Genomic DNA, 69,362 nt, shown 5'->3' on the forward strand with positions numbered 1-69,362 from the left:
AAGTGAATAAACACTTTCCAAACTCAAACGTCTCGTAATCTCTTTAGTAAGCATAAAACCAATTGCTTTTGAATTGTAAGAATATATATATGAATTTTATGCAGTATTTTGCTTCAAAAGGCTTCCCATGCCCAAGTCTGAGAAACCCATCTGATCACTACCTTAGAACTATCAACAAGGACTTCGACGCAGTACGTATATATATATACTTTCTCGCTTCCATTCTTTTTTCTTCAAAGCAATCATCAGGGAAAACTCACAGGAGGCTTTGGTTATCAACATTAATTAGGACATCGAAAAAGGGTCTGATGGCACAACAAGCATCGAAGAAGTCATCAACATTCTCGTCAAGTCATACAAGTCATCTGGGACATTCCAGCAGGTTCTGCATATGATATCTAAGATATGCCAACAGGTATACATATAGATATACATTCTCTTCTCAAAATGACAAATAAAATAGATTAAGAAATAATAATAATTTTTTTTTTTTTTTTTTTTTTTGGTAGAAAGGAGGAGCTTTGGAGAAGAAGGGCAGCCAAGCAAGCTTCATTACACAGTGCCTAGTTCTGACAAGGAGATCTTTTGTGAACATGTATCGTGATCTAGGCTATTACTGGCTTCGCCTTGCAATCTATATTGGATTGTGTTTATGTGTAGGGACTATATTCTATAACATTGGCTTCAATTTTGCTTCAATCCAGGTAACTATATCCACTTAACTTACTACATGATGTTTTATCGCTTTTATAATCGTACCCTGAATCTCTTAATGTCGGGTCACGATCTTTGAAAGCTTTGCAATGTTGCACAAACACATATTGATCTTTGTTACTTGTAAATTTCTAGGCTAGAGGTTTAATGCTGATGTTTGTTGCGGCCTTTCTCACTTTTATGGCAATCGGTGGATTCCCTTCTTTTGTAGAGGACATGAAGGTTAGTCATTTTGTTACTAATTAATCTCGAATTAATAACTATTGGATGTGCTTAATTAATTTGACCCTTAATTCTTCAACTGTATCAGATATTTGGGCGAGAAAGATTAAATGGGCACTATGGCGTTGGCGCGTTTGTGATTGGAAACACATGTTCTTCTATTCCATACTTGCTTTTAATCTCTTTACTTCCTGGAGCAATTGCTTATTACCTGGTTGAAAGGAGTTTCCAACATTTTCCCTGCTACGCATTGCTACTCTTTGCATGCATGATGTTGGTGGAAAGCCTAATGATGATTGTTGCGAGTATAGTGCCAGATTTTCTCATGGGTATCATTACCGGTGCCGGAATCCAAGGTCTGATGATGTTGGGTGGAGGTTTCTTCCGGCTGCCGGACGATCTTCCTAAGCCTTTTTGGAAATACCCAATGTTCTATATTTCGTTCCATAAGTATGCAAACCAAGGATTCTACAAGAATGAGTTTGAAGGATTAACTTTCAAAAGTAACCAAGCAGGGGGGCCACCTATCAGTGGTGACTATATCTTGCGAAACACGTGGCATGTGGACATGGGCTACTCCAAGTGGATTGACCTTGTTATTTTGTTGGGAATGGTGGTTTTTTATAGGCTCATGTTTTGGGGAATTATTAAGGTTGTTGAAAAGGTTAAGACGGTGATTAAAGCTCTTGGAGTTGTGCCTCCCAAGCATTCGAAACAGAGCATAGAGAACACCTCATCTGAGCCTTCTCCTGAAGCAAAGATGCATTGCCTCGAATATTTTGATCTTGAATACTTTCTGTAGCTACATTTCATTGATTTTATAATTATACACATAGATAGTATAACTTATCTAGCTAAGTTTGAAATATTACAAGAGAAACATGATTGAGTAGGCTACTAACACTATCTATATATATTTGAATTCGAAATTGTAAATCAACATGAGAGCTTCAAGGAATTGTATGCTGAGAAGAATTCTGGTGCTGTAGAATTATTGAATTGTTTCATGCAACAGATTGTGAGCTGGCTTTTGACTTTGCTGATGAGGTAGATGATTTGGTTGAAGTGTTGAGTGACATATCGTTAACATTCTCCCGCAAGTTGATTGGGACAAAGCATTAACTTAAAAGTTGTATTTTTCAAACTCAATGTTAAACATGGTCTAAGTCCCTTAAAGAATATATCGACAATCTTATTGTGCCATGTGAAACAGGGGCGGATCTACTTGTAGGAGTGGGGGACATTCTTCAAAATTGTTCTTAGAATATAGGTTGTTTTTATAAAATTTTCCCGCCAAACTAATATTTTTGTCACCCCTTAAATTTTTTTTCTTTTTAGTTTTGCCTCCTTTCAACAAGGAAAACCGAAAATACCCCCCTTCAATTACTCTCTCTCTCTCTCTCTCTCCTTGATTCTTATTCATCAAAGGGATACAAGAGAACTCACTTTTATCCTGATTTTATCAAAAGGATACCCAACTGGTCTCCGCAGGGAAGAGGAAGAGAAAGTTGTTCCGTTTTCCTGATTTTTTTTATCACTTTTATTCTGATTTTTTTCAAGCATCATCAATTTTATTTTTTTATAATTTTAAGTGGGTTTATCATTTATGATTGCCGCATTGTTTTGGCTTAACTCTTAGCATTGTTATTATTGTTGGGGATTTCAGGGAATCTTGTTAAGAGAGTTTTTACGCTCAAAGGTATTATTTTTCTTGGACCCTATAAATCATGTTTAGTTTATTTTTCTAGTAGTTTATGTTATTGTGTGTTTGTGATGCCAAAAGAATTTGAGATTAAGATTTTGCATCGAATGGGTACGTTGATGTAGAGAGACTATACGTATCTATTTGCTTATATATTTACGGTAAGTTCCATCTCATTTTAATATGTCTGAGAAAAAAAAAATTAAAGAGAGAAGAAGAAGGGATGGATGAAAGGGAGTCTAGCTAGTGAAAATCCTGGAACAAATCTGAACCCTTCAATTTCAAGATTTTAATTTTTAAGTGTGGTATAATTTTAACTAAAGCACACAAGCCGATCTTTTTCTTGGTAATTGTGCAACCCTACCTCTTTTTTTTTTTTTCAAACATTATGTTTAAAGCGACCCATTTGACGATATGATATGCACAAAAATTAGCATATCTTGAAACCTTCAAAGCTGTCCATTCCGGGAAGGAGATGAGTTGAAGGTTGATGTCGGTGAAGACATGGGCAAAGACCCATTCGGTGCTGAGGTGAGGATAATTGATGGCTAGAATTGTTGTCAAAGAGTCCCCTTCAATAATAAGACAGAAAATACAGTACTGAGAGGCAAGTTGCACGACTAGAAGGGCAGCATTTGCTTCGCCTTGATTGGCCTCCACAAGGGGAAGACGCTTGGAGCAAGCGCCTAGGATGTCTCTACTGTGGTCCACTGGTCCCTACTTTGAGTATCTGGCAAAGTAAATGAATTGTACAAAGAAAACAAACCCTCGAATCAGGCTTGCCTTTAATACTATGGTCCAGGGCTAGTTTCCTTTTCTAGGATGTGCAAATTGCAATAGATAAATAAAGGCTACACCTCAGTTAAATCAAATTTTAGGGTAGGCAGAAGGGGCAACTACCTCTTGTTGCCCTCGTATTGGTATTATTTAAAGAAAAATCTTTAAATTATTATTTAATTGATAATGTTTCTTTAAATTTTTAATTAGGATAATATTTTCTTAGACTCCCAAAAAAAAATTGACAATATCCTCCTGAGAACACCAAGCGTCTCCGAAAAACAAGTTCTAAATCCCAACAAACTGATTTCTCCCTTCACAACTAGCTTCGGCAAATTGTTTTTGAAAGAGTGTCGTTAGTTGTAGTAATTTTTTATTTATTTTTTATTTACAAATTGATGTTATCACATTAACTACTAAACAAATAATAGTATTGTTACGATATTATATATTAACAAACTGATGTATTAGTATCACATTGATATTACCTACATCAGCCACTAAACAATTAAATTTAATTTTGAAATTTTGTTTTTAATTTTGTTTTTATCATGTTATGCTACATAACGCTTACTTGAAATGTCATGTTAATTTGTAAAGGGTTATATAAAAACATATAGTATGGCAAGCACTTTTCAATAATTAAATTTTATTGTAGCTAGCTGTTAACTTTCACATTAATATATAAGTAATTAATTATAACAAAAATTGCAATACCCCCAATATTTTCATTTATCAAAACACTAGGGAGAAAATGAGTAATACTAGAAATTACATTTTTATTTCACAATACCAGTATCAACTATCACTTGAACCAATTTTCTTAAACAGAAAAATAAAAAATTAATTCTCAATATTATAAAATAATTATAAGATAAGCATTATTCAAAAAAGGGAAAAATGAAAAATTAATCATTGTGGTTTATCTGATTTACAATTAGCTCTCTATGGTATCAAAATGAACTCAAAGATCTTTGAGGTGTGCCAAAAAAATAATTTAGTCCCTACAGTCAAATTTTATCTACTAATTGGAGTTGGCCTAGTGGTTGAGGCTTGTGGTCTTAGAGAGTATCACCCTATAGATCCCAAGTTTGAGACTTGCTAGGTGCAAACTCTTCTTTGGGGCTACACCCCCTAGTGTAAAAACTAGAGATTTATCCTGATCCGTATAAGGAAACTTTCGAGGGTGTGGTGCACGGGTCTGACGTTTACTCTGCAGGAGTGTGTCTGAAGGGTTCTACCTTGTCGAGGTTCCCCGTCATAAAAAAAAAAAAAAAATTTAACAGATTCTGTTAGTGTGACACTGACTTAAATATGACAAATATCACAATTTTATTGGTTCTAATGTTTCATGTTATCATAATCTGTTAAGTCAGTGAACGAAATTTGATTGTATGAACTAAATTATTTTTTTGGCATATCTCAATGCATGACCTTTAAGTTTATTTTGATACTATATATAGTTAATTGTAAATCAAGTAAATCACAAAGACTAATTTTAAATTTTTCCCTGAAAAAAATTAAAACCATACAATAACAAATAATTCTAAAAGTTCATATTATGTCCTGCTGGATTGGCACACACCGCGGTTGAGAAGGTTGGAACCCGGAATTAATTTTGACTAGGCCACTTGTTATATAGTAGTTAATGCTTCACGACACTTTCTGAATAATGATAAAACAACCAAAAAAATAAATATAAATAAACGTACACTTGTTTTTTTCGACTCTTTCATATAATGCTAGTGGGAGCGTAAATATATGCAATAAAGATCATCGTCTATCTCTGGGTCACCCTGTCTACACCAACAAACCAGCATGGATGAGACGGACGCCAAAGGCAGCAGCGAAAAGCCCTCAACTGGAGTCCTTAGATGGACACCGAAGGCAAGCCCGACAAGATCGCTTCTTTCTCAGGCGGTGACAAGCGCAGGAGTTGTCGATTTAGAGATGCAAAGGCGAAGCTTAGCTTCTGAAGAAGTAGAAGCAGATGGCAGCTTGTCCTCTACTGCCGACAGCATTTTCCCGTTTAACGTTGCTGAATCCGCGCCGCCTCTGAGGTTTGGTTCCGAAGTTGTTGCAGAATCGTTGGGGGAGCAAAGAGAAAATTACGTTCGTGCTGGTTCAGTGTCGAAGAGGGAGGGCGTTTTCTTGACGTGGAAGGAGCTGTGGGTTACGGTGGATGATGGGAAACGACGGCGCTTGCCGATCCTTCAGGGACTCACTGGGTACGCTCAACCCGGAGAGGTGCTGGCCATCATGGGTCCTTCTGGCTCTGGCAAATCTACTCTTCTCGATTCTTTGGCAGGTACAATAATATGAATAGAAAAATGCTTAGGTTTTTTTTTTTTTTTTTTTTTTTTTAGTTTTTGTCTGATATTTTTTACTTTTTCAAAAAATAATATTTACGTAGAAACAAAAAAAAAAAAAAAAAAAAAACCATAATCCTTTAGCAATTTCACTTACAAAGTTCTTGAATCTTTGAAAAATCCTTTCATTCTTATCCTTCGTGCATGGAGGGAGGAATTAATTCATGATCGATCTCTAATCTTATTATTTGGCCAGCTAAAATCGACTTTTCATGTCATTTTTACTACATAATTAGAAACATTTGAATAGAAGAAGAACAATATTTGTAGAAACTTATAGAAAAAAAAAAACAGAAGAAAAAAAAATTTATTGACGTGCTTGTATGCCCCAATAATAGGAAACGCCATGATTTTGGCTGGTCAAACATTAAGTTGTGCCGTATACACTAACCAAAAATGTTACTATGACAAACATTTTTTATTCATTATTTTGTCACATGTTTCATTATTAATAAAATAATAAATATTTATTATTTTATTAGTTAGTGAGACACGTGGCAGAACAATGACTATTAGATAAAAATGAACGACCTAAATCTAAAATTTCAGAAATTGAAATTTCCTATAAGAATTTGAATAGATCCTGATCCAATCCATATTGGGAAGAGAATTTTTTTTTTCTTTGATAATTGATACTGGCATGGCTGTAATAATGGCAGGAGTATATATATATATATATATATTATTAAAAAAATATGTAAGACCTACATATTTTTTATCTTGCATATCAAGAGAAGCATCAGACATCACACATATTAAAAAAATTATTTCAAACTTAGAAAATTCAAAATAATACTTTTTCTTGCCCTAAATTCCTTCTCTTCGCCGCCAACTTTATTAATTGTAACATGGTCAGCTGTATATATGGATCCATGTTGGCATGTTGCGTTTTTTATATTAATTCCTGAGCAATCCATCGTCCATGTTAATTTGCATTAATTTTGTTTTGTCTTTTATCATGTAAACGTCTATCTATCTCTCTCTCACATTTGGGATGTGATTTGTATTTAATATTAAGGGTCGAAAGTCGCTTTTATTTTTCTTGTTACACTTACAAAATACAATTATCTAATTCAAACCATCACACTCAAATTAATTTAAAAGATAAATAAAAATGATTATATGAGTGCTAATACAAAGACATTAAGAATAAGATATTTTGGATATTGTTAAATTATTATTTGCCCCACAAAAAAACTAATTAGTTAACATGATCTGAAACACTCGAACACTCGATCTCTTTCCTGTGTTGACCAGATCTGTAACAACCCAAAAAGAATCAACTTAAATAAACTAACATTAATAATAAAGAACCAAGGCCAAAGAAGATTAGATAACAAATTATAAAGATAGAAAAATCCAAAAGGTGGAAAATTTGGAGATACCCAATTGAGAAAAGCAAATGGGAATGTCGAGGCTTAATTATTCGAACAATCCAACTCTCAGAGTTCAGATCGAGTTCATTTATTTGCACAGAAATGGAGCCAAAGATATGAATTTTGACGGCAAAAGAAATAACAGAGAGAGGAGGAGCTAGCAGATATGTAGGTGAAGATGGTGGTGCTTATGCACATGTGGCTTGACTGCGTTGCTTAACTGCGATTTGGGGTTGGAAAAAAATAAATAAATTTAAATTGGAGTAGAGAAATGATACGTACGTGCAGTGCAGTCTTAAGCATTGAATTTAAAATTTTAAAATTTAATATTAATTTTTACTGTTACATTAAACAGTTCACGTAGCAGCTGTTTTCCCACCAAAAACCTTGTCAAAGAAAAATAAAATAAAAAGCATAACAAATTAATAAAGCCATAGATTGGAATATGGAAGCTACTGATGATCAACTTATTGCAGGGAGGTTAAGTTCAAATACGCAGCAGACTGGGGAGATTTTGGTTAATGGACGCAAAGAAACACTTGCTTTTGGAACTTCGGTATGAAAAAAGGGTCATGTATGTTTGCGTAAATATATAATGTGGTTGATCCATCGAAACGTTAACAGATAAAAATTTCTCTTATATTTTGCATGAAATAGGCGTATGTAACTCAGGATGACACCTTAATGACAACACTAACAGTAAGGGAAACTGTATACTACTCGGCACAGCTCCAACTGCCGGACTCAATGTCAAGATCCGAGAAGAAGGAAAGGGCGGAGATGACGATAAGGGAGATGGGTTTGCAAGATTCCATGGATACAAGAATTGGAGGCTGGAGTGTAAAAGGGCTGAGCGGTGGGCAAAAGAGGAGGGTTAGCATTTGCATTGAAATCTTGACACGCCCAAAGCTGCTTTTCCTCGACGAGCCTACAAGTGGGCTGGACAGTGCAGCATCTTTCCATGTCATGAGCCGCATCACTAAGCTTGCTCGCCAAGATGGAAGGACTGTTATCGCATCAATCCATCAACCGAGCAGTGAAGTTTTTGAGCTCTTCAGCAATCTCTGCCTCCTTTCCACTGGCATGACTGTCTATTTTGGCCCTGTTTCAATGGCAGAAGAGGTACAACAATTTCTTTTACATTGCATGTTATAAAATTCTTCAGTGTAGTTAGCATCAAACAAAATTTATTAATTGTAAATATATATGTTTTTTATGCAGTTTTTTGGTTCAAAAGGCTTCCCATGCCCAACTCTGAGAAACCCATCTGATCACTACCTTAGAACTATCAACAAGGACTTCGATGCAGTAAGTATATATATATACTTAATTTTCTCGTTATCTTCCCCTATTCTTGAAAGCAATCATCAAGGAAGAATTCACTTGAGCCACTTGGTTGATCTACAATAGGATATCGAAATAGGGCGTGACGGCACAAGCACTGAGGAAGTCATAAATATCCTCGTCAAGTCATACAAGTCATCTGAGACACTCCAGCAAGTTCAGCAGGTCTTATATAAGATATGCCACCAGGTATATATACAACTTTGTAGTGATTAATGATAAAATAATATTATTTAGTAGACTGTTATACAAATATTATATAACTGTAATGACATAATAGTAAAAGTTAGTTTTCGGATCAACAATAACTTGTAAAAAAAAATAAAAAATTGAGAAGTAGTTGTATAAGTGGATTATGATTAAAGAATAGTAATAATGAGGATAGCTTCTGTGTTATATAGAAACAAGGAACTTTGGAGAAGAAGGGAAGCCAAGCAAGCTTCATTACACAATGCCTAGTTCTGACTAGGAGATCTTTTGTAAACATGTATCGTGATCTAGGCTATTACTGGCTTCGCCTTGCAGTCTATATTGCACTGTGTTTATGTGTTGGGACTATTTACCATGACATTGGCTTTACTTATGGCTCAATCCAGGTAACTAATTAATGATATGAAATGTCCATTTAATTATTTTGAAAACGACAATCCAGCACATCTTGAACATCATATACTTGTAAATTTCTAGGCTAGAGGTTCAATGCTGATGTTTGTTGCGGCCTTTCTCACTTTCATGGCAATTGGCGGATTCCCTTCTTTTGTAGAGGACATGAAGGTTAGTCATTTTGTTACTTAAATCTCGAATTTATAACTATTGGATGTGCTTATAAATTTGACCCTTAATTCTTCAACTTTATCAGATATTTGGGCGAGAAAGATTAAATGGGCACTATGGCGTTGGCGCGTTTGTGATTGGAAACACATTTTCTTCTATTCCTTACTTGCTCATCATCTCTTTAGCTCCTGGAGCTCTGGCTTACTACCTTGTAGGCCTTCAAAAGAGCATCGAACACTTCGCCTGCTTCGCATTGCTACTCTTTGTGTGCATGATGTTGGTCGAAAGCCTAATGATGATTGTTGCGAGCATAGTGCCAGATTTTCTCATGGGTATCATTACCGGTGCCGGAATACAAGGTGTGATGATGTTGAATGGAGGTTTCTTCCGGCTGCCGGATGATCTTCCTAAGCCTTTTTGGAGATACCCAATGTACTACATTGCGTTCCATAAGTATGTAAACCAAGGATTCTACAAGAATGAGTTCGAAGGATTAACTTTCCCTAATATCCAAGCCGGAGGGCCTGCTACCATCACCGGTGACTATATCTTGAGAAATACTTGGGAGGTGGAGATGGGCTACTCCAAGTGGATTGATCTTGCTGTTTTGTTTGGAATGGTGGTTTTATATAGGCTCATGTTTTGGGGAATTATTAAGACTGTCGAAAAGGTTAATCCCATTTTTAAAGCTCTTGGAGCTCGGCCTCCCAAGTATTCACAACAGAGCATCGACAACTCTTCATTCACACTTTCACATGAAGCATAGATGTGGTGTTTTGTTTAATTTCCTACTTTGAAATTTGAATCTACCTAGTGCAGCAATATAAGTGCATAATACAATGGTCTTAAAGTGAATAATATATATGTATTCAAGTTGTATTTCCTTTGTTATTTGCTTTATTTGTAGTGCATTTTATTATGCTCAGTGTGTAATTAGATAGACTGCTTCCAACCTTGTGTTCGGAAGCATTTTCAACTGGTTTCTCATTCTCTCTTTTATTTGAATAAAGAATGAGATCAACCTCCTTTATAGCATTTACCTTATTTGCTTAAAAAAAATGTATTGAGTGAATAATGCATATATTGCATGATTCTCCCGTACTATATCATCTATATTCTTATTTATCACACGGAACCGATGTCATCGGCTTTCTTAAATGCCGTAGGGATTAACCCCTATAATTATAACATATATATGATATGTGCTCATACATGCATTTCATTATCATTTTTCTTAAACATTTTATGCTATGTGTGATCATGTATGATCTTTGTCTCATACTATACATTAAGCTATCGTAGTTTTTCTTTTTCAATTTTTACACAACATATCAATTTCGTATATAAAAACATAACATAAAACATATATGAAATTTATGGGCTCATATATACCATCTAATAAAAACACAATATTTTATGCATACTAAATTAAATATCCATTTTAATTGCAAATGTATCATGTAATAACAACATATTATTTCATATAATTCGAAAATTATCCAATTTAATTGCAAAATTTATCATGTAATAATAACACATTATTTCATATAAATATTGAGATGTTATGTATCAATATTTATCACTTGTATCAACTCGATCTTAGTATTTACCACATTTTAACGTATTTAAAATTGATATTGCTTATATGAAAACTTATAATTAAAATTTAAGAAAATTTATAGATAAAACACTTAAAATTACCAAGAATTTAGTCCGAAATGGTAAGAGCATTCTCATTTGGTTCGACAAGATGCTAAAATGTAAGCAAATGGAGTTGTATCCAACTTAACAATTTGGAGAAACATTTGGTGAATGAGCATTGTTCATTCACCAAATGTAAGAACAAAGGTTTATATATATATATATATATATATATATATATAAATTCTTTCTCATCTCAATAAAGAATAAATAAAAATTAAATTAATTTTTAAAAAAAATAATATTTAAATGGAATAATAAAAGTGGCAGTTGAAATAGAGAGCCGAATATATGTGCTTTGAAAAAATTGATAGTTAAAATAAATATAAATGGAATTATTATTTATTATTTATTTTTTTAACTAAAATTGAGAGTAAATTTGCTAAATTGGATATGAATACTCTAAAACCAAAGAGAGTTGGTTTGCACTTAGAAAAGAACGACGTCGTTTCCACCAATTTGTTCCGAAGCCCAAATCCTTTTGGATGTATGATAACGCCCGTGTCTGTATACATAACCAGTAAGAAACAAGGTGCCGTATTTTTCTAGAAACCTTGAGAGAGAGAGAAAGAGAGATATGGACGAAGAGGAGCACGAGGTGTACGGAGGAGAAATCCCAGACGAGGGAGAGATGGAGGGAGACATGGACTCTCACCACGCCGACGTCGACATGTCCGCCGCCGACGACGACGCCGTCAAGGTCTCCTCCCTTTCTTTTGTTTCCGATTTTCTGTTGCCTAGTTCTGGATTTTATCGAAAAATCCTAGCGATTGGTTCGACTATCGGTGCATCAAAGTCGTCAGAACATTAAGTTATTCGATTATACGATGTATGTGTGTGTGTGATGGTGCAGGAGCTGGACGAGATGAAGAAGCGGTTGAAGGAGATGGAGGAGGAAGCCGCCGCTCTCCGCGAAATGCAGGCCAAGGTCGAGAAGGAGATGGGTGCGGTTCAAGGTTCGAATCTCTTTCTTTGCAGTTTTCCTTTCCCGAGATTCGGATCTAGTTTTTGGTTTTTTCTATGGTTGTTTGCAGAGAAACGGTAGGAATATATGAGCAAGTAAGATATATACTTGAATAATTAATTCGAGATTTGAAATTTAATCTGTTTCTTTCTTTACTTGAATTCCGATGATTTATATTAGTGGCGTTGTATATTGGTGGCAATGTTTGAGATTGAGCTATATCTTGAAAATTTTCTTTTTAAGCTGTTTAGGTTTAAGATTGATGAGCTGTGGTAAGTGAGATTCTTAAGTACAATTTTTTTTTTTTTTTTTTTTTTGCGCTTGATTACTATGTAGGTGGTGATCTAGTGTTATCTAGGTGTAGTTAGAGTGAGCACGGCCTAAATGTTTCAATTTTTGAAGCTGATCCTATGCGGTACCATGTTCTATTGTTGTCAAGATAAGATATTAGTGTGCATCTTGGAGCATGAACATATATTGGTGCTTAAGATAGATTTATATCAGTGGTTAGGTTCTAATGTTGTTACGATAGTTTTGTTTATTATTATGTGATGCTATTTGTATAATTTTCTTTCTTCTGTTTTCTCCTTTGATGTTTTGAACTTACGTGGTTATGTGCCTGATTTTGCGCAGACCCTGCTAGCACAGCTGCTTCTCAAGCAAACAGGGAGGAGACAGACGCACGATCAGTGTTTGTTGGCAATGTGAGAAACAAATTTTTCTTTTTATTTGACTCTTGGCCTTCTCAAATATCCTATGCATTTACATATGCCAGTTAGATCATAGTTGTAGTATCTGCAAGGATCTTGTGTGGTTGCATGATGCGTTATCTTGGACCTTGGTTTTTCTCCTCTGCAACTTCAAATACTTATTCTGGAATCGCCTTCAAGGAAACATCTGTATAGTTTTATAATGGTTAAGTTTTATCTCATTTTATTTTTTATTGTTGTTATTATGATTGTTATTGCTGTCATTATCTTGTGAAACCTTTTAATAAAAATGCTTATTCACTTGCTCCCAAACGTTAATGTATGTGTCGATATGCCTGTAACCAATCGTAGAAACCGAATGTATCACAATTGAGATTTGTGCATAAGTGACCTATTGTTGTAAGTGCACTTGTGAGTGTTGAGTCCCACATTGAGAAAATATATAAGAAAAGAGTGCTTAATATACCTTAGTGTACCTTAGCCCATTAGCTTAGGCTTTTGGGCTAGAGTTGTGTTCAATTATGTATATTATTGTACTCTTGGTAAAAACTCTATAGACGGGTGTTTGGACGCGTCAGGTTTAGAGTTGTGTCTCCATCTGCAACTCTTGACGTGAGACATTCTGGGAAATGTAAAAAGACTCACAAGTGAGGGGGAGTTGGGTCAATGTGAAGAGACTCATAAGTGAGGGGGAGATTGTTGTGAGTGCATTTGTGAGTGTTGTGTTCCACATTGAGAAAATATATAAGAAAATAGTGCTTAATATACCTAAGTGAACCTTAGCCTATTAGTTTAGGCTTTTGGGCTAGAGTTGTATTCAATTATGTATATTAATGTACTCTTGTTAAAAACTCTATAACCGCTTTATCTCCCAACACCTATGATACATGGTAGAAATATGTTAGTTGCTTTTATTTATCTAAATTGGTCACTTATTGGTTGGAGTTACTTTATGCCAGCATAAACAGCTTATTTGCATGGTAAATGTAATATAATTACTTATCCAAAAAAAATGAGTATCATTATATTCTTAGATGCAGCATGGTTTCCTGGGTTGTTTATGGCTCTTAAGTTTCTTCTTGGCATCTGTCTATCACCCAGGAGAAGTATATCTTACTCATGATTTGGAGGAAATCCTTTACTACTGTTGCTCCTATAAGATTTTAGGATTTGCATTTACCCAAAAAAAAAAAATGAAAAGGGCTGTGTTGGTTTGGATTGAAGTTGTTTTTGGACTAGCATATTTTGAGTATGGGATCATGTTCGAAGAGTCCAATCTGACTGCGTCGCATATATTAGTTTTTTAGTTTACCAATAGAACAACAAACATAACCTATAATGGATTCTCTGTTACTAAACAAATTATTAATATTAATGATCTGCATTGGAGGAGCTATTTAGTGTTGCAATGGTGAAAGTCTTTGACTATCAAGCTCAAGTGTCCTACAACTTCATCATCAGGAAATGCTGAAGGATTGGCCTGTATTAAGAACTCTCCCCCTTGAACTTTACTTTTGTGGGACCAACATTTGGATAATGGTCTTTTGTGATTGCCAATGTGAACCCCTTCCCATATGCTTGTATAGACAACTTTTATGAAGTAGGTGTTCTCAAGCTATACTAAATGGATTTATTGAGTCTTAGAAGACCTTGTTTATGATTAAAACTTCTATCGTCAGTTAAGATATGAAAGTCTAGGATATGGTTTGTTAAAGTAGAAGTTTATAATTGAACCTTAGAACATATTGCATTTCTCATTCCTTAAAACCTTGATTTTATCTTTTGCTTTCTGATACTGTGTTAATATTTGAACCTCTAATTTTATTTTGTTTTTGGTGTGGATGTGGATACTTCTCTACTTCAGAGACATGGTTTGACTTATGTCTCGCTATGATCGCAGGATGGTTTCACTATATTTTAGCTGGATGGTTTCACCGTATTTTGTGGGTGTGCCAAAGTTATTCTGGTGTTATTTAGCTTGCATTAGAAGGGAGGCTGATTGTCTCATGAATGTTTCAAAATACATAAGAAAATACCAAAAAAAAAATAAAAGTTGAAAAAATTCTCAAAAACTGAAAAAGAAAAAAAAGAAAAAAAAGAAAAAGAAAAAGAAAAAGAAAAAGAAAAAGAAAGAAAGAAAGAATAGAAAAACATGTTGAAGGAAGGGGAAAAAAAAAATCTGGCAAGAAAAAAGAATGAAAAGAAAGAAAGAAAAAGAAAAGAAAAGGTGAAGTATAAAAACAATACGAGTGAAGGTTCTATATTGAACCAAGTCCATGTAGAAAGGAAGAAATGGAGTGGAAATATTTGATCTTTTCCATGGGAAGGCTGGAATGGGAGAAAGTATATGATGAATTAAAGACGCTTCAACTTCAAAACACAAGGGGACACATTCTTTGGAAGAGTGAAGGCAACTCACTGGCATGCAATCTTGGTTGCAGAGCCTTACTGCTGCTGGCATTGGTCTGTGGTGCCTCAAAAATGTGTCATTTGAAGATGGCGTGAGGGGTATAAGATTGCTGCTTCCCTGTGGCCTTATTTGCATAATTTTTTTCATCTGAATGAAAAATGACGATATGATTTTACTTTCTTTTTTTTTTTTTTTTTTTTAATGCACATATGATGTTTCTTCAAATTCTCTGAATATTTGCAAACTCTTTCATGGTTTACTAAGATTATCGGAGACTAGAGCATCTCTACTTTTCAAAGATAGCTCCCTTACTTTCCTAGAGCTGGTTATTCAAATATTTATCAAAGTGATTTTGTAGTCAGTGTCTCATATCTAATGAGTTGATAGCTTGATCATGCTGTCAATTATATTAACTTGGCCAAGTTCGATTTCGAATTGATATGACAGGTTGCTTCTAGTACTACCTATATCAGTACAATAAGTAGGTTGAAGGTATATAAAAAGGATAAAATTTTATGTTCTGTTTAAAAAATGCAGTTTCTTCCTTGGTTCAGTCAAGTACGCAGTAAGAAACATGGAAAAAAAAAAATGAAATTGTAAGAGTCTTTTCTAGGGCAACTTAAGGAAATTTTACACCAAATGATATCTTATATGAACAATCTATGCATCATTGATGACTACAGTTTCATCTACTGTGTTTTTGTTGCATTGCTTTTTTAATGGTAAAAATGTAACTTACATCGTATGGCCTCTCTCTCTCTCTCTCGCTCCCCCCCCCCCCCTCTCTTTTTCTACTCTCTTCTCTACAAGGACAGTATGTTCTATTGACTAATATCTGTTAGTTGCTCTAATGAATTACTTGATCCAGCTATCTTGATAGTTTTTAATGTTGATCCAAGTATTATGCAGCAAATTTCCATGATTCTTATGCTTTCTACTTACAGTGTGGTTTTGATTTGAGCATCTACATGGTGGATATTTAAGATTATCACTTGATCCTGTTGTGTCTTCCCTATAAGTTGCCTACGGGTCTTTTTTCTTTTTCCTTTTTGATATGCAGGGGTTTTACACAATGTTTGTTTGCTTAGTCATAAATTTGATTTACCTTCAAATTCTCTTTTAGCTCCTTTATGTATTGTTTCTTTTGTTCCCTTGGAAAAACTTTTTTCCTTGAAACTGCATTCAACTTTGATGTGAATACTTTTTTCACTTTGCAATAGTCTGATAGTTTTGGATGCTATTGCTATATGGAAGTTCAATGAAAGTTTTGAAAAATCAATTAGACGATCTCTGTCGATAATTTTGGATGTAACTTTGTGGTCTAATGCTTTCTTTTGGATTTCTAATTATTTAAATCAATTGATTAGCAATCAACTTCTTTTTTGTGTATACTTGTAAACAAAACTTTCTTTTTGCATGATCATTATATGGTAAAGGCTGTTAAAAAGAATTTAAAATTACTGTTGTCCAAAGAAATAAAGAGGTAATAGAAACAAAGGATAAATTATGCAACAATTTATTTTGTGATCTTAACATAAATGAGAATCATTAATTGGGTGCTTGATGCACTGATCTCTCCTAGTCTGGTGGGTGTTTCATTATGTTGTTCCATTGTGGAAAATTGTGTTTTGCATCTGTTTCCACTTTCTGACTCTTAAGGGTATGGTTTATGGTGTCTTTGTCTCACTCAATTGGCTTGAAAATTCTTGGGTTGGATGTTGTTTTGCAGGTTGATTATGCATGCACACCTGAAGAAGTGCAGCAACACTTCCAATCATGTGGGACAGTAAACAGGGTGACTATTCTGACAGATAAATTTGGCCAGCCAAAAGGTTTTGCTTATGTGGAATTTGTTGAGACAGAAGCTGTTCAAGAGGCTCTTCTTCTGACTGAATCTGAATTACACGGTCGTCAATTGAAGGTAACTTGTGTTGGATTTTGATGTGAGCCTCGATGCATAAGTAAATACGATTCTGAGAGCTCATTCATTGGCATGAGATCTTTTGGTTTCCAATCTGTAGTTTTTGATTGTTTGATATATGTATCAGGTTTTGCCTAAAAGGACCAATGTTCCTGGGATGAAGCAGTTTCGGCCGAGGCGTTTCAATCCTTACATGGGGTTCCGGTTCAGGAGGCCATATGTTCCTCCTTATTTCTACTCTCCTTATGGATATGGGTATGCCACTCAACAGTCTCTCACTTATATTTTTGTGTACCATCCCAAATATGCTGATTGGTCTTGCTTGCTTTCTTTCCTTCCCCACTTCAAATCTGCTGCAGGAAGGTTCCTAGGTTCAGAAGGGCAGCGCGATTCATGCCTTACTACTAGGAGCTCCTTTGCATCTTTCGACTATTATGTTTGACAGATGTAGACTTTTTTTTCTTTTCTTTTCTTTTTATATTTTTAATTTTCGTATGATCTCTAGATAACATAAAGTGCAGATGTTTACTGTGCATTATTTCTGTTATTATTGTGTTATTTACTGTATGACAAAGATGAAAGTTGAATTTTGTTGGTAGAATTTTATGAAGTGTTTCAACGTAAGGGGTGCCAGCGTTGCCTATATTCTGTTCTCTTGTTACAACATGCTCTCTATGTGATGACTTACTCATCCAAACACTGCTGTGTAAGTATGAGAAGTCTATGCTTTTTTAATAATTGAATTACGGACGGAAATGGCTTTCAAATTGAGTTAAAAAAAATTTCTTCGACCTAGTTTCCCTTGAGTACGTAAAAAGGCACATATTTTTAAAATAGTTTTATACAAAAATTATGTGTTTTTCACATTCTAACTGAATAATTATGTATTTCTTATATGTTAAAGAGACAAATAACAGTTGTATAGGCTGAATTTGAGAAAATTTATGTCGGTTTCAAACTTGGACAAGTTGGTTTTTAGAAGGTTTTCAGAAGGTTTTCAGGGTTTATGAATAAAATCAGTTCGGAAGCCTTTTAGATTTTTTCGAAATCAAATCCGAATCAACCCAATAATATTATTATTTGAATATTAGTAATTGCATGAAATGACCACGTTTTGTTTCATTATTGTAAATATTTTGTAAATAAAAATCTGATAGTTTATTTATTTTTATGAGAAATGTTAAATATTTCAATTTTTTTTTTTTTTTTTTCAAAAGTTGGCGACACATCATTTTAATTTTTAATTGTCTCCCCTCTTTTGTGTCGTTTACTTTTGCTGCTTCTCTATCCGTTGTCAGTCTGTCAAAAAGGAAAAGAAAGAAAAAGATTGATCCCCTGCATGTCTCTGGGAGCTCTCAATCTTTCTCTGACGTTACAGTTTTATCGGTACTTTTTCTTTTCTTTTCTTTTCTTTTTCTTCTAACCAGGCCGCAGGAAGAAGAAGGTTCGACTCATTAAACGTGATCCCAAGCCATTGAATTAGTTTGATTGTTTGTCCCGGTTTCCTATCTGGCCGTGCAAATTCTTAAAAAGGAAAACGGCAAAACAATATTTTTCATTTTAGATGCGGTGAACGTGGATCGAACACGTGACCTTCAGATCTTCAGTCTGACGCTCTCCCAACTGAGCTATCCCCGCTTGCTATGTAAAACGTGGAAAGTAATATTTGACCTCAAAAGTAAAGCCCTTTCATACCAGATCCTTTTTATCTCCCACCGTAGACCAACTCACTGGGAACTCCTTTTAAGGTAAACCCAAAATTCTTGTCTCGTCTCGCAGCCCTCTTAGTATGGACCAAGTAACTTGGGAGCTGGGCACAAAGGACAGTTTGCACTAATAAAATTTCAAACCTGAAATCATGAAAAGCACTCAAAGTCATGGCTTCTACCAACTTACCCAACCCCTTTGGGGTTTAAATGTTGGAACATTATTTTGGGCCCACTCAATACTAATGCAGTGGATATTGGCGATGGCCTGGATGCAATGGCGGATACAAAGGGGGCGGACAGGGGCTCCCGTTCCTCCAAGAGTTTTTGAATTTTTTATTTTTTGAGGGTATTTTTTTAGTTTTATTGACCCTAGTCCTTAATTACTACTTATTCACCCGTCCCTACTCTTCTTCTTCTTCTACCCATCTTAATACGAATTTTTAGATCTGTCACTGCCAGGATACGTGAAAATTAACGTGTAGCTACCAGTTTTGCATGAAAAATCTACTTGTAGGATGCAGTAACTGGCCGATTGCATGGCATCCCGGCAGCTTCTTCGAAGACGGAACAGTTTTGAGCTTAGGGAAAACATTTGTTGCATCAATGTTAGCAGTTGATCAATACTAGATACTTCTCTAAGCTCTTGAACGATTGATAATTACCATTAGGAGTAATTAATTGAAATGCACTTAAAAAAATGTCATGATTTCATGCATAGACCAGTTTTTGCTGTAAATCCTATTATAAAATATAGTTTATTTTTGTTGCTTCTTCTACTATAGTACTATTCTACCATAGTCAATGAATGATTATTAGGTGCCTAACGTACACCGGAAGAAGTAGAAGAACAATTCAAGTCTTTATAAACCTCGTCCAACCATAACATCATTTGCATGAAGAAATCAAATCATGAGCTGCTGTTTTTCACTTCAAAATTATTGTTGGCGATTAAATAATTGATAAGTCTCCAGCTCACCTCCCACATGGCTATAATAACAACTGATCAAACATCATCATCAACCGATCATACTTCCACATGGTGCCATGTACGTCTCCAACATAGAGTACTGATTGACTGAAACATATATATCCAGGCCAAGAGAAATTAAGAAGATCGAAACCCCACTAATTGGTGATTTCTTGGTTGACTTTATAACATGTAAAAGAATTTCATTTTTATTAGAAAAGAGATTCTCGTGGATGCGATATCTACGGTTCAACCTAAGAAAATAAAATCTGGCATTGATTGTCCGATAGACACGTGATGGTGGGATCAGAAGAAGACCTAAGTTTCAACGTACCCAATTATTGCCTGGTGTTTCATCTACCACTGCACGCCGCATTGGCAACTAACTTCGACCGCTTGCGTATATTTGTTCACCTAGATTTCTCATGCAAAAGACACCACCCTTTCATTTTTTGGGGGGCTCTGATCACTTAGGTAACATTAAACTAGAAGAAATTAATATATTACAATTTTTGACATGTGCATCTACAGTTTTTTCAACTACATAACAACAGGCACATGAAAGAATGGGAAGAAGAATATATTAGTCGGAGACTTGCCGAGAGTGCCGACAACGGAAAGATCAAGATCTCCGATGATTAAGTTAGCAAGGGTGAAATGAAATTTTTCTCTGAAAATGCTAACTTGATTAATGGTTGTGTGCCTACTTGAAATGAGTATTTTTCCTTCTCTTTCGCGGGGTGCTCGCCTAAGGAATATGCCTCCGTCTTATCGTGGGGCCAAATTATGACATGACGTTTTGCATGTGCTGGACTTCGCATGCTTTGACAGTTATGACAAGACCGAGGGTGGTTATCTCCGGCTCCACCCTATATGCAGCTGGAATTGGGTGCTAGTATTATATATGTATTTGTTTAATTATTAGAAGGTTACAATATTTCACTCCTGGCCTTTACTCGTTGCCGTTTTGACTCTATCCTTATCTCTCAGGGAACCATCCCAAGAAAAGCAAAGCACGCAACATTTGAGTGCAACATTTTTATATTCGCAGTACGTGTTCTTTGAGGAGGCCGCTGACCATTTTTATAAATAAACAGTAATAAAACGTCACAAGTAGATAACTTTTCACCCAGAGAAAAACAAAATTATATATGGCATTGGCAGGCATAGACCGTCATTGAGGACTTGAAGACTTGAAGATCTCTGTGCTTAATTTCGTTGTATATATCTTCGTATATGTTTTGTCATTCACTGTCTAGCTTTTAAGCCATCAAAATAGCAGTAAAAGTCAAATCTTTTTCGCCATCAATCAGGACCGCTTTTGGAATTTGGAATTTGGAAATGGAAGGTTGCATTCATTTGTGTTTCATTAGTAAGTGATGACTTATCTTGTTTCTTCAGTTCTGGTTTTGGAGTATTAGGGAGGGTTGGTACGTAGTGGCACCATGAACAGTGATCATCCATGGCTGGCCCATGATCAATTAAGTAGGGTCTCCTCCTCTTCTTTCAATATGGTCGGTCAAATCATTTTCAAACATTAAGTGGGTTTGTGCTAAAATTGGTAGGCTTTAATCATAATCGTCTATATATTAATCAATGGCAAAATTAAAAGATTTCCTACTCGAGCCGCCCTATTTTGACTGATGTGACGTGTTTTAAATGACCATTTTTCTTCTTCTTTTAATTTAACATGAAAAGTCAACATAAAATACGTCAAGTCAGTTGGTGTGAAAATGTACGCCGACAAATAATGGAAGGCTACTTCTGTTCATCCCATATTTAGAATGCCATATATGGCCTTTGCTTTATTTCGTTCTTTCAATAATCTCCAATGATCATTAGGCATAGATACTAATCATCCACACATAAATACAGAAGCCAAACTCAAATGCAAATACTAAATTAATAAATGAGGAAATTCTACAAGGCTGCTCTCCAACACCTTGCTTTTGCAGCTTCCAAACATGAAAATTAAATCCTTCACAACTAATATAATGTTTTTTTTTTCCTGCGGAGCCCAACAATTTCCAGGATTTTGGAAGTTGCTCTTAATTGTAGGAGACCATCAAGATTGCTAGCTAGCATTGCAATAGGGTGGCCCCCTGCAGCACAAGGTTTGGTGGATGACACGCGCCACATTTATTGATCACTACCAAATACATCAAGATTGCCAATCGTAGAGAAATGATGGGGGTGCTTTGGAGCTTTCTAAAGGCTTAAAGAAGCCAGACGCTGAGTCCCGATTCTTCTCTTTCTGAGTCGATCTGCAACGATGAAGGCAAGCTCCAGAGACTGAGAAGCGTTGAGCCTTGGGTCACAGTGTGTGTGATAGCGTGAGCTCAGGTCGTCGAAAGTCACTGTCCTTGACCCTCCAATGCACTCTGTCACATTCTGCCCAGTCATCTCCAGATGAACTCCACCTGGGTGGCTCCCTTCTTGCTCATGCACATCGAAGAATGCTCGCACCTCAGCCTATAACCAGGAAATTATTACATTATGGTCATGATTTGGTAAAAACAAACAAAAATAGAAAGAAAGAGAGAGAGGGTCTCTTGGGGGACCAAACAACACTTGGACTATTTAAAGGATAATTGACGTAAACAATGTTTAAACTTATAATCTATACTCTCATACCATATTAAATCACTACTTATTTCAAAAGTTCAAGCTGATAGAAAGAGGTGAATGTAATAATTTAACTAATATTCTAATAAGAACCGCCTCAAAGACTATTAGACGGCCACATGTTGATTAAATCAACTCTCTTCTTCAGTGGAACCCTTTGGTAGAGTAACAGTTAGCTTTGACTTGGACCGTTCACCAACCAGCCGGTAGGTAACATGAGAGAATTGAGATCAACCAATGCGTTAACCACGAAACATCTTTTACTCTACTCCAGTGTTTTTGTCAAAGAATGATAATGACTTGGATTGTTCACCTAGCAATGATTACTTATTACAGATATGATATTTAAGCTACAGATTAGCTACTAGAGGTTAGTAATATTGATTTCCACGAATAGTAATAAAATTATAAACGGGTCTTTTTGGGGAGGACAGATATTTGATTGTATTTCTTCCAACTATATTAAGGTTAACTAAAAAAGAAATCTAATGACTGCATTCTACTCTTTTGACATTTACCCCACCTAACAAGACAGACAGGCATAATGCTATATCAGAAAAATCAAGAACTATGTTGACCAATTTGATGCCAAATAATAAGAATAAGTTGGGAAAGAAATAGTACCAAAATTGCATCAAAGGGACGGGTTTTAAGTCCACATGGTGCCTTGATGGTGTTTCCATGCATTGGGTCACAGACCCAGGTCACGATTTGCCCAGCCCGGCGGACACCCCTAATCAAATGGGGAAGCTTAACTCGCATGTTCTCAGCACCCATTCTTGCAATTATAGTAATTCTTCCTGGCTTGTTGTGGGGGTTCAGGATCTCAATGAGTTTAACTAGATCATTTGGATCCATTTTGTTGCTCACCTGCATAAAAAGGATTCACCTTTAGCCATCTATTTTTTCTTGCAGCAACAAAATTATTACCAGAACCAGGTAACCAACCATCACATGGACAAGAATATTTTCATTTATGGACAAGCACAACAAAATATAGGCTCAACAACTTAAATGTTGGCTGTAACTGTAAGTCAGATAGGATTAGGATGAGCATATTCGACAAAAGATGTGGACATCATTGATGGGTATAAACATTTTGCTAATCAGCACATTGGTAGCTGATCTAACAAAAGTAGTAACGGTATTGAAGTAGGTAGTGATAAAAAATATCATCACTCATTATTTAGAGTCAATTATTGTTTTTCAGAAGACCAAGCCCTAATTCTACCATAAATGATGAGAATAACTAGTAAAGGTAGATAAGATTAAACAGAGCACATGCCACAAAAGCTTCCTTCCCTTTTCCCAGGAGAAAGGTTTGAAGATTAGAAACACACTTGGTCATTGTGGAAATAATCAAATTGATTTTAGAAATTTACATGTTGTAATAGTATGATATAGAACTAACAAATTATATTTATCTCATCTGATCTAAGAGATGAACAGTGGATGTGATAATATAGCAGGCAATAACAACTAGAACTATCAAAAGTTCAAGAAAGGCTCCATTACACATACCTTGATGCCAAGGGGATTGGCAATTCCTCTTAGGAACTCTACATGGGCACCATCCAGTTGCCGGGTGCGCTCCCCAACCCAAACCATGTGCGCAGAGCAATCATAATGCAGGCCGGAAGTTGAATCCTTCCTAGTGAGTGATTGCTCATAAGGCAAATGCAAACACTCATGGGAGGTCCAGAATTCAGTTGTTCTCATTACAGGGTGGTCAACTGTAAGTCCAGCGGCAGCCATGAATCCTAGGGCCTCATCAACCCGGCCAGCGAGTTCGTGGTACCTGTTCAATTAACCATTCCAACAACAAAACATGTTAAAACTTGAATGGATCTTGAATCACCAAATTAACCTCCAATCAATGGCACAATTTGATTATTTCAGGTGCAATTTCTAGCATATGCTTCAAAATCATCGCATAATCAAAGGCTCATTGGTTACAAACTAAATGTTAAATATTACAAGTGTGTTTTCAATGGATACATGAAACCAAGAGAGGTCTAACATAGCATTACCTATCTCCCTGCTCGCTGTGCTCCGCGAAATCAAGATTCCATTCACTAAGCCTCTGGATTGCAGCATATCCTCCGGTGGCAAAGGCCCTAAGAAGGTTGAGAGTCGCCGCGGATTGACAATAAGCCCTGATCAATCTCTCAGGGTCCGGAATCCTTGATTTCTCAGTAAAATCGTCACCATTTATGTTGTCCCCTTTGTAACTTGGCAGCTTCACACCATCCTTCTCCTCAAATGAATCGGATCTTGGCTTCGCAAACTGACCCGCCATTCTCCCAACCTAAACCACGCCAAACCCGCAATTCTCAATCAAAACCCAAATCTTAAAAATCATTGAATGATCATATATAATTAGCAAAAAACTTTATAGATCCCACATAAAACTATCAAACACCTACAATTCAAAACCAATGCTACTACACAATCAACCAAAAACACACGCACAAGCACGCCAAAATAGAAAAACTTAAAAGCCCAAGAACAGCAATACCGACCCTAATGACAGGAACTTGACCGCCGAACATAAGAACAGCACCCATCTGAAGAAGCACTCTGAAGGTGTCCCTAATGTTGTTTGCATTGAACTCCTTGAAGCTCTCTGCGCAGTCCCCTCCTTGCAGGAGAAACGCGTTGCCCATGGCGGCCTCTGCCAGCTTCTCCTCCAGGTGCCTGGCCTCACCGGCAAACACCAGCGGCGGGAAGGCCTCGATGGTCTTCAGCACCGTCTCCAGCACCTGCTGGTCCGGGTACTCCGGGAGCTGCAAGGCCGGCTTTGACTTCCAGCTGTCCACCGTCCATTTGGAAGGCGACGCCACAGGGGGCGGCTTGGTGGAGGGCTCGGCGGCGTGGACGGCCGAGATGCGAGTGAGTGGCTTGGCGCTGTGCGTCTTGGTGGCGGTGGGGACGACAGAGAAAGTGGGTTGGTGGTGGTGGCGTGGAGTTGACAGATTATGGGTGTTTCCGTACAGTGACTTTGACGAGAGGGTTGCTGTGTTTGAGAGAGCCATTGCTTAGCAAAAATGTCTCTCTCCCCTCTCTTTTCGTTTTCTTCCTTCTTTTTTTTTCGAGAGAGAGGGATTCTATTATATGTTTCTGTGCGTTGTGTTGGAGGATTTGTAAGGGGGTTTTATAGGGGCTTTAGACACGAAGAGACTCGGGGTTCGGTGGAGGCAGGGGGGCTTCAACAGTCAAAGGAAGCGGGTAGTTAGGAATTGGTGAGCAGGGGCATTCCCGTAATTGCATAAGCAAGCCATACGATGCACATGGGGAATGGTGGTTTCGTAAATAACTGGAAATCGGATGGTAATATGTATGGTTCATGTCATATCGTGCACTTTAATACCCACCCACCCTGGGCCACCCACCCCGTGGTACAAAATTTTATTCTTTTTTTAATTTTTTATTTTTCTGGGAAAGATGCCGCCACATTTGATTTATTACCTACCAAACAATATTATGTCATATGGGATTTTTAGGTGTCAATGTCATACTATACTTTTTTTTTTTTTTACTTGAGTACCTCTTGACCCATTGTACATGGTTGTACATGCAGGATATTGTTGGAAGGAGTAATGCTATATATTAATATTTTATTATATTAATGTTGCATTGTTAACTTATTAATTTAAAAATAAAAAATAAAGGTGCATTCATTCATTTCACACTAGTTTTGGTTTAGCGTGTTTTAAGTGATTTTTCTTTTGTACTTTTCAAGTGCCATAAGCCGATATAAAATGAATTTCAAGAGTAATATTGTTCATGTGAAAATAATCAAATAATTATAAGTTCGACACTTAACAAACATGACAATCGGGGACCATATTTAGAAGCCTCTCTTTGAAAGGAGTAGTAACTCTCCTAGAAATTAAGTATCACCATCACTCTCCGTCAAAAAGCTCTCTATTCAGTTTTTCATCTTAACGAATTTATTGACTTAAAGCATTAGAGTGTCTCGGTTCCCTTGAAGACCACCAATTTTTTAGTAATCTTTATTTTGCAGGAATCCTATCCACAGTCCAACCACCCAAAAATCTGTTTCAACAGATATAATATGATTTTTCATTATCGGTGGAATGGAAATGATTTATTTTACGATCAAAATATGTGGCAATATATTTACCATGTAACAACATAAGAAACATTAGATATGTAAAACTCAAACATAGACTATAAATTATGAGAATAAGGATCCCCTCTTTTTCAAATGAGGAGGAATTTAAATGACCTATTTTACAGTTAATATTTTGTTTGAGAAATGTTACGCACATTCCTACTGCCAACACTTCCTAATTAACGTGGCACTAAAAATCATTGAATCTAAAATTAAACCGTGATTCATCCAAAATTTAATGATAATTTTTAATGTTATATCAGGAAATTTGCACTTGAGAGTGCGAAAATAAAAGTGTATGTACTATTTCTCATTTTGTTTTGTTACATGTAATACTGTACATTGTATTGTACCACGTCATTTAAAATTTTAAATATATATTAGAACTTTAATTAGGGCTATAATTTAATTAATAAGTAAGATAGTGAGACTATGAGAACTTTGCATATTTGTTGAGGAATGTTCGTTGGAACCACAAGATTTTCAAGTTTTCTAATGACCAAAATGGCTCCCATTAGGTGGTGAATTAAGAGACAAGTGAGAATATCGTAAGAGAATCTTCTCATCGCATTAATTTATCGATCTCGCATCTCTTAATAAATAAATGTTTAGCACTCTTTTTAATGGATTATCTATGATTTGCTCTTAATAATTAATATATAATTTTTTATTTTTAAAAAAATGCCACGAGTAGATATATAGAAAACCGGAAATTTAGGGAAAGTCATTACTAAATGGACAGAAATTTCTTCTAAACCTGTATGGAGGAAATATCCTTTAATTCATGTAAAATAGTACGAAGTGTCTATAAATATTTAAAAGGCATATTAAATTCTTAAATTTATTAATAGCAATTTACTAATTTAAACTAGATTTAATGTATCTTTTAAATGTTTATAGACACTTTGTACTATTTTACATGGATTGAAAGATATTTCTTCCATACCGATTTGAAGGAATTTTTGTCTGTTTGTGAAGAAATTAATTAATTAAGTTTTGAAGTTGAACCTTACCAACCAAAAAAGAGAAAATTGGCCATGGGAATTATAGTCAATCGGATATTCACTCAAAAGATGCTTGAGTTAAAGAGATTTTTTTTTTTTTTTTGAGCGGAAAGGCTACTTTTCAACTTGTAACTTTTTAAGCATGTGAGGCGACCCTTTATTCAGCCACTAGTCTACTATTTTTCCTGAGGTTTCAAGAACAAGAATTAAGACATAGGGCAAACATGGTAGGGCATGGCATGTGAGTGTAGGAGAAGGTCTAATCTCTGTTTTGGTAGGTGTTTGAAGAGTTTAGATTTTTAATTTTTTTTTTTTTCTTAAGGGTGTTCGGGTATTTAATTTGTTTGGACGAGTGAAACCCTTCCTGCACTTGCATGGGTATTGCATTGAATCTCTACGAGTCTACTCTAAACATGGTAATTTTTCCCAAAAAGACCGGGCCTATGTGTATATTGGAAATTCCGAGTTTTTGTCTAGTTACCAAGTCTATCAAGCTTAGGGGTTGAAAAGAGTAATGGGTCATAATTTTTTTTCAATTGATTGTTCGAATTGTATGCAATTTGAGTAGCTCTATAAAGTAGGGGGTTCACATTCTGGTTGTTCGGGACAAGTGGACTCTGCAACCCTCTCTATGTGAGAATTGCTCAAATTACGTGTAATTTGAACACTCAATTGTAAAAGGAGATAGGGATCCCGTACACTTAAATTTCTCAAATTTAAACTTGCCCCAAATAGATAATTAAAGTGCAGAACCCTTTTGTTCATAGCATATGAGCCCCACAATCATCAATCTCTCTCAACCATAGTATTGGTGGTCTATAAATACGCTAAGACTTTACCATAAAATTATTCTTGAAAATCTAAAGATCTTGAGCCCTACGATCGAATATTGTGTTTGATCAACACTTAATGAGACAATATTAGATGTGTTAGACGTTAGAACGAACAAGAAGATTAATTAGGGCCTATAATTCCTCCAATCACTTTCAAAACATGTGCTGGGTTTAATTTGTTAACATCAAACTTCTTGAATCAATATCTTGGGATGCATGTCATCCAATTGTTTTCTCTCGCCGGTGTTAAAATATCAAAAATTTCGCCATTTTGGGATATTATAATGTAAATTAGATGGCTAAAAGTCATCCAATTAATTTGTCTATGGTCAACTACTTCTCATTCATTTCTATCCTCTTATCCTATTCCTATCCCATCTGTAACCTGATGAATTTGCCATCGAGAAAAACATGAATGAAAAATATATTAAGATTAAAGATTAAACTAAACATATTAAAAAGGACAGAGTTTTCTTTTAAACTAGGTTGGAGGAACTTCCTCCAACTCAGTCTATAAAAATGACATGTGTCATTTGAACATGTGAGATGCACATATTTTTTAATGGTAAGGACAAAGTTGTAATAAATAATATTAAAAACTCATCTGTATCGTACAGGTTATTAAAAAAATAGACATATATCATTTTTATAGATGGGATTAAAGGAAGTTCCTCAAACCTAGTTTAAAGGAAAACTCTGTCCTATTAAAAAATAAAACTAGCCTTATATTCAATTCATATAAGCAAATTATTGACCGTACATTAATTGGGTATCAAACAAGTTAAATTTTTGGATTGTTCACCAACTGTTTGGACTTTTAATTTTAATTTTTTAATTACTTTTTTCTTTTTAAGAAATAATAAAAATCATTAGCTATCTCATCTTTTACTGAGTTTTACCCATATTCGTACCGTAAATAAGTGAATTTATCATTAATTATGTGAGACCCACATGCGAATTCACAAATCTAATAACAAATTTACAAAAGAGCTAATTGAATTAGTTAAAACAATGATGTGTAATATGTCTCTAAGAAAAAAGAGTCTCTACGAAAAAAGAATTTTAAAAACCGGGATAGGCTTCTATGTTTTATCTCTGGCCATCTTTTTTTTTTTTTTTTTTCCCTTGCAATACAAAGGAGAAGATATATATTCCTGAGAAATAAGCATTATTTTTTATACTTTGTATTACACTATAAAATATAGAAGATATATATTGGTTGCTTCACCAAAAGTTCCAAACCAATAGATTGACATAAAAATGCAAAGCTTTCCAAACTCGCCAAACTATCTACAATCCTAGGGATCGTCAAACTTGACTTCCTCCAAAAAGTGAAACTTCGCTGACTGACAGACGGAGACGACGTTGTGTTGTGTTGTGTTCGATCTGCATGGCACTTTCTTGTTGCATATTATATATTATATATATATAAGCTGACGCTTAACAAATTTCTGTACTTCAAAAGAGTTGAACGTCGTCTGCATTGGCGGCTTTGTGGCTTGGAGGTGACTTAAATCTTCACTAAAATGGAGTATTTTGGGAGACTCTTGTACAAAGAGCAGGTGTAACACCCCGTCTTACATCATGAACACCGCGTAACGTTTTGTGGTATTGGAGTAATGCATGATGTGGTTAAAACGAAGACGTTAATGATTTAGAGAGGGAGATTATAACAGATCAATCTCACGTTAAGAAAATAAATTTATAAGTGAGGTTAAATTCACTTTACTCCCTAAAATTTTAGGAGTTTTTCAATTCGAATCCCAATGTTTAAAAATTAGCAATGTACCCCTCTAATGTTTCAAAAAATCTTCAATTCAAACCCTTTGTTACTAATTTCTATCTAATTGGACAGAAATCATCCCACGTAAGTTTTGATGCCCTCTATTCCAATTTTGCCCTCATTAAAACCTATAAAATTATGTAATTATCCTCATTAAAACCTATGAAATTGAGGGTAATTACGTAATTTCATAAGTTTTAATGAGGGTAAAATTGAAATAGAGGGCGTCAAAACCCCACGTGAGACGCACGTAGGATGATTTCCGTCTAACTAGACGGAAATTAGTAACGGATGGTTTGAATTGAAAATTTTTGAAACATTAGAAAGACATATTGCCAATTTTTAAACATTGGGGTTCGAATTAAAAAATCCCTAAAACTTTAAGGAGTAAAATAAAATTTTCCCTTATAAGTAATTATAGGGAACTTCAATTACCATTTGACTGATGATCTTTTAGAGTTATAGTCCAGATGTGGTCTTTTATGTTAAGCAACCAAATAACATGGGGGCATTTTACTTAATGAAATGTTACGGTTTTTCTTTTTCTTGATGTCCTAAGGTCTTAAGTTGTTTTCTACAACAAAAATAAAAAAAATTACCACACCGGAACTGTAACATTCCAGTATATGCCTCCTTGGGACTTGACTATACTAGTTTTTTCCTCCCGGCCGATAAATAACTCCAACTCCCACCCACGATTTGTCTCCAGCATCCAACTAAATTTCAACTGCAACTAATTGCTTTTCATAGAATCTTTCATACGCTGCATAGGAATCTGTAGTTCAATCATGATCCGGGAGAACCGTTCCAGGCTAGAATATTCCATCACCAAATTGTTTGAAAATCATCTTTCTCTTTACATGATAAATGATAGTGAGAGAGGCAAGAAGGCAATTGCTAAAGCTAATAACTGTGTACGGTTCATATAATCATATGTGTTCTTGTCTTCCAACAAGATTTCTTTTTCTCAACAAGATGTCAACCTGTAAGATCAGTAGTAGTACTGATCCCCCGTTCAACAATTTGATTGTCCGGCGCAGTGCCATATAATATAAAGGAGTTTATATAGTTTTTTTATTTTATTTTATTTTTTTTAATGTTAAAGAAAACTTGTTAGAGATCTTATGGAAGAATATTTAAATATGAAATATTCTTATTATTTTTTATTATATATTCTCTGTTGTTATATTAGTTAGGTTTTATTTTTTTTATTTTTTATGGGCAGTTAGGATTTTAGTTCAAAAAATAATGATCTCATTCAATAAATTACTCCAAAAATTGATCACCCCATAGCATCGGAAAATGTGATGAAAACTATATATATATTAAAAATTTCCACCCGCCTGCTCGTGTCCAAGTTTGATTCATCGATTGCCTCCATACCATTAATTAATTAGACATATATTAAATGAGAAATGTTAAAGGCCCAACTTTTTTGCCCAACAAAAGTCTAACTTTTACCTTCTTTTTTTTTTCTAAAAAAAAAAAATGGAAAATGGAAAAAATGTCTAAAGCAACCCTATCTATTTTTGGCCTTTCTTTTATTTAGTATTTTTTAAAAAATAAAAAATGGTATTTTTCTTCATAATAATGACATTTTCTTAAAAAAAAATGACATTATTATGAAAAAAAATACAATTTTTCATTTTAAAAAAAATACCAAATAAAAGAAAGACAAAAAATAGATATGGTTGCTTCAAACATTTTTTCTATTTTTTATCTTATTTTATTTTTTAAAAATAAATAAGGTAAAAGTTGGACTTTTGTTGGGGAAAAAAGTTGGGTCCCTATCATTCCTCATATTAAATTGAAATATTGGAAGTTAATTTAATTTTGCGCATGTCATAATTCTTAATTAAGACGTAAAAAGAGAAGTATTTTTTAGTTAATTAATAAACTAATATCTATATTAAATTGAAATGGAAGTTAGCAAAACACAACAAAAAAAAAAAAAAAAAAATTGAAGATGAACGACCGACAGCGAAAGACGAATGCAAAATCAAAGACCACAGTACCAAGTTGTAAGATGTACCCAACATTCCAAACGCGTAATGTTGTTTCGGAAAAAGAAAAGAAAAGAAAAGAAAATCCTATTTTCAAAAAAACAAAATAGGTTAGGAACCTATTATGATAAATTACTATTTACTTACTTATCCTACATTTTTAAATTAGTATTTCGATTTTTTGGAGAGAATAACTTCTTCTATTAATTCATGAAAAGATAATAAGACAACTAGAACCCCAAAGCTCTAAATTGAAAGAGTAGAATACTCTAGAGTAACATCTATTAGTAGTTCGAATAATAATAGATGCACATTGCTCATCCAACAGTAGCAACAATGGCAAGTCCAGTAATAATAGTGGTGATGATTTTGTAAATGAGGATCATGACAATTTCGCTAACCATATTAATGATGGTAACTTTTATTAGTAAATATAGTCAAAAGAATAACGATGGTAATAAGTCATTAATATGAAGGATCACATAAAATAGAGAAAAGATTGAGTGATTAAAGGAGAGAGGATATGATAAATGGTTAAGCCTTTGTTAAATGTTGAACCATGTATTGATGGGAAAATAAGGTATATTGTTCATGGTTGGGTGAGCTTTCCATATATGAAGCTTTGTGTAAGGTTTTGTTTTCTAGATATTTCCTACTATCATGAAATATATAGGAACAATATGGGTGAGATGAGAAATTTCCTTATCTCCCTCTCCTTGTTTATATTGGATCAATCCTCTTTTTATGGTTGGAAAGCATTCATCCAGCAGTAGAGAAAGATAAGAGGAAGAGAATGAGTTTCCATGGATTATCCTAAGGAGCAAGATAGCAATGTGAAAGAAAAGAAGAGAAAAAATTGATGCAAGATCACTTCTTTTACCTTAGGCAGTGGGTTATCAAATGGGTAGGTGAGAAATAAGACTTTAATTTGCTCTTGAATTTCTCATGCATATATGGTTTTTGCTTCTCAAATGTACAAGTTGCTGGAAAAGAGATTTAGACTATTGATGTGTATTAATGGTTGAAATTATCTGAGAGGGTGACTTGTTAAGGCTCAATAAACTTAGTTGAGGTTTAACTATTCAGCTTATTGCATACAAACTCCATGTTAGATCCCCTTTGACCCATTCAATATGTCAAGCACGCAATGTATGGTCATTGTAATACCCCATTCTAAACTAGGATAAAGAACATAAAGGACAATGGTTAAGGTGGAAATTAGGAAAATGAGTCAGTTAGTGAAATCTATTTAGGATCGTTCTAATAGTGGAAAAATATCATTTGAACGATATGCCATGTGGGGAGCCACATGGATTGTAGAGGAAAAGCTATTGTTCAAACGATATAAAGTAACTGTTCAAACGATATGGCACGAAGCCAAGTAAAATAAATTGAAAAAAACCATCATTCAAACAACATGAGTATCATTCTAACGATGATAGATTGCATGCAATTTAGATAAGTTTAAAATTCTTCCACCATTGAGGAAGATCACAACAAGCTAAATATGAGCATTAGAGTTGCAGAAGCTACCCAAAGGAGACTTATTCTAGACATCGTAACAAACACTAGCGACTATTTGGTTTTTTAGAGCCACCAAAGAGAGAGAGAGAGAGACAGAGAGATAGAGAGTAAAGGGAGAAGAGATGAAGAGGGAAGGAAAGGGCTTTCTTTGAGATTTTGGAGTCAATAAGAGATATTCTCTTGCCCATGGCTCAGTTATTTTGTCGATAAATTACTGCCTTTATATTTTTGGGTAGTGTGGTTAACACTTAACATATTTGTGTGTGTGTGTTGAAATGGGTAAATATGAAAGTTTTTTTTTTTTTTTTTTTTTTTAAATAATAATAATAAAAAACCCTATCTTTTTAGTAGGAAATGTTCTACTCGAACTAGAAGGGACCAAAGTCAAGCCTTGAGGAGTTTTTGGTGAAAGAAAAATGGTAAAGATGAAAAAATTGGGAGCTTTATGCATAGATTTATAAAAGATCTCACATTTAAGCCTTAAATAATGTTAAACCATAAGAAATAGTGAGCCTTTTGGAGTTTTAGAGCCTCTAGAGGTCCTGTAGGAAAATTTTCAAAGGTAGGAGACAACCCACAAAAATCGAGAGGAATTTGTGTAGGACTTTTACTATAAATGTGAGTAAACTTACTTGAAACTGCCTACTATGATTTTCAAGCATACGAGTATTGGAGTATTGGCACTAGATTGGCCAACATAGTATGAGATAAATTTAAGTACCCAAAAATCGATCCATTTGAACTTTGCCCATAAAATCTATATTCATTTTAAATGAAATGGAGTGAACTCATATCCATCCCCATCACTCCATCAGCATACGGGTAGCTAGGTAGGCCAACGTCTATTTATTCACAACTGTTTTGCTTTGCCCCCTTCTTTTTGGCCTTTTGGGTGAGATCGCTTTCAAGCGTTAAACTGAGCTGAGTAAAACCAACGTACCCGGATAGAGCCCCGCGCGCGAAGCCGCAAGCCATCGAATCCATCGCCAGAGCCCCTTTCTCTGTGCAGCTCCTCCAAACCCTGGCCATGTCCTCCCGCCCTCCAAATCCACAACAGCACTGACCCTCTGAAACTCCCGCTCATAGCCACAGTCCCAGCAAAAATGCCACTCGCACTCCAAAACCTCGTCACGAACTCATCCTCTCGTTTCACCCTTTACTTCCCTCCCAAAACCCCTACTTGCTCTCGCCATCTCACAACCCCCCTGCATTCCCAGAAGTCAACCCACAAACCCCTACGCCTATACACTCTCACTTCCTCCAAGACCCACCACCGAACTCGTCTCCGAGCTTACGAATCCGACACTACCTTACACAGAAACGACATCGTCGGTGGAGGTTTCGATTTCGATTCGTTTCTTTCGATTGCCGAGTTGCTCTGTCTCGTTTCGTCGGCGGTGGCCGTTTCGGTCGGTGTCGCGGCGAGTCTGGGCTGGAAGAAGGCGGTTCTGGTGGAAATGGGGAACAGGGTTTCGGTGTGGGGGGTCGTACTGTTGGCCGGTGGGGTTGTAATTGGCGCGTGGATTCGGAGGCGGCAGTGGAGGCGCGTGTGCCGGGAGACGGTGAAGGGTGGGGTGGAGGTGAACCTGCTGGAGAGGGTTGAGAAATTGGAGGAGGACCTACGGAGCTCCGCGACGATCATTCGGGTCATGTCAAGGCAGCTTGAGAAGTTGGGGATAAGGTTTCGGGTCACGCGCAAGGCTCTCAAGGATCCCATTGCTGAGGTAATTGAAGCATGATGATTCATGGGTTGCTCTTAGTTTCGTTAAATTTTATTTTAACTTATTGAAAATTGTTTCAATTTTCATGCAACAAGGCAAGAGAAAAATTTCCGCTTGATGATGGGATCGAATGCTGCTTTGCTAGCCTGCTAGGAACCATGTGATTCAATAGAATCATATGATCAAATGGAAATATGTCCAAGTTGGGAAGATGTTGAGAAAATTTAAAAATTTAAACTTGGGGAGTAACAAGTGTAAGCTAGAGATAAAAAAATAATAATAATAATAATAAAAAAAAAAAAAAAAAAAACAATAGAAGAAAAAATGAATCTATGATTGAGGACCTTCATTCACCTCGAGTTTGACTAGTGGAGTATTATAGGAGAAGATATATATAAAAATCAGTTTGGAATTGCACTTTTCAAGATAAGGAAATATTGTGATGGATTTCTTGATAAGGGTGTTTTGTGTCGTTGGTTTGTTTATTTATCAAGTTATAAATTGTGCTGCTTTGGTTAGTAGAGTCTGGCTATGCCCTAACTATAAGCTGTTTAACACTCTATATGTGCTCAGTCGTACAATGATTGCTTAATTGTATATATGACAACCTTGCTCCAGTATTTGGGTAGGGAATGGCTTTTAAAACTCAGACCAAACACATTGTTGTATCTAATTGTTTACATATGGAACCATACACAGTTGTGAACGTTTTTACCCATTAATTCCAACAATTAGTATAATTAATTTGTATCAAGCTGGCACATACAAGTCAGTGGGTTCAAGTCTTGATTGTATACCTCCCTTCTAAACCCCTTGCTTTTAGAGGACCACACTAGGTAGTAATCTTTTATGACTAATGCCAAAGTCTTTAAATTGCATAATTGTGCCTGATGGTTTGTAATCTTAAACCATTCTGTGGTCAAAATGGAAGCTTAACAGCGCATTTTGCCTTGCTTCTGTGCATAGGCGAGAACACTCAATGCATATTATAGTGCACTTAAACTTAAAAAAATATGATTATTCTGCTCCTCAGTATCAGCATGTTGCTTTTGTTAATGCATATGTGGATTTCAGTTATGGATTGATGCATTATCTATGATTTTGCCTACCCTTGTTCTAAGTTCTATTTCTTGACAAGGTTTGTAGCTCTAAGTCTGTTTTGATCCTTTTCCATCTAATCCTTTTGAAGATTGTAGAGCTAAGTAGCGGGTGGAAATTGAGTCGAAACATAGGAATATGTTAGCTCCAACATTATTTTGGTACTGAAGAAGGCAATAATTATATATGCAGACTTGCAGAATTATGTTTGCAAACATAGGACATCTAATAAGTTGTCTTATGTGATTCATATTCAAGGTAAGCTGCTTTTGTGTATGCTAGGTTTTAGTATCTTGGTTTTTGGAGGGACAATGTAGAGGGGTAGATGCGTGATTGGATTGTGTATGTCTATTTTGGACTCTAGGAATTTCAAAATAAGATGATGCTTGGAATAAGATGGACTTTTAAGTAAAAGGTAGTGGGCTATGAGTGCACAGGAGATTTAGAGGGGAGAGTAGATATGTTGACAATAGGACTATCACTCGTTGGCTTGTGTGGTTATATCCACTGGGGGCATTTTCATGGACATTGCTCTCCTGATTAGACTGGTGGCATAGTTTAATAAAATTACCAGTAAAATCACACGTGCATTCTTAGTGAAGGATTGACCACCAAGAAATAACAGATTCATGAAATTAGGGTCATAGAGAGGATATTAAGGTAATGAGTGTAGAAGGATGAAAGAATAATATTAGATGAGACTTGAAGTGGTGTTTGTTCCGGAGCTACCACTTGTTTGGAACTTTGGGCACTAGAATGTGTGTTTGCTGTCAACGGTGTTAAACAACAAAATTGGCATGGCTTATTCTAGTGGGTGTCTCTACATCTTGGAAGCACTGGTGGTAGCTCCAAATAGTGATCAAATATTAGATCATTGATTTGGATGGTTTTGGTGTATTGAAAGGCGACAGTACTGAGCCTAGGAGGATGTGTGAATTTTGTGAGTTGATGGTTAAACATTGGTGGAGTTTGAGAAGACAGATAACCTCTTAGCCTTTTGTATAAGGCCTGGCTCTTTTCTATAGGTTCATTTGGTTAGTTTCCCTTCTTCTAACCTAGATAATTGGTGTAAGGAACGGTGGATAATGATAAAAGTATTATTTATTGCCTTGTTTGTTGGTAACTAGTTTAACTAATTCAATTTTCCAGATTCTCATTTGTTATAACTTCTAACTTGACTCAACTCCTATGCCTTATTCTCAACTCAACTCATCCTAACAGTATGTTAAAAAATCTTAAAGACTGCAGCTTTGGCTCGAAAGAATTCGGAGGCCACTCGAGCATTAGCAGTGCAAGAAGACATTCTGGAAAAGGAGCTTGGTGAAATTCAAAAGATGCTGCTGGCAATGCAGGTACATATAAAAATATGTATACTAACTCTGAGGACTATGATATTTGTTTACTAGTTTAGTGAGTTATGTGAAGTGGAATATTAGATATCTGGGTTAAAGTCTGTTTGGAATTGCGTTTGAGAAATATATCTTTTAAGTTAAAAAGCGCTTTTAGGCAAAAGCTTTTGCCCAAAGTCCGTTTTGGTAATTTTTAGGCTTTTTGGACCCTTAAAAACGCTTTTAATTTTTTTATCAAACGAGTACTTTTTTCTTCAAACAGACTTTTTAGTGTTAAAAAGCACTTTTAGACCCTTAAAACGCAATCCCAAACAGACCCTTAGTAGAAATAGTAAATTGACTGCTGGTATTATTTTCTGCAAGATTTAATCTCTAGATTGGAGGATTGTCTCTGTATTTAATTTAACTTTCCTTTCTTTTTTTCTTTCTCTGCACAAAGTACACTTTTATCTCTGTTTGTAAGTTTATTCCTCTGATTTCTTGATGTATTTATTTTGTTATTTAGGATTGCGTATCAATACAATTGATGGTGAGAACTATGTATTGGTGCCATAACATGTATAATTATTATTATTGTTATTATTTTCGATGAATAAAATTTTCATTCCACATAAAGAATACAAAGTAAGTCTCTCCAGTTTTTTCAACCCCAAACCACCCTCACTCTTTGGAACACTAAGAAGGTCCCAAGCAACCATAGCTTTTGCCGAGCAAAGCTCACTCCCATTCCACAAAAATCTATTGAATTTTCTCTCAATAGCTCGGATCACCTTCTTAGGTAAAATAAAAATGTTGGACCAGTAAACTTGAATGCTATAAAGCACTGAAGTCAAGAGTTGAAACATACCATGTATTATTTCTTGAACATAATTTTTAGGTGCTAAAATGCTTTTAATCTGACTTTAGTTTCTTGATTGTGTTATCTGTAGGAGCAGCAGCAAAAACAGCTTGAGCTGATTCTTGCCATTAGCAAGAGTGGGAAGCTATGGGAAAGCAAACGGGAGCAAAATCGAGAACAAGATACAACTGAGACAAGCAATTCAGTTGAAGAGGGGTTAAAACAGAAGCAAACCCACCAAATTTAAGCTTCATTACAAACAAGGAAGACAGCTTATCATTATAAAGCAACAAATTCTGAAAGAATTTTTTAATGTTGTTCTTGCAACACGGGATCAAATTACTGCGCCTATTTTCGTCTGAAGCAGTTTGACTTGCTGGGTACCCGCATAGCTATGTCATGGGGGGCATTGCATTTTCAGCCAGGGAAATTTTCCTGGTCTTTTTACTCACCATTTTGGAGCTTGAGGGAGAGACCACAGAGAAAGAATAAAATGGAGGTGTACTTCTTGTTAACATATAGCATTGTTTTGTACCAATGAGATACAGGTCCTGCTCGCTCTTGAATCTGTTGTTGGGTGATTGATTGTATTCATTTTCATTTGTATGTAGCGGCCAATGTTTGATTTCCTTGCCATCATACTGTGAACTCAATCACTCCATTTCTTGTAAGCTGCCTTTGCTATCAGTTATTTAGTTGGTCGGAATGCAAGAAAAAAATTCTCACAATTTTTTTTTTTTAAGTTTCTCTCAAGAAGGATTAGTGTCTCATTGTCCAAATGCCTTAGGTTTTTTAACAATTGGGGCAGCTCACATAAGGGAGTTGTGAGGCCCACCTATTCCGAACAGTTTGGGGTGCGGGCTGCAGCTTCCCTCTTTGTGGGCTCGGCTATTTGAATTGTAGTACAAGTCGGGCATGCTAATTGTAGCTCAAATTAGAGTGCAATTTGGTCACGTCAATTGTAAGGTAGGGGATCACGATCCAAAACTAATAGTCCATTGCCCCTTTAAAGTAAGATTGAGCTATAGTTTAGGTGCAATGCGGTATATTACACTTTCATTCTACTAAGTTGATGAGACATTGTCTATCAGTTTTTGGATTAGCTATTGTTAATATATATATATATATATATATATATATATATACATCAATGACTGATTGGCACTACTGTATCGGAATGTGTATTTAACGTTTCTCATAATCTAATTCTAGTCCCATCAAAAATATAGCAGAAAAAAATTAATGTTATTTGCCTATGCGAGTGAAAGTTGAACATGTCTACTCATTTTTATCAAATCACATGGAGCCAAATGTAAACACTAGGCCAACATACCCTCATTTATTGATGTGGTAGTAATAATTACTTTTAAAACCAATTTTCATAATTCAATAGTATTTTTCTCATGGAATATGCACTTGATTGATAAAACGGCGTCGTCTCTTGTAGTTGGCTATGTCTATTAATGGAGAGAGGGAGAGAGGCAGAGTACCAGTGAGCAAAAATGGAGGAACTTAAAAAGCTAGAGCAAGTACAGAGGACGCTAGAGTTCATGGAGTCTCGTGGCATAGCGACCTCATCCGATCGCGACTCTAATCGCTTCCTCACAAATCTCATCGCCCTCTTGGTAATAATCTCTGCCACACTCCTACCAAATTCACGTTTTATCTACGCAATTTTTTTTTTCTTTTTTTTTTTCCCAAATTCGTTTTGGGGAAACAATTTTGAACCAATCATAAGTCATATATTTCCTCTGCTGATATGGTTTTATTCTTTGAAAAATAATACGCTAAAGATACAACCGTGTGGAGAGCTGGGCTTGGAAAAGAAGTGCAGTTTGGTCTCAGAACTCATGCCAAAGGTGAGTGATTTTCCACATTTCACCATCATTAGGGTGCAATGGCTAATGCTTATGATGTTAATTTCTTTTTTGTAGATTTCAGCTGCGTTTCTTGAGGAAGCGTCGCTCTGGCTTAGTCGGGAAGGCACAAAAGAAGTGGAAGACAAGCATAATGGTTGTTGTATGCTAGCCATGATCAATTTACTTCTTCTTACATATTGTTAGTATATTAATTAAATAATTAAAATGACCATTTCTTAAGGATAATCCGTGATTTAACGTAGTATGAAGCAGAGCCCTATTAACGTTTACCCCCTATTTTCAGTTAAAATATTTCGCATATTAACTAGTCCCACATGTAAGGGAAATGTTAGAATATTAATTAATGATTAAATTTATTATTTTTTTCGATATTTAACTTTTGAGATAAGTAGTGATTTAGCCGGTTTTTTATGATGCGGATATCCTTTGTTTGAATGCTTTATTACTTGCCATGTGCATATGTTGCGTTGGAGGAAATAGGAAAAAACGTTATTCTATGTGGGCTAGCTTTATCCCTTCTTTTGGTTCTTAGAAGAAAATGAAGGGAAAATTAATGCCATTTCCAAGCACAAATATGCCACCAAACATGTGAGATTGTTTATCCTTGGAATATTGGCTTAGATGTTTAAATGATAATGATAAATTTCAATGTTTTATATATATCATTTTGCCTATTTCTTGTTTCCCAAAAGATTGTATATCTTTGTGACAAGGCTTCACAAAAATTCTGAGCAGTATTTTAGCTAAGATTTGCAATGTCTTTGCAGGCTGTTGTCGAAATTTTGTTGATAATCCTTTGCAGCTTGATTGTGACAATAAGGAGGATCCCGGTTTGTTACAAACTAATTTTGAAGACATGGCTCTGGTTGGGCTGGATGCAATGCAACGAGCAAATTCTACTCTTGAGGATTTTGTAAGTACTTGTATTTTACTTTGTATAGGGCTAAAGTAGTAGTTTACAGTTGAAGTTTCCTTGGTGATCAGTTGGGAAAATGAGCAGATACTTGCATACTAATCATTAGCTGCATGTTGGAGTATTGGAGAAACATACTTGATTTCTTCTTTGTATTTTCTTTTATTGTTGAATCAACTATCACAGGTGGAACCCTTGTCTTTGTTTGTTGGTTATTTGGACTTCATAGAAAATATTGTTCTTATAATCTTTATCATCCCTATTTCTTTGTTGTTATCAGCAATGTAGAATTAAATGCTAAATCTCATGGTTATAAATTCAGTGTCTTGCTTCATTTATTTATAAGGTAATGCATTTCGATTTAGCAGTGCAGATCCTATTTTATGTTCCATGGAATGGACGTAAACAGGCCGCAATCATTATTCAAATATTTACCTGTGCTTTCATTCACAGAAAGTTTTATCTATCAGGTAACAATCTGGAAGAAATATTATGTTCAGTTATCTTTTTTATTGAAGTGGAGAACATTCATTAAATTTTAATTACCTCTGTTAAACTGGAAATGGGACATCTTTTTTTATTTTTTATTCTTTTTTATAGATTGGTAAATGGGGCATCTAAAACAATATCTTCTATTGAAATACTTGCACTAGGAAACACAATTAGATTGCTCTTTTTCCAAGGGAATGAATCTTGTCCTCTTGTGTTTCTTTATACACATGCCAATAGAAAAAAAAGGGAGCTTGTGGAGTAATAAAATTATCGTAGGACATTGTTCAAGCACAGTTGAATTACAGAGTGATTTGCAGTCGTGATAAGTTAATCTTTAAGTTTCAGCTACCATGTATTTGCTTTGTTCTGTCCTCAACAGTCATTGTTTTATTGATGCAGCTGGATAGTTTGAATGAGAAGATGCTGCATCTACCAACCAGTGGAATCACTGTTTCAGAAAGAGGATCCAAGGTGATAGTACAAATGATTTTTTGGGACCTCACTACTAATGTCTTCTAACTTGCTAATCAACTTTTGCTTGGCCAATGTAATTCCATTTGAGACACAGGAAGGAAACACTAAGTTCACAGATGCATTTAAAAGCAATCCATTTGTACAACTTGAGGGTCTACTTGAATGCCGTGATCTTTTGACAGAAAGGCACAAACTCTTGCTTCCTTTCTACATTATTATTTTTGAAAAAAATGAAGAAATTTATGTTTTGAGTTGAGCGTCCTTTTGCTTGATGGGTTTAGGATAAGAGAAGAATTTAGGTGTGGAGAAGAGTATTGGGCTTTAGAAAGAAAGCTCTGCCGTGCACTGATGAGCAAAGAGAAGGTATGTGTATCATCACCTCCTTTTTGCGTAAATTAGTATAATCATTGTGGATTATAGTTCTTCACACAGTATGTTGCTTTTGTGTTATCCTAAAAATGTTTTTCGAAATTGACAGACATTTTAATGAGAATGAAATTTCCATGTTCTTTTAATAACTCGGGGTTAGTCATTTGCAAATAGAATGGACTGCTAGTTATTATTTGAATTTATGAAGTCCATCAGTTTTGTTGTTAAGCAAAACTAGTAAATTTATTATTATTACTTTTTTATATCATACTTTTAGATTAAATAAGGTATAGATTACAAAACTCAAGGGGCTCTAGAGTTACAATCAATTTTTTTAAGTCTCTTCTAGATGTGAGGAAGTTTTTGAGAACGCTGACCTACATAGTAGATTATACCTTTGACCCTAAGAAAGCAGGCTCCATTGGCCAATTTAGTCTCCTTTTGAATACACTATTTCTAAAGTTTCAATCAAGCATAAAATTTTAATTTCGAATTTTAACAGTAATTCAATTTATTGTTGAGCACCTACAGGACAAAAGAGATTTGTTTGAGACACACAACAGTGAATAGCGGATTGCTAGTCATATCAATTTTATCAAGTTGAACAAGATATGCCTGCTGTTCAAATCTATGTAGGAATGGTTTTAGAGAATGAAGAAATTAAATTGGACAATATTTTGAGAACTTTGTTATTAGTGAATTGTGATCTTTCATGAAATAAAGTTTTTTGTTAGAGTATGAAATAAAAGAAATATGGTTTTAAGTATGTCTTTGCATTAGTGACATTGAGATCTGTTGCATTTAATGCAAGGGGCAATTGTATTTGAGTAAAGAGTCCATGTAAACTGCCTAGATCGCAACTTGATGCAATTTGGAAGATGATTCCATCTTCCCTAATGTGATGTCCATGGAGGGAAAGAAACGGTCATAGTTTTGAGGACCTTACTGAAATTAAAGGATTTATTCTATAAGACTCTGTTTCTCCGGGCTGCCTCAGATTGTAGTTTTTCGAATTTTCAAGCTTTTTTAGATCTCTTCTCTGCTACTTGCTAGGTTTCTCTCTTGTGTACTTCATGTGTACTTGGGTTGCGTTTTTGCACTTTTTAACGAATTTGTGATTTAGAGTATAATACTCCTAAATTTCTTAACTTAGGAATTCTTTCTATACTTTAAAAGATTTATTATGCAGTAGGGAATAGGCATGACCATATTATTCTTCTTAGATTTTGATTGAATTTTTGCTACTCAGATCTCTGTTGAAGATGTGTTGAGGGCAATACATCTAAAATCGTTTGATTATCGAGTTCTAAATCTTCTTCTATATCAGCTGAGAGGAGAAGAGGTAAACTTCTCTAGCTTGTTCATATACTTCTGCCTTTGTTAAAATTTATGAACTTAATCATACGTTTTCTCCTTCCTGAGTTGTACGTTTGAGAGCACGTTGTTTATCCTTCCATACCTACATTGAATAACGTAGCAACAATTTTATGTCTAGATATAATTACCGCTCTTGTCCTTAAATGTAAGTTCAGAGCAGGGTTTCTCTTCTTTTGTTTTTTCAGTTTTTTTTTTTCAGCCTTATATGGAATACAGTGGGAATGACATGATGTCAAGAACTAATAACCAAGTTTTCTCAGGTCTTGTGAAATCACAACATGACTTCTTGTGTTCACAGTTGCTCAATTACTGGAATATTTGCCAAAATTCTTAAAGCAATATGGTTACTCTTCACTGTGCACCAATATTCTTACTAAAATTCTAAACTTAACAGCATGATATTATCCTGTAATAATGTAATTGTTATAGTCCAAAATGATGATGCAGTTAGTATACTTTTGATGTAATACGCCTTCCATTGTCCTTAAGTCCTTGGAGCAACCATCTTTAATTAGGTTAAAAATATGTTTCCTTTGAAGCTGTTGTGAAGGTTAATAATTTGCATATGGAGTTTCTCTCTGTCTCAGAATTCCTAGTGGAGGTATCCGATGATCTGTAAGTACTGCTCTTTTTGTGTCTTTCCATGCTTTGTTTTAATTCTACGTGGAAAGTTTTAGTGGTCAATAATTTACCATATATTTTGTATAAACTCTTTCTCTATTCTAAATGATCTGCATTTCTGAGTCAAAGAACATTACACTGCTTGAGATTTGAGAACCTGTGCTTGGCTACATGCCTACATGTGGATCTGCACATGCTCTTAATCTATTAAGGTTGCTAAAGTGGTGCAGAGTACTCAAAATAATTGGCTGCTTTTAGGAAAATGCTAATTTATTATGTAATTAGTGTGATGACTAATGCTATTATTTTTCCATGTTGAAATTATTGTGGCAAGCGTGAAGCCAGTTTTACTCAATACAGAGTTGACACAAAATGTGTAGGTTTGACTATGAGGTTAGTTCATTATCGTTGTCATGGTTTCCAGCTAATATCTGTACATTTTCATTTATCCAACTCTTTCTCAATACACTATTGCTTTCCATGCAGGATGATGTAATAGAGAATAGTTTCAATGTTTTGCGCATGTTTGTCAGAATATGTGGAGCTTCAAAAGCCCCAGCTATGCTGGTGAGTATGCCAGGCAGCTCATCTAGGTTCTTTATTGCCACATAAAGCATCAATTGGTTGTCCATAAATAGCTTTGAATCTTTTTTTTTTTTTTCCAAATTACAACAAACACTCAACATAAAAGGGCACAACAAACATAAATCATTTTGAATGTATTCCAAGCTAAAACTATATAGGGATTGTTTATCAGTTATCAACTTTGATTTTTTATTTACAGTGTTTATTTTCGAAACAATACTAGGTTCTTTCGAGGTGATCAATATATTTGGATTTTCTTGGTTTTTGAGCAATAAAATACTAATGTCTGTTTCGTACTAAAAGATGAAATTATCATCTTGATTGCCTGGAGGCCTCATTTTCTTGGCTGATTTATAACCTGAATGTTTTAGTATCTTTATAATGTTGCACTTGTTATCTTCAAAGAGATATGGATTCTCAGATTACGTGTCTAGGAGGTGTCCAAACTTTTCGCTATAACACATCCATTGTGCTTTCTTTGTCTTTGTCTTTGTCTTTGTCTTTGTTTTTGTTTTTGTTTTTGTTTTTGTTTTTTCTGGTTTCAAAAGTAGATACAACTATCTGGGATCTAAGATAAAAATTAAAGTTCAATTTAAATTAAAAAAAAAAATCTGTTTCTTTTGTTTTCGGGCAAATCTAAATCTGCATGTCTTAATGAATTTGTGGCCATGGGTTTTATAACAATTACCGGAAGTCAGTGATGTGCTTCAAAACAGAGCATTATTTGCCGAAAAGGGTGGCCATAGTTGCCATATTCTTATCTTTTCTTTTGTTTTTATAAGTAGAACTCAAGCATCCCTACAAGATTGAAGCCATGGCCCGATCCTCCATCCTTTGTTTATGGGAGGAGGAGATGCCATTTGGTCTAAGTATCAAAAAATATATCCATGACTCTTCGGAGCTGGCCCACGCAGTGATAGTAGATGCTTGGACTCAGCAGAGAACTTAGTTTTTCCCTTTACTTGTTGAAACCCTTTATTATCAGTCAAATAATTCAATGGAATGATTCCGGTAGGTTAATTCACCGGATCATTTTGGTAAACTTTCAATTTTTTTCTCTCCCCAGGCAAAATACATTGCTGAGGCTGAACAGAAGTACGAGAGTTTACTGAAAACCTTGGATCCCCAGCTATCTTTGAATTACCAGAAAAGATGTGAAGAAGCCACTAAAGAAGGTAATTTGCTACTCTGAAGGGCTTGATAAAATGATATCAAGCCTCTTTCTTCTGTCAACATGAATTCTCTTTTCTCAAATTTTTTTAGGTGGGAAGATATCTGGACATCGACTCGGAACATGGAGCATACCACCTGTGATCGTAGATGAGGAATTATATCGATCCAACTTCCCAAATTCTAAATGAACAGAGGCATCTGGATTAACATATAGTTGATGAAGTGGGTTGAAATCTCTAGACTTTTACAATCTGATTCATGCAGCGTGCTCTTAAAACCCTTCTGTGTCCACAAAGGTTTATTGATTTTATTTTTCTTATTTTTACTCTGATGTTAGACAGTCTTGTACTTGCGATTTGGGCATCGTTGTAGAAACTAACTTCACATAAATGACAGAATGAGCAGCAAGACTACAATGATTGCAAGAGACATAAATAATAATAACCACAGTAATAACTTGAAACATCATAACTTAAGCATAATAATCATCAAGTGTTTTGGTCCAAGACTAGTTATCGAGCCAAATATAAAATATTACGGGCCAAGTCTTAAAAGCTTCCAAATTAACGCGAGTCTAAACAATCCCAATACGATGGCAAATAAATGTTATCAAAAGTCAAATCACAATCCTGAATAACGTTAAAGATGGGTTCATAATCAACAGGTGGACACTTCAACATGGTAGGGTTGCACTACAAATGATACACCAACAACATAAACTTTATGAAATCACCCTCTTTTCTCATCCTTTGAGTTATCAAGAAATTAGCCGGACCATGGTCTGACTCTTTAAATATCAGTCTTGCTAAATACTTCAGAGTAAGTTTACGACTTAATAAGTAAAATACCCATAAAAAGATGTCATTATAAAGTAAACTCTAACTTACTCTTAATAAGTAAAATACCCATAAAAAGATGTCATTATAAAGTAAACTCAATTATTTCATAAAATATTTGACAAAATAGAAGTATTGTCAAATGGGAAGCAAAGAATCATGCCCCACCCCACTCCATCATAATTGCAGCCAAGGTTTTGAATTTTGTCTAAAATTTGTTTGCAGTGCCAGTGGGCAACTGTCCCCAACACCATGAATGTATGGACAAAATGCATAAGGAATAGGACCTTCAGAAAAGGAATAAAATATATCCCATATACATGGGAGTCAATGAGTCAAGCCATGATTTAAATCCCCAAGAAACAAAAAAGAAAAAAACAGAGAAAATAAAAGCCAGGCTTTAGCGTGTCGTCCCATTATTGGCTGAGTCTCAAGCACTCCTCCAGTGAAGTTTTTCTTGTTGGTTTTGTCGTCCACTTCAATCTTGGGTTGGCTGTCATCACATCACCACCGTTGAAACCCTCGATTAGTTGGGTTGTCAAGATTTGTACCATCTGATTCTCAGACGTAACCTCTCTCTCCATCAACCTCAGAAAGTACTTCACTAAAAATTTACAACCATTGCTCTCTCAGCCTCTCAGAATAGTATGCTTGTAAAAAGTGAAAAAGGAAAAAGTAAAACCTCAAACGGTGAAAATGGTACATACATGAGAGTTTTTTCTTCTCCTTTTTCCATTCCGGGTAAAAAAAAAAACCAAGAAGAAAAATGAAGAAGAAGGCCACGTTTATCACTTTTTACTGTCACCAGTACACTCTGAAATCTCATTTTCAATCTGTGGGCAGCTTTGACTAATTTGAGATACGTAAAAATCTCTGCAACAAATCAGGAAATACGGTAAAAGGTAAATAAAAACAAAGGAATGCAGTGGATACCCGTAGGGCCGTATGCTTGATTAGGTCTTCTGGCAGAGCTGTTTTTATTCATTAGCATTTACATTATTTATTTATTTATTTTTAGTCTGCTTCAACTGTGATTAATAATTAAGTTAAAAATTTTGGGTGTTTTTTTTTGGGTAATACATGAAAATAGTCATTGCTCATTACAAATGGTTTGTCTCATTTGAGTGGCATCCCAAGAATAAGAAAGGAAAGATTATTTGAATATAGTTTTACTTTATTCTTCCATTTTTATATCCCAATAATCACCTTTAATATTTTCAAATATCTAACGGGATATATGAAGTTATATCACTTAAATTTTAGGGGTATTTAAATCAGATTAAACAAGTGACTTTTACAAGTTAGAACAATAATTTAGTAGACTATAAGCATGTTGTATTTCAATCCGTGCAATAGTGTTGCCTTGTTGCACTATATAAGAATATATATATGTGCTTTATTTGTTCGAATAAGTGTTTAAACAATTTGAATCGAATAAATTTATTGAAGGAATCCCCGTGCCAATCTTCACTTTTTAGACTTATCTTTTAACCAAAGTAAAATGATGAGTGAACAATACTCACTAATAATAATAAATACTATTCACTCACTAAATGAATAAAAAATAATATAAATTTTCTCTTATTTCTTATTCTTTAGAAAAGTTAAAAATATAAATATAATGAAATATTTAAAAAATATATTTAAATAAAATAATGAAAATTGATAGTTAAAATAATAAAACTGCTAATAATATTTTTAAAAAATTAATAGTCAAAATAAAGAAAAATATACATTTAGTTATTTTTAGTGAGGATAACAAGAAAAATGTCAAAGTATATATATATATATATATATATATTGTTTTAATCTGTTTTAATCTGACATTTTTCATCCCTTTATGGGATTGAAAGCCAACTTGATTTCAAAGGGACTTTTCTGGCCACAATCATATGCTTGCTGTTGTAAATGTTGTCTCTCTCTCTCTCTCTTATTTATTAAACCAGTCGCAGTCAAACAGAAATGTTCTGAATTTCTGATCACTGAAAAAAAAGTGAGCCTGCCATATTAAATGCCCATTTTAACCACTCCCCCCAACTTTTTAATTTTTACCCACAATCTGATGAAACCCTACCACTTCCACCCTCTCTGATGTGGATTCTTCCATTTGGCCATTTATTTCTCTCTCTCTTGTGTATTGTTCCTTTCATTGCTCTGCTGCAATCTGCACCTCTCTGGCTTCCTCCCCCCCCCTTCCTTCCTTCTCTCTATTCAACACCATAAAATAAATTAATTATTTAATTAACCCAAAATTTTTGTTTCACTCCATCTTCATCTGGTTGCTTCTGGTAGAAATATAGTCTTTTTTTTTTTACTTAGTTTCTTGGTTAGTTTGGTTGGCATGGCATGACTTCATGGTGACATGATTTGCTTTCATGGCCATTATGAATTCAATTAATTCATTTCTTCTACTTCGTACAACTACATTAGTTATTGTGGTTCTCTATCTTATCTCCCAAGCCTCTTGCTCTAACCACCCTCCTCCAACTTCATCTCCTCTGGTAAGATTTCTTGGTGCTCTGTTTCTGTGATTTTCTGGGTCTCTGTTTTTTTTTTTTTTTTTCATTGCAATATAATGGATCGATGTGGGTGTTTTTGCAGGGCTTGTTATTTGAGGAGAAAATCCGAATCGGGTCGATCCCGCCGAGCTGCCATAACAAGTGCAACCAGTGCCACCCCTGCATGGCGGTGCAGGTGCCCACCATGCCAAGTCAGCCAGGTGCCAAGTCAGCTCAAACTGTTCCGGTGGAGGTTTCCGACCCATCACCTCGCGGTAACAAGTACTCCAATTACAAGCCGTTGGGTTGGAAATGCCGCTGCCAAGATCGCCTTTACAACCCCTAGAAGAACAGATAAAGCTTCATCGCATTAAATTTTACTGTTGGGTTTGTACTTTGTAACATGTCATCGATCAATCCTCATCTTTTCCTGTTTTTTTTTTTTTTTTTTTTAATCTGTAATTTTGTGATTATTTTAAGCTTTAAATCTTGTTTAAGAGGACATGTCAGTGGTGGTGCCAGCATTCATTGTATACTCTGAAATATTATACAATGTACAGAAATCGCAACAGACCTTCGATCCCCCTCAGAAAGAAAATTCCTTTTTTTTGTTTTTTTAATTTTATTAATGGGGTTTTTTTTTGTGATGAATCTCCTTCCCTTATCTTCTTGGGATTTTCATGGCCCATCACCATTGTCAGTGTCTCCTCATATCTTCTGCATGCTGTAGCAATCTGCATCAAATTGTCAAAAATGCCTCAGCATTTGAACTGCTGACGACTGACGCAGAACAGTTTCTGGTTAATTTCTTTTTCTTTTTTTTTTATCAGTTTTTTTGGCTGATGATGCTGATTCCAGACAACATGTTTAATTAAATAAATGCATGCTTTCCTTAATAACACCCAGCACTTACATAGTACTTTTGGAGGCGCAGATCCAGTTTGAACTGTGTGTTCTTGTTCCCTAAAAATGGTAGACTTTTGGAGAGGCTTTTTGTCTAGGCAGATTCCAACCTCTAAATTATTACGTCTGTGTTACCAATCCTAAGATTGTTTTAACAGTATATTATTGGAATAGAGTCTTCTGTGTGGTTGTTTTGTGCAACTCACTAAGAATTTGACACGTCAACATTAAAAAAAAAATTGTAAAAAAAACATGCGAGCAAAACATTGGATTGTTTTTCTCAAATACCACAAGCATTTGCTGCCGCTACTGCTCACTCCACCAATGTCGCCTCACACCGCCTCCGGCGGAGAGAGAGGGAGAGAGATCCTGCCACTGGGAGTGGCCGCGGGAGAGAGATTCGGTCATTGGGGGTGGATCGCGGCCCACCCCCAGGCTGCTGGGGGTGGATTACGGCCGCACAGTGGCTAATCGCGGCCGCCATTCCCCATTCACAGGCTGCCCATTCCCCTGCATCCTTCTAATTTTTCTTCTAATTTTTATTTTTTTTTAATGAAAGAAGATGAATTATTCTAGTATTCTGTTCTCATTTTAACTTTGTGTAATAAGTTGATGTGACAGTTGCTGAATGGTGTGCACAAAACTCCTTTATGCATGGACCACACTGAAGTTATTCTCTTATTGGAAAGAGAATAATTTCGATACGGCCTAATGAAAATTAGGTGTTTTGCATTTTCCAATAAGAAGTAGACACATCAATTTGAAACTATAAAAAATAATGTAATCTTTCACATCGAATTATTTTTCTTTTCTTAACAAAATATTTCATAGACAAAGAGCCAATGTCTTGAAAACTTAGGTGTCAGAGAGTTTGGAAATGGGTGACCAGCATTAGATTAGAACAAATGGAAAAATAATAATGTTCATTTGAATTAAAGATATTGTGTTTTCATTTCTACTATATTTAATGTTTTTATTTGTTGTGCCAATTTTTTATTGAAGGCTGTAAAATGAGTTTTACACCTCCCGATAAAAGAGCTCTTAGCTGAAAGCCGTGTTGCTTTTCCGTCTCATTAAAAGAAAAATAAAATAAAATTGAGATTAGCTTACTTGTATAGAAGTTGGATTTCAATGTAATAAAATAAAATTTAAACTATAAAATTTATTTTTATTTCACTTGAAATTGAAAGACAAAGAAATTGGATTTTCTGCTCTATTAGAATAGGAAAGAGATGATCCAATTATATGTTTAATTATGAATTTTGGTTCCCGTCCCCAATAGGTAGCTCAATCGGCTGGGATCACGTTTAATGAAGCGGATGTCACTAGTTCGGATCCCCCTCTTTATGCGGACATGTCAAAAAAAAAAAAAAAATTATGAATTTTGGTTGGTTCAATTGTAATAAATGGTTTCCACCTATAAATTTTTATTTAAAAAAAAAAGAATTGAAGTTTACTCTCTATAAAATAATCTTTGACTCTTTCAATCATGCCGAGACAACCAAGAGTTGTGCAGTAAACTGTCGGTGAGGCAAAATGTTGCTTTTATCGACAGTCTCCAAAATAACTTTATTGGGATAATTACTTGGTTCTAATATGGACACCACTAAGGAAGGGGTAAAATGCACGTTTAGTCCACTTTTATTTGAGGTTTTGATAAATAGTTGCTTTTTAATTTTGAATAGTAATTAATAACTCTTTAGGATAAGTAAACTAAATAAATAAATTGTTTCAACCGTTAGAAAAATTGATAGAATTTGTATAATATTGTAGCGTGTTAGTTACAGTAAGAATAATGTATATATAACAGGACAATCATTCCACCTTTCTGATCACATTTTTAAGCAAACAAAGCATGTATTACTTGAAATAAAGGTAGCTCGTTTTTGCCATTGAGGACTCGCAAATGCACTAGATCGATTGGTCCACAAGGGTCCTTTTGTTAGAGTGGTTTGGCCATTTCCAGATATGTTCAGAGTAGTAGCTTGACAACCCTTGCGTTAAATAAACAAATTATTTGATTTTTTTAAAAATAATTTTAGTATTTTTTTTTTTTTTATATTGTAAGTGACACATGTAACATTATGATTTGTATTGATGTGAGTTATGTGACATATTAATAGATTTTGTAAACAATGGTAGGAACTAATTTTGTATTTGAGAAGAGAAGAGGCTTTCCAAACACATTCACCATACAACCAAGCCCAACCAAACAACATTTTTGGACCGGTTCCCATTTTCTACTCCTCTTCTTCTCTATAACTCAATAGAAAACGAAAAAGGCCCACCTTAACCCAAACAACATTTTTAGATCCATTCCCATTTTCCATTCCTCTTCTTCTCTAACCCAATGGACATCAGAAAAGGCCCACCATGACCCTCAAATTGTATTCATATTTTCACAACCGAAAAAAGAAAATGATGAAATTAGTAAGAGATTTTATTACAATTTGATTTCATTACAATTGTTCCTGAGGGATGCACAATCGGGGACTATGTCTCAATTTAAGAGTGGATAGATTAATCGTTTATCGCCAACCGACCACCACCGAATCGTTTCTGATTGACAATCGACTTCCGGCGATCGGTAGGCAGAATAAAAATATTGTTTCGACATCGATTCGGTTCGGTAGGTGGTATACTTGTTTTTTTTAATTTATTTTTTAATTTTTTAATTTTTTATTTGTTAACCGACAATTAACCGACTTAGGCAATTTAACAAGTAAATTTTGAATTTTACGTGGTAACTTTCCGTATTGTTTTTGTCGAGCTGATTTGTGGTTGTTAGTTTGGTACATTTTCCATGAATTTACTTTTTCTTTTCATTTATAAAACATATTATTTGTAGCTGTAAGGAAATTGATAAATCTTAATATAAAAACTTGTAACTGGCAATTAACCAACTTAACCAACTACCTATTAACTGACTAATCAATTAACCGAAAAGTCGAAACTAATCATTATCGGTATAATTGACTTTTACGAATCGGTAAGCGAAAATGCCCCTATTGACACTGACCGAATCAATACCCATCCTATGTCTCATGAAACAAATGTTATTAGTTTGAATCTCCCTCCCCTTTTCTTTCCCCTTGTATGAACATATAACAAAAAAAATTGCACTCTACTAAATATTGGAAAACATATTTAGTGCTTTATTAGAGTATTACACCAAAACTAATGAATGAATACTAATAGTTATTTTATTTTATAGGGTAAATGTCTTATAAATCTATAGTCAATGCGACAAAACAAAAACTACCTGAACTTTTTTTTATTTTTATTTTTTTTTCTTCAAATTTTTACTTACTGGATTAATCGAAAAGGCAAATTAACTTCTACCGTTACATTTTTTCTCAAATGTTTAACACTTGTCAGTCCCTATTAAACGCACTGTATTACTACGTCAGTATATTAATTTTTTATTAATTTAATTTAAAAATTAAATTAAAAAAAATAAAATAAAGGGGTGTCCAGAAAGCCACCCTAAGGGATTAGGGGTTGCCGCAAGTCGCCCCATATTTGTCATTATGAATGACAAATACAATTAATAGGAAAATTAGATATGTGTGTTTTTAGAGGTACCAATACCATGATTTTTTGATGTGTTTTTAACTGTATTTTCTTTGTTTGGCGTATAAAAAGGAGAGCAATCCATATTAAAAGGTTCATAACGGTCGTTAAATCCGTTAAAACAACAGGCAGAGCCCAAAGCCACACAGCCAATCGGCCATGGCGAGCACGATAAGGCTCTCTTCTACCCCAAACTTTCTTGCTCCTCCTCCTAACCCTCTCCGCCGCGTCACCGCTCTTCGCTTCCGAGCTGTCCGAAAAAGACCCTTCGCCTCCGAGAAACCGGTTTCGGTTTCGGCCTCGGCCTCCTCTTCTTCGAAAGGCCTCGAAGTTCTGGTATTCGACTGCGACGGCGTGATCCTGGAGTCCGAGCACTTGCACCGCCAGGCCTACAACGACGCTTTCGCTCACTTCAATGTCCACTGCGCTTCGTCATCACAGCCTCTCAATTGGGGCTCAGACTTCTACGACGTGCTCCAGAATCGAATCGGAGGCGGCAAGCCCAAAATGCGATGGTTCTCCCAACTTTTTCTTATTTGTTATTGTTCTTGTTGATTCTTTTTGTTGATTGGTTGGGGTTCGGGGATTATGAAGGTACTTTGGGGAGCACGGGTGGCCGTCGTCGACTATATTCGACAAGCCGCCGGAGGCCGATGAGGACCGAGCCAAGTTGATCGATACTCTTCAGGTTTTGTCTTTTTTTTTTTTTTTTTACTTGGTTTCATTTTTTTTTTAAATTGTTCTATTTCGTGTTTGCATGCTGAGAAAATGTGAGGTAATCACTAATAAGTTACTATTATTAGTGATTTACAAACACATGCTGTAAATAAGTTACTATTATTCCATAAATACTAGCTTTTTTTTTCCCCCATTGTATAGACTTTTATTTAAATTTAGACTTGTAATTGATCTTTGTGGTGTTGTAGGATTGGAAGACTGAAAGGTACAAAGAAATAATCAAATCTGGAACTGTAAGACTTGATATTTCTTCTATTCCAATTTTTCTGTTGTTTTTTTATTTATTATCGATTAAGTTGATGGGCAACTAGAAATAGAGACTGATACCATTTTCATCAGGTGGAACCTAGACCTGGGGTTTTGAGATTGATGGATGAGGCCAAGGCTGCTGTAAGATAAAATTTACTGTTAAAATACAATTATATTGTCATGGTATATCAAACAAACTCACTTATTGCACATGCAATTTCTCGATTGATAATGGGTTCTTAGATCACCTGTTCGCATTTTAAGCATATAGGTTTAATTGCTTTTGCATTTGCTTCATCTTTAATATTTGTGGCATTTGTCTCTTAGGAATGTGTATATGTGCTAAGCTGATGGTGATACCTTTTTTCTGTTCATTGTTGTAGGGTAAAAAATTAGCTGTTTGCTCTGCAGCAACTAAAAGTTCGGTTATACTGTGTCTTGAAAACCTTATAGGAATTGTAAGTTGTTTTTTTGGACTTTCTTTATTATAGCATATACTTTTCTGTTCTTCTGCAACAAATATTCATTTATTTGTTTTTGTTTTCCTTGTCTTAGGAGCGCTTTCAAAGTCTTGATTGCTTCCTTGCCGGTATGTTGACCACTTTTGAAATGGGATATTCTATGTTTTTCACCCATATTATGTCTGAGAGTCTTGTGGACTATCTGCATTTGCATCTCCATTCTGTTTGTTCAAGCCTAGTTGCAAACCACGCCATTTTCCTGCCATATCAATTTGGTCATAGTTCTAATCCATTTACATAGATTCAGTAATATTGAAGTTGTTGCTCTTGGCACCCAGTCCAAATTGTCTACTTTTCTTTTCAAATTATAAAGTATTCACATGTGTGTGTGTATTATATTTTGTAACTCTGACACTCAAATCTATTACTGTTCTGTCTTTTGGCTTGCAGGTGATGATGTGAAGGAAAAGAAGCCTGATCCTTCAATTTATCTGACAGCTTCCAAGGTATTTTTTAACCATTTATGCTTCCTATTTCTTGAAATATATCATGATTAAAACTTCAAAAATTATATACCTTGCAGAGGCTAGGCGCATCACCAAGAGATTGTTTGGTAGTGGAGGACAGTGTTATTGGATTACAGGTAGATCTTGTGATTTGTAATTGTAATAATCAAGAAATAGGAAGCATTTGTGATTTGTAATTGATATATTTCAAGAAATAGGAAGCATAAATGGTACCTGCTGAAAAAATGAGGGGCTCTAAGTTGAAGCATCTAACTCAAATGTTTAAGCAATACTTAGAGAGAATCAATGTGTATATATACCCATAACCAAACACACAACCAATAGATGCTGTCAAAATCTTAGATAACAGTGAATTATATTATATAAAATAGTTTGGATTCTTATGTTAATGAGGGTTATTTATACTAAATTTGCAGGCAGCAACAAAAGCGGGCATGCCATGTGTGATTACCTACACATCTTCAACAGCTGAGCAGGTCAAGCTTTTCCCTCTTTAGTTCTTAAGCAAAGAAAATTACTTACATGATACATGGCATATGCTTGCTCAATGAGATCACTGATTTTTTATTTTTTATTTTTTTTATTTGATGTAGGATTTTAAAGATGCAATAGCCATCTATCCTGATTTAAGTAAAGTAAGGTATGGTAGCCATTTCCCTTATATATGATTGAAACTGTCTGTTGTTGTTTCTTCTGACTGCTCACAGAGGTTTCCCACCATCTATGTAGATTGAAAGACTTGGAGTTATTGCTTCAAAAGGTTGTCCCTGCCAGTTAGAAAACGCATCAAATTTTTCTAAACTGCCAGTAGAGCCTGTGTAGTTTTTTGGTAGAATTTTGGCTGTGATTGAAATTACCCAATTGTCTCTGGCATTTGTCTTCATGTTAAAAAATCACCCTTTTGATTTACCAGCCCCTTGAAAAAAAATGGTCCTTACAATCGAGTGTATCTTCCATGTGAATTTTAGAAACTTTTGAACTATTTTGCAGCAATTTGCTTCTCCGATATTGATTTGCTTTGGTTCATTTGGTTGCCAAAATTTTAATGCACCCTCCCTTTTCTTTTTCATTCTGTTTGTTTGTAGGCGGCATCCGCCATTTTTCATTCTGTTTCTTAAAACATTAACAAAAGACTTTTTTCATAAAAAAAATTTAGAGAAAAGTCCAGATGCCCCTCTCAAACTACCACTTAATTGATAATATTCTCAAAACTTTTAATTGTGACAATGTCCACTCCAAACTACCAAAACATTGTCAATGTCCACCCCAATGATGAAACTACCCTTAGTAAAATAAAAACAAAAAAAATACTAATACTTATAGAAAAAACCTAAAACTAAAAAAAAAAAAAAAAAAAAAATAATAATAAATTCAAGGGGTGGCCTAATTTTTATTTTTATTTTTTTAAAAAAATATATTTTTTAATTAAAATTTTCGCTTTTTAAAAAAAATAATTAATTTTTTCAAATTTATAGTGGTATTTTTGTTTTATTAACGTCGATAATGTTTTGGTAGTTTGAGAGGACATTGTCACAATTGAAAGTTTGAAAATATATTGTCAATTGGGTTGTATTTTGAGTACATAAACTTTACCCAAAAATAAGAAAATTATTTTATGTTTACGTCATGTCAAAACACTTTTTCAACCCAAAAACACCATTTAGAAAAGGGTTACCAAACACCACCGAATTCATCTTTGACGTGAAAATGCCTGCTATTTTTTTTTTTTTTTTTAATTTTTTTGCTGCAACCGACAAAGGCGAAGCAGCAGTATTAATTCAACACGTGAAAGCCGCCCAACACAAATGGGATAAGGAAATTGACAGTTGGTAAGGTAATTTCACCAACCAACCGTCGTTTTCTGGCTTTCATAGAAATTATGGAGCTGTGAAAAAAACAAAAACAAGAGGAACACATTGATTGACTTTAACAACTGATTAACAAAGTAATAGTAGATCATTTTGTTCACTCTTTATAGAAAGTGGTGGGGGAAACGCAACCTCAATTATTCAAACTCCCAGTGCCTATCTAACGTACGGCTAATATTGAACCATGTTTTCTATAAAATGGCACAAAGCTAAAAAAGAAAGCAAGCAATCACAAGGCCTTCAACTTTGGTAAATCATGGGTTCAGTTGAAGCCAGAAAACCCCATGCAGTGTGTCTTCCATTCCCAGCACAAGGGCATGTGACCCCCATGATGAGATTAGCCAAGCTCCTACACTCAAGGGGCTTCCACATAACCTTTGTCAACACTGAGTTCAACCACATGCGACTGATCCGGTCCAAAGGACCCGACAACATAAAGGGGCTGCCGGATTTCCAGTTTGAAACTATACCAGACGGGTTGCCGCCGTCCGACCGTGATGCAACCCAAGATGTCCCTTCCCTATTTTATTCCACAAGGAAGAATTGTTTGGCCCCGTTTAAAGAGCTTGTGCTTAAGCTTAACTCATCATCTGAAGTTCCTCCAATCACTTGCATAGTTTCGGATGGGATTACGGGTTTTGGAAGAAAAGTTGGAAAAGAATTAGGCATCCGGGAGGTTCAATTTTGGACTGCTTCTGCTTGTGGCTTCATGGCATATCTCAACTTCAGTGAATTCATCAAAAGAGGCATCGTTCCATTCAAAGGTATCTAATTGGGCTGTTTATTTTTTATTTTTATTTTTATTTTTAATAGTATACCATGTTATTAATTAACTATCTGAATAATTTATGTAAATCAAAAAATACATTTAATAATTTATAAAAAAAAAAGATTTTTATATGAATATTTCACGTAACTAGTTTTTCCTTTTCTTCCAAAAGTGGAAAGATGTGTCAAACTGTGCTTTTAATAAACTATATTTTGATAACTAAACGATATCGATAGCAGTCCTTGTAACCCCACAACTACTGCTAATGATAGAAGTGAAACTGTGAAAGCATATTTTGATGACCAAAGTATATCTTGTAAGGATTCGTTTGACTGTTAATTCCATTCTCTGTTGCTGATGAGAATTGAGACACAAATTAGCATGAATTCGACAACATTTCCTAGACATAATTTTTTCTACCATGTGTCACAGACGAAAGCTTCAGAGATGACGGCACACTTGACACACCAATCGACTGGATCCCGGGCATGAAAAACATCAGAATCAAGGACATCCCTAGTTTTGTTAGAACCACCGATATTAACGAAATCATGTTTGATTTTCTAGGATCAGAATCACAAAATTGTTTGAATTCTTCTGCGATCATCTTCAACACATTTGATGAGTTTGAATATGAAGTACTAGAGGAAATTTCAGCCATGTTCCCTCACATTTACAATATAGGTCCGCTTCCCTTACTAGGCCGGCATGTGCCTAATAGCCAACTCAAGTCCTTAAGTTCAAGCTTATGGAAAGAAGATTCCAAATGTCTCCAATGGCTTGATAAATGGGAATCCAAATCTGTTGTGTACGTAAACTATGGCAGCATTACCGTGATGACAGAACAACATTTGAAAGAGTTTGCATGGGGGCTTGCAAATAGCAAGCACTCATTTTTGTGGATAGTTAGGCCGGATGTGGTAATGGGAGATTCAGCAATTTTGCCTCCAGAATTTTTCGAGGAGATTAAGGATAGAGGATTGCTAGTGAGTTGGTGCCCCCAAGAGCAAGTGCTAGCTCACCCATCAATAGGGGTTTTCCTAACCCATTGTGGGTGGAACTCTACGTTGGAAAGCATATGTGCTGGTGTGCCTATTATTTGCTGGCCATTTTTCGCTGAGCAACAAACGAATTGTCGGTATGCTTATACTAGCTGGGGGATTGGCATGGAGGTCAACCATGATGTTAAACGTGATGAGATTGAAGCACTTGTTAAAGAAATGATGGAAGGAGATAAAGGAAAGGCAATGAGGCAAAAGGCACAAGAATGGAAAATGAAAGCAGTGGAAGCTACTGATATTGGAGGTTCATCTTACACAAGCTTTGAAAGGTTGATTAAGGAGGCTCTGATCTGATGCAGAATACCTACAGAAGTACAGAGTTCTTAATTATCTACAGCCATATTATATTTATTGCCTTTTATTTTTCAAGTGAAGGTCGTGCAAGCTTAGAGTCCAAGTTACACGAAATTGAACCAAGAGCAAGGAGGGTTGTATTGCATGACGAGTCCATCTGCAAGAGGGCTTGTATTTCGAAGGATCCTTATATATCAAGACATTGTTATTTTCGTAATTCTTTTAGTAATTCTAGACTTTTTTTTTTTTTTTTTAAGAGGAAATCATTCCAATCTTATTAATTGATGAAGGATCACGAGCATAAAGCTCTTACATCACAGAGCAAAAGCTCTTAGAAAATTATAGCTGAAGCTACGAGGTTACAAGTCATAGATACATACATAACAATCTGACATTCAAGACCTATATATGACATCAATATCCGCTGACCCATGACTAATTTTCAGTTGTAACAACGTATCTGTTCTAGATAGACTCAACTCAATGCATAGGTAGCTCATATTCCTCGGCCCTGAGAGAAAAAAATCCAATGTCGAAACTCATCCTCCTTACCCCGAAAGCCAGGAAACTATTCACATCCACAACCCAAGAGTCTGGATAATCCTTATTCAAACAAGTTACAAAGAAACTGCAAAAAATAAATTAAAATACAAAAAAATCACAAAACCAACAAACAGCAGCATCAGTGGAGTCGAAGCAACAACCGTGCGGGTGGAGCACGGGCATGAGAGTCAAGCTCCCACGTTAGCGTGTGTAGGCCACGTACTGGCTCATGGTGTCAGTGTTGCGATGAGGAGGGCAGCAACAGGTGGCGGAGAGGCTGGAGAAGGTGAGGGAGAGACGCATCATTGGCCTGGCAAGCTCAAAAGGAACAGAAAAAAAGGAAAAGGCGACGACCAGATGAAGCGGCGAGTCGACAAGGTGGAGGGGGTGGTGTGGCCGCTGCTAAAACCGATGATGGGGACTAAAAACAGGAGACAAAACAGAAAAACAAGTGCATAAAAGCAAAAGAAGGAGGGGTGGGGGGGAAAGGGGAGAGGAAAAACTAGAGAGAGGTCAGAGGTTCTCTCTCTCATATATATATATACTTTAGGTAATAGTTTTCTTTTATCCTTATTTTACTAGAAGCATATATAGATTTACATTGCCGGACATGAAAAGATTCACTGTTGAGTTCCATCATATCAAATGAAAACAAAACTAATATTGTATATCATTTCCTTCAACCTAATGGTGATATATATGATATAGGAAGAACAATGTTTTGCATGTTTTCATCTTTTGTTCATATTTTGTCCATCTCTCATTCACCATTGAAGCTGTTGGTTTATAAAAAAGATGGAAAAAAATAAATGTGTAACACTTTTCAAGTTTTCATATAAGAAAATAGTTTTACCTTACCATTATACAACTTATGAGGACGTAGAAGAAGTTATTTTGGGTGCGAAAATAGCACCAATCAAAATAAGAAGGAAACACAAGTAAGAATAGGAGAAAATAAGGCAAAAAAAAAAAAACAAAAAAAAAAAACAAAAAAAAGAAAACATTCTTGCATAATGTACTCTAATTGGATGATATTTATCAAAAAATTAAATGCAATTTCCCATTATTTGGCAATGACACTTTCAATATCACTTTCTGAAGGGCATCCACCTCGATGGTTCGATTAATTGCATGCGCTGGTACAAGTTTTAGGTAATGACACTAAATTCACATCCAACATAACCAATTTTCCAATGTAGTTGGATGTCATCGATCTCCCAGTCCACAATTAACTGTCACATAAGAAGAACAAACTCTATGATTCTAATTAACCAAAAATTGGTTTGGACACGTTCAAAATCACCCTCCAAAATATAAAAGCTCTTTTATTGGATGCAAATGAACTAGTTAATTAGTTCGCTTAAGAAGCAGAGGTCAAATTAGCGAACACCTCATACGTACATGTTTCTCTTAGGTCAAGGTAAAGATAATTATAATTTCTTATAATTATGAGAAGTGGCACATACGTACTGAAAGTACAGTAAATGTGATCACCTAAATATGCCAAGGACACATGTATTGTCTTGCCCAAATAATATATATATATATATATATATATATATATATATATATAAAGTGTCGGTGAAAGATAATTATGGAACCTAAATATTAGTGCCCATTTAGTGGCTACTGTTGAAGCACCTTTTCTATAAAATAGTACAAAGCTAAAGGAAGCTATCACAACTCACAAGGACCCGAAATCTGATCATTCCATCGTTGTAGAGCTTTAATTTGGTAAAGATGGGCTCAGTTGAAGCCAAAAAACTGTCCCGTACTCTCCCTCAATGGGTGGATGATATATTTTTTTCTAACTCACTCTTAAGTAATATTAGGATTAGAATTATGATGCACATGGGGTTTCAATTTAAAATAATTTGGTTGAATATGATCAATTTTACCACAATAATGACAAGTGGGAACAAACCTTTGAGAATGTGGTACGTGAATACGTAATGGGGATAGAATTCAAGTTCTGAGGGAACTTAAACCTTTTAGATTTTAAGGAAACTTAAAACCCTTTTCTGTGATTAATTTTATAATTTGTTTTTATTAAAATATCAACCTTTAAAACATTACAACGACTTATACTTTGAGTAGAACTTCTACACTCACACTCACTTTGAGATAAGCCCATAGAATGATAACTAATGCAATATTGACTCTAAAATAAATAACTAGATAATTGAAATACAAATAGACGCATGCTTATCTCTAATATAAAAATACTGATAAAAAAACCAATCTAAATTAATTTTAAATAAAATCTAATTCATATTAAATATAAGTCTACTTTATCACTATGTTACTTCTGTAACATTCCTTACCCCTTTCCAATATTGAGATGTAGCCGATGACGTGGCCATGAAGTATGAGATATAAGTAAGATGAAGATAAACAGCACGCCGGCAATTTTTTTTTTTTTATTAAAATATAAATTTTTTTTTGTTTTGGCTGGCATGCTTAGCAAGCCGGCATGCTTTGAATCACGGCCCGATATAAGCCAAGGACTTGGAGCATTGAAAGTAACCATGACGTGACTCACTCAAGCACCTTTGATAAAAATCAAAACCATTTTTCACTCTTTTTTTTTTTTTTTTTTTTTTAATTAAGAAAAACAAAAACAAAAAAATCAATTTTGGTATTGTCTTCTCTTCTGCTCCTTTTTTCTTCTCATTTATCAACATTTTACATTTTGCATTTTTTCCGTCTTTGGCCTTTCATCCTCTTCCTAGGTATTCGTTCAGAAAGTGGAAATGCTACTTTGTCACCAAGTTTCCAGATCTGCACCATTCGATTCTTTTCGACGGTTCTGTATGGGTTGGAGACGGTGGTTGCTCTATGGGTCACGAGGTAGAGCTGCTGTAGCGAGTAGGGTTGATGAATTTTCTTGGTGAGAGATGGGTTTGTTGGGTAGTGGGTTGTTGATCTGTAGACGGCTTTGTGTTGGGACTCTTGGTTGTTCGGTGTGGCGGGTCTCTGGGTCTTGGTCGGCTGTTTCTGTGGGCTGCACTGTGAATTTTCTCTAGTTGACGATTGGTTTGTTGGATATGAGCGTGCTGGAGATATCAGTTTGATAAGGTTGTTGACGTCTTTGGTTGGCTGAGAATCCAGTGGTGGTGTGGGATACGGTGGTAGCACCATTTGTAGCTGCTTTGAAAAATGGAACTCATCATTGTTATCAGCTGAACCAGCGTCGAATTTTGCAATCAATGCATAAAATTTAGCATTAGTTTCTTGAATCCTCTCATTATTTTCTTGAATCTTCTTAGTCAAGCCTTCATACATAGTTATAAGGTTTCCAAGTTGCTGCTCAAGTCAATCCAGCCTTGGATTCGCCATTGACAAGATCGCGGTTCTGATACCAAATGTTACGTGAATACGTAACGGGGTTAGAGTTTAGGTTCTAAGGGAACCTACTCCTTAGATTCTAAGGGAACGTAAACCTTTTAGATTTTGAAGAAACCTAAAACTCTTTTTCAAATACAAGATTTGTGATTAATTTTATGATTTTTTTTAATTAAAATATCATCATTTAAATAGGAACATTACAACGTCTTATACTTGGACTAGAACTACTACACTCACTTGGAGATAAACCCGTAGAACGATAACTAATGCAATACTGATTCTAAAATAAATAATTAGATAATTGAAATACAAATAGACGCATATTTATTTATAATCTGAAAATACTGATAAAAAAAAAACTAATGTAAATTAATCTTAAATGAAATCTAATTCATATTAAATATAAGTCTACTTTATCACTATGTTACTTCCATAACAGAATGTTGTCTTTTATGAGGAGGGATATAATTAGACTTTGATCTAGGTAAACACGACTCTATATTTCATTTTTCTTTCTTAGGAGCAACCAAGTTTTTCTAAAGTCTTTGGGATTTAAACTGAAAACAGTTTGATCTAATGTGACCAATAATCCCACAATGGTGACATGTAAGAACAAACTTAGCTTGAATTTGTTTCTTAGAAGAAATCTTGGATTTGGGCTTCACAAAATTATTCAAATAATAAGTTTTACCCTTATCTAAACTGACTATATTAGCCTTAACTTCTTTAACATTCATAGGCTTAATAAACAAGGTATTTTTTTTAGATTCAGAAGCATGTGAAGTAGAGGCACCTACCTTATCAACAATTATACTATGCTTGTTATCAATACAGAAAAAACTTTTTAGATTATCACTAGATAATTTTTGTGAGAGTTCTTTAGAATCTTTCACATTATTCTCAATTAATATATTTTTTTCAATAAGCATAGAAATCTTAGAATTTAAAGAACTAATCAAGGCATGCGATTTAGACAATTTGGTCATCAATGATTCTTTTTCCTGTTCTACATCTTTAAAATTTTTACAAATCTGTTTGTATCTGTAGGACAGTTGACTATACTCATTAGAGAGGATCTTGTAGAACTTGTTAAGATCATAAAAACCAAAAGAGTCAATGATAAGGGAGTGAGATGTATTCATAGTAAAAAAGAAGGCAAGGATCTCACTCAGGAATTTAAGCCAAACAGAGTGAACCCGCTTTGATACCAATTGAAAAATAATAAATAGACTCCAAGCACACCTAGAGGGGGTGAATTGGTGTTTATCACAAATAATGCAGAATTAAAAATAAGAGGCAACAATCAATCAATCACCAAAATATGTAAAGCAGTAAATCATGAAGACACTTATATTTTGGTGACAAAGATGAAATGTTTTAGAAATCATTCTAAAAGTAAAACTTCTCCGGGGCAACCAAACCTAGGAAATCACTATAAGAAAATTATCCAGAGATTACAGGCACATGGACACTTACAACTCTTTGCAAGATATTGGCTTTATAAGATCGACAAGCCTCCAACTCGTCTTCTTGCACACAATCTTCTTCATGTGATTTTCATTTATCGGACCCTGCCTATAGACTTCTCAACCGTAGATTTATCAAATGAATAACTCAAATTTTAAGAGATCCAATTGAACACTTACAACATAAAATCTCTGTTAACACAGTCTCTCACGAATTCTAAGGTAGAAATTTGTACATCTCTCTCTATAAAGATATATTTATAATAGCCCCTTAAACCCCAGACCCAGCACACAGTTTACAATCGACTAAAACTGAAACAGGTACGTGGCGTCCGGACGGAGACAATGGCCGTCCAGATGGAGCAAGTTTTACACGAGAAAACTTGTTCTATGTCACGGCTGTCCAGAAGAAGACAAGGGCCTTCCAGACGGAGCTAGGGTAATGTAGGGTAAACATCGCAAACGTTGATTCTTTGGTGCGGCATGTTTGGACGGCTTGCAGATGAGATTGCAGACAAGGATCTCGGATTTTCTTGTTCATCTATCTCGTCCGGGCGGCCTTCAGACGAAGTTGCAGACAAGGCTCTTGGAAGAACATATTTCTTCGAGCGTCCGGACGGCCTTGCTTCCTGTCCAAACAGCGCTTGCATGAAGATGAATCTTGGCACTTTTTATCACAAAATTTAGCCAACAAAAATACTTAAGAGAGACAATAGAGCCGAGGAAACAACACTTTTAGTGTGACTAGCTAGAAAGTTAACGTGGCCTAAATATGAGAGGAACACATGTCTATGGCTCAAACACAATATACGCAAATTTGTGTACATTTAGTACAGATCTGTCGTGATCTATCTAATCAGATTGGGATAAAAGGAAAAAACGTAACAAATTTCTAAAATTTGCAGCACAAATCTGTCGTGATCCATCTGATCAGACATGGCTCAGACGCAATATTAACAACTTTCTGTTATTTTATTGACAACAGTACCCCCATTGAGGAAGAAGATTGAATAGTAAAAGCAAAAGGGAAAGAGAAAACGAAACGAGCTAATGTTGACCAAATACGCTCAGTTATTGAATATTCGTTATATTCAAAGGAGCAGCCATTTTACAGAGTATATTTGAAGGAGTGGGAGGGTTGGTAGCTCTTATTTGGATTTGAAGAAAAAAAGAAGCTGAAAACCTAACAACAACTCTGAAGTATAAATCAAAAGAGATTGAGCATCAGCGTTTATATAGCATCTGATTCTAGGTTGGTAGCTACTGTAGTGGTTGAAGATAAAAGTTTTATCATTTCCAAATTTTCAGTAAGAAAATCCGAAGAAATCAAATAGGAATTTAACAAACTTCCGAAAATTGCAGAACAGATCTCTTGTGATGTGTCGGTTCAGATATGACTCAAACGCAAAATCGGTAAATTCGTAGAAACTTCCATACTCTTTCTTGGACGACAAACCAGTGTCGACAAACCATCTTCAATTCTTCAACCTGCTTGCAGTAGAAAAAGGTGCTTCTTCCCATACCTCTAAAATCTACGATGAGAAGCAACTCCGCAGAACATGTTTTTTTTTTTTTTTTTTAAATTTTTTTTAATTTTCATTTTTAGATTTAAATTTTAAAATTAAATTAATAAAAAAATTAATATTTTAAAATGAGGTGAAACACACCGTTTCAATGAGACTAACGATTGTTAACCATTTTTTTTTAAAAAATCTAATGGTAGGAATTTTATTGGCATTTCGATTGAATCAGGGAGTAAAAATTTGAGAAAAAAAAAAAAAAAAAAGCTAGGAACTTCTTTATAGTTTTGCCGACTGACTTATATAATATATTTACCATAAATTAAATATTACTCTATCTTGCTATCAAGTCTTTAATCCTCAATTTTATTATATTAATTCAAGAGAGAAAATGTGAAGTAGGGCTCATTAATAATAAAAAGATATCATCATAAATTGATTTTTCTTAACTTTGAACTTTAAAGCATTAACCAAGGCTACAACCTTATCTATGATAAATTTCACAGAAAACAAAGACGGTGGTGTTATTTATTTTCCCTCGGTACCTACCATGTGAGACATGAAAATATTTCTTTGTTTTTTTCTCTTCTTATGCAAGAAATGAATGATTCACATGTACTACTGGGTTCTATCATATCTCTTATGATGATATGCCAAAAAAAAAAAAAAAAAAAAAATGAAAAAGAAAAAACTAATGTATATCATTTCCTTCAAACTAATGGTGATAAATGGGAAAGCAATTTTACCTTACCATTATACAACTTATGAGGACGTGGAAGAAGTTATTTTGGGTGCGAAAATAGCACCAATCAAAATATAAGATGGAGACACACGTAAGAAGAGGAGAAAATATGGGGGGAAACAAAAGAGAGAAGACATGGGTGCATATCATACTCTACTTGAATCCAAAGGCTTGGCTCAAGTAAATTTGAAACGCAACTAGGAACAGTTTTCTAGAATTGTTCAAAGTATACTTTCAACTGTCCCGTTCGAATGGCTAAAAGCTTAGTTTGAACAAAGAGAACAGAATATATTCTTTTTTTTTCACAACAAAACATAAAAACATTTAGTCTAAAGAATTTTGAATTACATTGAAGCGTTTTGAACATCGAATTAACCAACCTAAGAAATAACATATCCTTTATGTGTTTTTCCCATTCTACATAGCAGAGAAGAGAAAAAACAAACCCGATAATGGAATTGAGGAAATGATCGTTAACTTTGGTATGTAGGAATATACCTGGGAATGGATTAGCTATTCCGTTATTTGGTTGCTCACTCTTCATAATGTCCATCTAATGGCTAATATTGAAGGTTTTTTACTTTTTTATTATTTTTTTTAAAATTACAAGGCTGGGTATGCCCCATTCAAAAATTGACTATATATATATATAGTCAGAACCATCGAGTAACATTTATGCTAGTACCTATTCACGAGAATTGTCACTACACAATTGAAATAGATATATATGACCTTATAAACTATAAAGGGGTTGAATTTGCTTCTAATACTAAACAAGTAACAAAGGAAATGCCAAGTTTTTATGTGGAATAAAAACAAAAGCCTGCCATGATATCTTTCCATATTTTATAATAACAAATTATATATATCGGAAACACGATCTTTTCTAGTTTAAATAAATAGGAGACATGAGGAGTCAATTCTTTAGATTTAAGAGTATTATTGTCATTATATATATATTTGAAAAAAAATACTAATTTACAGTATAGGACCCACTCCTGTCATGTTCAAATTAATTGAAAAGAATCTAAAGTCATATCGAGCGAGGAGCCTCTTGCAAAACGACGGATGATTCTCCAGCTTTATGGAAGCTTTGAAGCACTATTTCCACAAAATAATACAAAGCTAAAGGATAAAAGGAAGCTATCATAAATATGAGAGGTAATCATGTATTGTCTTGTCAAATAATTACAAAACGACGGATGATTCTGCAGCTTTATGGAGGCTTTGAAGCACTATTTCCACAAAATAAAACAAAGCTAAAGGATAAAAGGAAGTTATCATATGGCCTTGAAATTCGGCTTTTGCAACTTTCTTTTGTTTTTCTAGGTAAGCTTTGATCAGAAGCCTTTGAAATTTGATTCCATCGTTGTATGGAGGGTTAATTTGGTAAAGATGGATTCAGAAGTTGAGGCCAAAAAACCCCATGCAGTATGTGTCCCATACCCATCCCAAGGGCATGTCACCCCCATGATGGGATTAGCAAAGCTCCTACACTCAAGGGGC

At 35.0% G+C, this 69,362-nt stretch overlaps 9 protein-coding genes and 1 non-coding gene across 11 annotated transcripts in view; 8 read left to right on the forward strand and 2 right to left on the reverse strand.

Moving 5' to 3' along the window:
- LOC132166174 (ABC transporter G family member 1-like) overlaps positions 1 to 1,948 on the forward strand; it is a 4,732-nt gene extending 2,784 nt beyond the window's left edge. Inside the window, exons 4-8 of the mRNA XM_059576951.1 lie at positions 105 to 191; positions 290 to 415; positions 510 to 704; positions 850 to 936; positions 1,025 to 1,948. Of these exons, the coding sequence (XP_059432934.1) occupies positions 105 to 191; positions 290 to 415; positions 510 to 704; positions 850 to 936; positions 1,025 to 1,738 (1,209 nt within the window). The 3' untranslated portion in view covers positions 1,739 to 1,948. The remainder of the gene's footprint in view (positions 1 to 104; positions 192 to 289; positions 416 to 509; positions 705 to 849; positions 937 to 1,024) is intronic.
- A 3,285-nt stretch (positions 1,949 to 5,233) lies between these two features.
- LOC132165874 (ABC transporter G family member 1-like) lies at positions 5,234 to 10,102 on the forward strand. The gene is made up of 8 exons (XM_059576565.1): positions 5,234 to 5,723; positions 7,637 to 7,716; positions 7,818 to 8,282; positions 8,382 to 8,468; positions 8,571 to 8,693; positions 8,906 to 9,100; positions 9,192 to 9,278; positions 9,364 to 10,102. The coding sequence occupies exons 1-8, from the start codon at positions 5,234 to 5,236 to the stop codon at positions 10,042 to 10,044; spliced, it is 2,208 nt and encodes a 735-aa protein (XP_059432548.1). The 3' UTR covers positions 10,045 to 10,102.
- Positions 10,103 to 11,510: 1,408 nt separating this feature from the next.
- Positions 11,511 to 17,629, forward strand: LOC132165565 (polyadenylate-binding protein 2). Its single transcript, XM_059576186.1, has 6 exons — positions 11,511 to 11,679; positions 11,833 to 11,935; positions 12,577 to 12,647; positions 16,793 to 16,984; positions 17,112 to 17,239; positions 17,344 to 17,629. Exons 1-6 carry the CDS (start codon positions 11,557 to 11,559, stop codon positions 17,390 to 17,392), a joined length of 666 nt encoding a protein of 221 aa, XP_059432169.1. The 5' UTR covers positions 11,511 to 11,556; the 3' UTR covers positions 17,393 to 17,629.
- Positions 17,630 to 18,549: 920 nt separating this feature from the next.
- On the reverse strand, positions 18,550 to 18,622 carry TRNAF-GAA (transfer RNA phenylalanine (anticodon GAA)). The gene has a single exon. It is a non-coding gene; the product is annotated as a tRNA-Phe (tRNA).
- Positions 18,623 to 21,534: 2,912 nt separating this feature from the next.
- On the reverse strand, positions 21,535 to 25,418 carry LOC132165604 (phospho-2-dehydro-3-deoxyheptonate aldolase 2, chloroplastic). The gene is made up of 5 exons (XM_059576236.1): positions 24,808 to 25,418; positions 24,316 to 24,593; positions 23,807 to 24,083; positions 22,910 to 23,155; positions 21,535 to 22,132 (listed from the first exon to the last, which is right to left on the reverse strand). The coding sequence occupies exons 1-5, from the start codon at positions 25,318 to 25,320 to the stop codon at positions 21,869 to 21,871; spliced, it is 1,578 nt and encodes a 525-aa protein (XP_059432219.1). The 5' UTR covers positions 25,321 to 25,418; the 3' UTR covers positions 21,535 to 21,868.
- A 9,032-nt stretch (positions 25,419 to 34,450) lies between these two features.
- LOC132166763 (uncharacterized) lies at positions 34,451 to 39,312 on the forward strand. Its single transcript, XM_059577643.1, has 3 exons — positions 34,451 to 35,294; positions 37,631 to 37,741; positions 38,668 to 39,312. The coding sequence occupies exons 1-3, from the start codon at positions 34,674 to 34,676 to the stop codon at positions 38,821 to 38,823; spliced, it is 888 nt and encodes a 295-aa protein (XP_059433626.1). The 5' UTR covers positions 34,451 to 34,673; the 3' UTR covers positions 38,824 to 39,312.
- Positions 39,313 to 40,045: 733 nt separating this feature from the next.
- LOC132166431 (uncharacterized) lies at positions 40,046 to 46,876 on the forward strand. Of its 2 annotated transcripts, none has more exons than XM_059577240.1 (14): positions 40,046 to 40,201; positions 40,370 to 40,435; positions 40,511 to 40,589; positions 41,224 to 41,369; positions 41,738 to 41,839; positions 42,261 to 42,332; positions 42,424 to 42,521; positions 42,617 to 42,698; positions 43,954 to 44,046; positions 44,632 to 44,696; positions 45,083 to 45,095; positions 45,189 to 45,269; positions 46,354 to 46,462; positions 46,551 to 46,876. In XM_059577240.1, the coding sequence occupies exons 1-14, from the start codon at positions 40,079 to 40,081 to the stop codon at positions 46,646 to 46,648; spliced, it is 1,227 nt and encodes a 408-aa protein (XP_059433223.1). In that variant the 5' UTR covers positions 40,046 to 40,078; the 3' UTR covers positions 46,649 to 46,876. The 2 variants fall into 2 exon arrangements, with proteins under 2 accessions (XP_059433223.1, XP_059433224.1); XM_059577241.1 differs by having other exon boundaries at positions 42,430 to 42,521.
- A 2,638-nt stretch (positions 46,877 to 49,514) lies between these two features.
- On the forward strand, positions 49,515 to 50,667 carry LOC132166445 (EPIDERMAL PATTERNING FACTOR-like protein 1). Its single transcript, XM_059577261.1, has 2 exons — positions 49,515 to 49,797; positions 49,898 to 50,667. The coding sequence occupies exons 1-2, from the start codon at positions 49,672 to 49,674 to the stop codon at positions 50,138 to 50,140; spliced, it is 369 nt and encodes a 122-aa protein (XP_059433244.1). The 5' UTR covers positions 49,515 to 49,671; the 3' UTR covers positions 50,141 to 50,667.
- A 3,720-nt stretch (positions 50,668 to 54,387) lies between these two features.
- Positions 54,388 to 57,271, forward strand: LOC132165710 (haloacid dehalogenase-like hydrolase domain-containing protein At4g39970). Its single transcript, XM_059576378.1, has 11 exons — positions 54,388 to 54,785; positions 54,865 to 54,958; positions 55,197 to 55,241; positions 55,348 to 55,398; positions 55,641 to 55,715; positions 55,813 to 55,846; positions 56,169 to 56,224; positions 56,302 to 56,361; positions 56,662 to 56,721; positions 56,839 to 56,885; positions 56,975 to 57,271. The coding sequence occupies exons 1-11, from the start codon at positions 54,430 to 54,432 to the stop codon at positions 57,021 to 57,023; spliced, it is 927 nt and encodes a 308-aa protein (XP_059432361.1). The 5' UTR covers positions 54,388 to 54,429; the 3' UTR covers positions 57,024 to 57,271.
- Positions 57,272 to 58,009: 738 nt separating this feature from the next.
- LOC132165679 (linamarin synthase 1-like) lies at positions 58,010 to 60,488 on the forward strand. Its single transcript, XM_059576340.1, has 2 exons — positions 58,010 to 58,877; positions 59,315 to 60,488. The coding sequence occupies exons 1-2, from the start codon at positions 58,370 to 58,372 to the stop codon at positions 60,235 to 60,237; spliced, it is 1,431 nt and encodes a 476-aa protein (XP_059432323.1). The 5' UTR covers positions 58,010 to 58,369; the 3' UTR covers positions 60,238 to 60,488.
- Positions 60,489 to 69,362: the final 8,874 nt, after the last annotated feature.

This window comes from Corylus avellana, chromosome ca11, assembly GCF_901000735.1.
Source record: "Corylus avellana chromosome ca11, CavTom2PMs-1.0".
Taxonomy (NCBI): domain Eukaryota; kingdom Viridiplantae; phylum Streptophyta; class Magnoliopsida; order Fagales; family Betulaceae; genus Corylus; species Corylus avellana.

Bases quoted from the DNA above. Each gene is read 5' to 3' on its own strand.
- LOC132165874 (XM_059576565.1), top strand. From the start codon at position 5,234: ATGGATGAGACGGACGCCAAAGGCAGCAGCGAAAAGCCCTCAACTGGA. The intron at 8,694-8,905 runs GTATATATACAA...TGTGTTATATAG, and splicing joins TATATAAGATATGCCACCAG to AAACAAGGAACTTTGGAGAA. The intron at 9,101-9,191 runs GTAACTAATTAA...GTAAATTTCTAG, and splicing joins TTACTTATGGCTCAATCCAG to GCTAGAGGTTCAATGCTGAT.
- LOC132165565 (XM_059576186.1), top strand. From the start codon at position 11,557: ATGGACGAAGAGGAGCACGAGGTGTACGGAGGAGAAATCCCAGACGAG. The intron at 11,680-11,832 runs GTCTCCTCCCTT...GTGATGGTGCAG, and splicing joins CCGACGACGACGCCGTCAAG to GAGCTGGACGAGATGAAGAA. The intron at 17,240-17,343 runs GTATGCCACTCA...AATCTGCTGCAG, and splicing joins TACTCTCCTTATGGATATGG to GAAGGTTCCTAGGTTCAGAA.
- LOC132165604 (XM_059576236.1), bottom strand. From the start codon at position 25,320: ATGGCTCTCTCAAACACAGCAACCCTCTCGTCAAAGTCACTGTACGGA. The intron at 24,594-24,807 runs GTCGGTATTGCT...GGCGTGGTTTAG, and splicing joins GTCAAGTTCCTGTCATTAGG to GTTGGGAGAATGGCGGGTCA. The intron at 24,084-24,315 runs GTAATGCTATGT...TTAATTGAACAG, and splicing joins CACAGCGAGCAGGGAGATAG to GTACCACGAACTCGCTGGCC.
- LOC132166763 (XM_059577643.1), top strand. From the start codon at position 34,674: ATGCCACTCGCACTCCAAAACCTCGTCACGAACTCATCCTCTCGTTTC. The intron at 35,295-37,630 runs GTAATTGAAGCA...AAAATCTTAAAG, and splicing joins TCAAGGATCCCATTGCTGAG to ACTGCAGCTTTGGCTCGAAA. The intron at 37,742-38,667 runs GTACATATAAAA...TGTTATCTGTAG, and splicing joins AGATGCTGCTGGCAATGCAG to GAGCAGCAGCAAAAACAGCT.
- LOC132166431 (XM_059577240.1), top strand. From the start codon at position 40,079: ATGGAGGAACTTAAAAAGCTAGAGCAAGTACAGAGGACGCTAGAGTTC. The intron at 40,590-41,223 runs GTTGTTGTATGC...ATGTCTTTGCAG, and splicing joins AGTGGAAGACAAGCATAATG to GCTGTTGTCGAAATTTTGTT. The intron at 42,699-43,953 runs GTATGTGTATCA...TTTGCTACTCAG, and splicing joins CACTGATGAGCAAAGAGAAG to ATCTCTGTTGAAGATGTGTT.
- LOC132166445 (XM_059577261.1), top strand. From the start codon at position 49,672: ATGGCCATTATGAATTCAATTAATTCATTTCTTCTACTTCGTACAACT. The intron at 49,798-49,897 runs GTAAGATTTCTT...GTGTTTTTGCAG, and splicing joins CTCCAACTTCATCTCCTCTG to GGCTTGTTATTTGAGGAGAA.
- LOC132165710 (XM_059576378.1), top strand. From the start codon at position 54,430: ATGGCGAGCACGATAAGGCTCTCTTCTACCCCAAACTTTCTTGCTCCT. The intron at 54,786-54,864 runs GTTCTCCCAACT...GGGATTATGAAG, and splicing joins GGCAAGCCCAAAATGCGATG to GTACTTTGGGGAGCACGGGT. The intron at 56,886-56,974 runs GTATGGTAGCCA...CCATCTATGTAG, and splicing joins CCTGATTTAAGTAAAGTAAG to ATTGAAAGACTTGGAGTTAT.
- LOC132165679 (XM_059576340.1), top strand. From the start codon at position 58,370: ATGGGTTCAGTTGAAGCCAGAAAACCCCATGCAGTGTGTCTTCCATTC. The intron at 58,878-59,314 runs GTATCTAATTGG...CATGTGTCACAG, and splicing joins AGGCATCGTTCCATTCAAAG to ACGAAAGCTTCAGAGATGAC.